General features: G+C 44.8%; 2 protein-coding genes and 1 long non-coding RNA gene across 7 annotated transcripts; all 3 read left to right on the forward strand.

The window, feature by feature from the left end:
- Positions 1-5,452: 5,452 nt before the first annotated feature.
- Positions 5,453-6,221, forward strand: LOC121879270. Its single transcript, XR_006091302.1, has 3 exons — positions 5,453-5,627; positions 5,684-5,743; positions 5,846-6,221. It is a non-coding gene; the product is annotated as an uncharacterized LOC121879270 (long non-coding RNA).
- Positions 6,222-19,208: 12,987 nt separating this feature from the next.
- LOC121879271 (beta-1,3-galactosyltransferase 6-like) lies at positions 19,209-28,416 on the forward strand. Of its 5 annotated transcripts, none has more exons than XM_042385862.1 (3): positions 19,209-19,281; positions 22,237-22,390; positions 27,095-28,416. In XM_042385862.1, exons 2-3 carry the CDS (start codon positions 22,345-22,347, stop codon positions 28,165-28,167), a joined length of 1,119 nt encoding a protein of 372 aa, XP_042241796.1. In that variant the 5' UTR covers positions 19,209-19,281; positions 22,237-22,344; the 3' UTR covers positions 28,168-28,416. The 5 variants fall into 5 exon arrangements, with proteins under 5 accessions (XP_042241796.1, XP_042241795.1, XP_042241798.1 ...); XM_042385861.1 differs by having other exon boundaries at positions 19,242-19,297; XM_042385864.1 differs by having other exon boundaries at positions 19,268-19,297; positions 22,224-22,390.
- An 11,644-nt stretch (positions 28,417-40,060) lies between these two features.
- On the forward strand, positions 40,061-41,419 carry LOC121879315 (glycine-rich protein 23-like). The gene is made up of 3 exons (XM_042385921.1): positions 40,061-40,270; positions 40,301-40,689; positions 41,400-41,419. Exons 1-3 carry the CDS (start codon positions 40,164-40,166, stop codon positions 41,417-41,419), a joined length of 516 nt encoding a protein of 171 aa, XP_042241855.1. The 5' UTR covers positions 40,061-40,163.
- The last annotated feature ends 30,670 nt before the right edge of the window (positions 41,420-72,089 follow it).

The raw sequence follows: 72,089 nt of genomic DNA on the forward strand, positions 1-72,089 counted from the left end.
GGACCTCTGTGGGCTCCAGGAATGGTCGAAGGAATGGCTGCTGAGATTCAATGTCACGAAGTGTAAGAGGATGCACCTGGGGCGTACCAATGGTAAGGAGGCGTATCATATGTCCCAACAGGATGAAGAAACTGCACTAGTTGAGACTGAATGTGAGAAGGACCTCGGTGTGTATGTTAACAATCAGCCGGCCTACAGCCTCCTACCCCATCTCGGCCAATGACAGTGAGCATCTGGTATCTACGTCACGGCCCCTCCAGCCAAAGAGGGTGAATCCCTCTCCCTCAGTTCTTTGTTGTGGGGGATCTACACTCTGATACTGATTAAAGTAAAAAAACCATAAGTGGGTGGGAGCTTTGTTGCTTCAAGTCAACAACCCAGTACATCACTTCATGATGCGCTACCTACCATCTGCAAGTACAGTGGTACCCCACTTAACGCGGTCAATTGAACCCAGAGGGTCCCGCGTTAAGTGAAAACCGCGTTAAGTGAATAACAGAACATATGGGATTAATTCCAATAGAACCCAGCCCGACCCCCAAACTCCACTTTTTGACGACAAATAACTATGTTGTAGTAAAAATTCTATCTTAACTTTATGGTGGCATGAAAAACAAGTAATATAGAAGAGGTTAGGTTAGGAAAGATAAAGGTTAACATAGGAAAAATAAAGAATAGGTTAAAAAACGAAAAGTTTTAAGGAACACTCACGGTAGTAGAAGAGATGGGTCGGCATACGGGGATGGAGGCTGGTTCCGAGGCAGAGGGCAGATTACTGCCCCTCAGGTGAATCACCATTACTAGGTGAATCACCATTACTAGGTGAATCAATATCACTGTCACTTACAGTTGTCATGGCTTCCCTGACAAATCCCTCAAAATCAACTTCACTATCACTATCACTGGCTTGGGCTGGCTGTGGTGGGTTGCGGGCGAAGAACTCGGTTATGCTTTTCTGACGGCTGGCTTTGATGTTGTCATGATACACCGTGATGTACGGCTCCATAGCCTGCACCAGCCGGGTATGGAAGACTTCATAGCGGTCATCGTCATTGTCGCGGGAAAGGAAGGACTTCATTTTCTCTGCACACTCCATGGCACCCTTAATATCACTATGAGTTAAACTGTGTTCTTCGGAGAATGACGCACCTTCTTCCTCCTCTTCACTGGCGGGTTCTTCTTCCAACATCTCGTCGGCAGTCACTTCAGGATCTCTGATCACCTCCATGATGTCTTCGTTGGTGGTCTCGGAGAAGCCTTCAGCTGTAACAGTCTGCGCAGCTTCTCTGGCAAGGCCCACTGCTACTGCAACAGTCTGAACCTGACCAGTAACAGATTGACTCCTCCTCTCACCTGGTATGCCATGCAACACATGTCTCCATGCGTGACGAATCGTAGCAGTAGACAGCTGATCCCATGCCTCCACCAAGAAGTCTACAGCTTGTTTGACGTTAAACTTCTTCCAAAATTGTTTGACGAGAAGTTCTTGAGTCGCCGCCTCTTGTTCCTTGTCCTCGTCGCTTTTGCTCTCGCTGTCGGTGTCACCCAGCTTACGCAACTCATCCTTGGTGTTGGTACAGTCGTTCAGGAGCTTGAATTTCTTTGCCGAGTATGCAGCTTTAACGTTGCAGATTAACTCCTGGTCCATGGGCTGGATTAATGACGTGGTGTTGGGAGGAAGGAAGACCACTTTTACGTTGGGGTGACGATCCATAAGTAGGGGCGAGTGTCCTGGTGCGTTGTCAAGGAGCAACAAAATGTTGAATGGAACATTCTGTTGCTCGCAGAATTTCTGCACGTCAGGAACAAAACAGTTGTCAAACCAGAAGAGGGACAGAGAGGAGGACATCCACGCCTTACGTGCGGTTAGCCAGTGGACATTAAGCTTGTTCATGTCCATATTCTTGTAGGCGTGCGGCTTGCGGGCTTTGTGAATCACCGATAACTTTGGTTTACAGGTACCGGAGGCATTGGTGGTAAAGAGGACGGTGATGCGCTCCTTCTGCAACTTCCGGCCCCAAATCTTGCTCGCAGACTGGACAACGAAGGTCTTGGAAGGTAACTTTTTCCAGAAAAGACCAGATTCGTCCATGTTAAACACCTGGTCGTCAGTGTACTGTCCTTCCTCCATAATCTCACGTAAAAACGGAGGAAAAACTCTAGCCGCCGCACGGTCAGCACTCGCTTCCTCACCAACAATGCTGATGTTGGTGACCTTGTTCCTCCTCTTAAACCTATGCAGCCAACCATGGGAAGCATTGAAGGGTTTGGGCTCTGCAATTCCCAGTTTACGTGTCACTGCTGCGTATAGCTCACGTGCGTACACCTGCACTGAGCGCGTGTCCACCGCCATGTTGCGTCGCGCCTGACGCACCAAATAACTCACCAGCAAATTTTCCACTTTTGCCAGCACCCTGTTCTGGCAATACCTGATAGATGAAGCACCTGCAGACTTTGTGAGCTTCATGTGCTCCTTTATCTTGGCTGCATCCTTCTTTATTGTACGAATCGTAGATTCGTTGACGCCATGCTGGCGCGCGAGATCAACTTGGCGTCTTCCTTTCTCCAAATCTTGAACAATTTGGTACTTCAGCTCGTAGCTTAATGAACGTCGTGTCTTCTTTGGTTTAGTGCCGCTGGGTCCAGGTAAGGAAAGGTTTCTCTCTGGGGGTGGTGGTCCGGCGGAAGCCATTTTACGGAACAATGGATGCGCGTTAACCCGGCGTGGCCTTGAGGGATGAAACTGCCGCGGCTAGGTCAAGCGTCGTCTCTCCTCCCTCCCTCCCTCCCCGGGGTAGTCACGTCATAATACTTTAAGCCAATTACAGCTAGCAGCAGAGGGGGGTAGGGCTGCATGGCCAATCACAGTCCGAGACGTCATATGACGTCAGTGATAACGCAACAAAGGCACACACTGCGCAACCTTACCGCGCCGCTTGCCCAAGCGGAGGGAGGAGGAGGGAGAGGCAGGCAGGCAGGCAGGAGGGCGGGCGGGCGGGTGGCGCGTGGTCAAAATCTAAAAATAGCATCCGAGCCGGACACTCACCGCGTATATGTGGAAAAAATCCGCGCTAAGTGAAAGTTCAGCTTTGGCAAGGCACCGCGTATATGCGAAAACGCGTTAAGTGAAAGCGCGTTAAGCGGGGTACCACTGTACAGTCATTTAGCTTCAAAATGTATAAAAATGATTGTTGTATCTCATAAAACAACAAAGTTATGAATGTTTTAAGTAGTAAAAACTTTAAATGCCGTTTTCTCGGTTTCAAATTTTGGTGGGAATAATCCATACGATGCGGGGCGCCTTCTGTTCTGTACCAGTAAATGTGAGGAATAAATAAAAATACCAATAAATAAATTACGACAATAATAATGTATTGCCAAACGAGTAAATAAAAGTTTAACACAGTCGTCATTTGCATATACAGTACAGCTGTACTCCCCCTTCGCCATAGCAACGGCGACGCTACCTCCACCTATTCCCTAGTAACATTCACCCCCCTCCCCCGCCCACCAACTGTCCTCCCACAGCGCCAGCTAACTCGTGTGCAAAGAAACGTACGTCTACCCAAAAATACGAGTTGAAAACAACAGCTTGGCCCAGTAGCCTGATGGTTACAGAGACGAGTCTTACCTGGCTACAACGCTGCCATTGATGTTAACAGATGTAAATATGAAAAGAAAGTTATCTGTAAATCTTCATTTGTTTCAGGTAATTGTAGGTTTAAAATAAATGTTGCAGGTATGGCATTAATAGATTGTAATGCTTGTAAGAGTTCAGAAATGGTTACTGTTTAGTTACCTCAGAAGAGTTGGGTGTCTGCAGTAGGGACGTTAATTGTTTCGGGTTATCATCATCAGTACAGTAGTTATAAATAAGTTTTTATATTTATAATAATTATTTCTTTAATTAATTAAAAATAATAATGTGTTTAAATAAGCAATAATATATATTTTAATTCTGGAGTTGGTGTTAGGTAGAATTTATCCTACTGGAGACAGCAACTGTGGGATTCATTAGCTTGAGGGAGACTGCAACTTCTCATATAGGATGCAGACTGATTTTTTTTTGCCATTTTTCAGACCAAAAAGTGGGCCTTATATGCCGTAAAATACAGTACTCATAACTATATAATTATAACAGTTCTCTGCCAAGATATATTACAAAGGATGTAAGAGAGGAAAAGAGTTTATCATCTCATATAATATAATGGTTGACAATATATACAGTACCACACACACAATACTATAGTGTTATCTGCCACCCATCAACTTATATACCCACAGGACAAGTTAACTGTTTTAAGACAACTCTCACAACAATTACTAATACATTAATCATAATAGACGACTCAACAAATATCTTTCACTCTGGAATAATAATTTATGCACTGTGTATAAAGATGAAATCATATATAGTACATGATTCTTCCTTAATCCTGTCCTAACCTAACCTCAGAGTTCAAGAAATGCTACAGTCAGGTGGTACAGTATAGGTCAGGTTAGGCTGGAGGTAACAACAATCTTTACACTTGATGATGATAATGTTATATAAAATACAGTGCTACAGTAATGTTAATGTGTAGTCATAAACTGCTTGTCTCACTCTTAGTTCTGGTAGTGTAATGTAGTGTTGTCACTGAAATGTGTTTAAATACTAAGTACAATACAGTACAGTATTTCCAAATTATAATTAAATAGATTTAAAATACATTTATAAAATTATATATGAATTTAGTTCCAAACCTTTTAAAACAAATGTATTCCCTCAGGCTGTCAGTTGCTGCTTTTCCAGTTTAAATAAAATAAAATTATTAACTTATCCATACGCTGACCATTGGTCATAGCGACTAACTGCACCTCAGGCAGGAACCTGTAGGGGTGTTGCCGACTTTTCCATGTTTACTTTGCCACACAGTGTAAAGTATTGGCACCAAACTCTCAGTCGAACAAAGGAAAATGGTCATACATCGGGTGCTGACAAAGGCAATGTGGTGTTATATTTAAAAAAAAAAAATTTAGAATTAGGGGAGATTTGTGTTAATTTATTGTCTGGATCATTTAGATATATTAGTACTGTAATGTAATGTACTGTACCTATATTAGTACTGTACTGTAATGTAATGTACTGGACCATCATTTCTGGGGTTTGTGCTGTGATGAAATATCAAAGGTAAAACACTCATCATTGTCTGAGGACCGAGGCTACAGACCACTGCTGTACCTGTGGTGGGGCTGACTAAGAATTTCCTTAGATTTATTGTAAAAGTTTTGGAAGATTTTTATAATGTATCAGCTCAATGTTTACTGTAAATAAAGTATTTACAAATGTATCTGATATTGAAGTATTTCTATATACTAAATATTTCAATTTTTTTATCATATATGTATTTAGATACTCGCTCCAAAATGTATTTATAAATATACTGTACTGTATCGTGTTTCAATACATATTTAAGTAATGTCAAATAATAATTCAACAGTTCAAACAACAGAGCCGGAAGAATATTCTAAACCAACAATACAAAATTCAAGTGATAAGACTGATCCACAAACAACATTTATACAATACTGTGCATAATACAGTGTAGAGCCTCACACACCTTGATACTGTGCTGGTCCCTTCCTAGGTGTAGTCATGGTAGATGTTCCTTCTAGGTGGGTCATGGTGCTGTTCCCTTCCTAGGTGTAGTCATGGTAGATGTTCCCTTCCTAGGTGTAGTCATGGTAGATGTTCCCTTCCTAGGTGTAGTCATAGATGTAGAGTCATGGTTCCCTTCCTAGGTGTAGTCAGGTGTAGTCAGATGTTCCCTTCCTAGGTGTAGTCATGGTAGATGTTCCTCTCTAGGTGTAGTCATGGTAGATGTTCCCTTCCTAGGTGTAGTCATGGTAGATGTTCCCTTCCTAGGTGTAGTCATGGTAGATGTTCCCTTCCTAGGTGTAGTCATGGTAGATGTTCCCTTCCTAGGTGTAGTCATGGTAGACGTATTTCTACCAATTACGGTAAAGCACTATATCATTTATGTCTCCATGTGAGGGCCACCATCACCCTTCACTATACATGTGTGTGTGATGTCTTCATTTACACCAGATATTATATACTGTACAGTGACACCATACTGCTCAGCACAAACACCACCTCATGTACACTGCTCAGCACAAACACCACCTCATGTACACTGCTCAGCACAAACACCACCTCATGAACACTGCTTAGCACAAACACCATGTACACTGCTCAGCACAAACACCACCTGTACACTGCTTAGCACACACACACCACCTCATGTACACTGCTTAGCACAAACACCACCTCATGTACACTGCACACCACCTCATGTACACTGCTTAGCACAAACACCACCTCATGTACACTGCTTAGCACAAACACCACCTCATGTACACTGCTTAGCACAAACACCACCTCATGTACACTGCTTAGCACAAACACCACCTCATGTACACTGCTTAGCACAAACACCACCTCATGTACACTGCTTAGCACAAACACCACCTCATGTACACTGCTTAGCACAAACACCACCTCATGTACACTGCTCAGCACAAACACCACCTCATGTACACAGCTCAGCACAAACACCACCTCATATACACTTGATATAGATTCATTACACCTGGTAAGTCGTCTTCTGATTCAGGTAAAACTGCCAGGCAGACACCCCGAGAGTGGCAATATAGAGACACGCGGCAATGAAGCAGTTGAAAGCATTCGTCTTAAAACCTCGGCGGACTAAATCCATGTAATTCTTGGTGTTCTCAAAAGTTCCGTCAATTGGCAGGTCCTCGAGGAAAGACGCGTTTTCGGTGTAGAAAAACACACCCATGATCAGCAGCTGGAAGAGTCCCCACACACTAATGATGAGCACACACAGGGACAACTTGTACCCACAGAACGCCATCACGGACCTTCAACGCTCTTCTTGTTTTCCCTTGTACGAGAACCAACAGTCTGTAAACAACGTACCATGTTAAAAATACTGAAGTGTTAAAAATACTGAAGTGTTAAAAATACTGAAGTGTTAAAATACTGAAGTGGTAAAAATACTGAAGTGTATAAATACTGAAGTGGTAAAAATACTGAAGTGTTAAAAATACTGAAGTGTTAAAAATATTGTTCAAGAACACCATCATGTTAAAAATAAAAAGTTTACATGAGCACCAGCCAATGAGCAGATGTTATAAAGTTTGCCAGAACAAACAAACTTCACCTAACCTATCACTCTACAGTATTTTAATTCAGCTTCACCTAATCTAACCTATACTCCCCCCCCCTATATAGCTATGTAAAACTAAAAGCATTACATCCCTTAGACATACATTAGTACATAAGAAAAATACAGAGGTAAACCACAGGCCCATATTACAAAGGGGAGACACCAGGCAGTCACACACCAAGAGGTCTCATGAAGTGAGGTGACGTCAGGTGACCACGACAGCAGACTTTTCACCTTTTATTTTCTTGTGTCCATTAGCACCTTGACCACCCACCTTACCCTCTTGTCCCCCTTCTTTCCATTAGACATCAGTTACTCTCACACTGTAGACACTGTATGTGTGAGACTGAGTGTATTTAAAATTCTACTTCAATAACTAACTACCACAGCCACACCTTGGGACAGTTCACGGCGAGTCTTAGTCAGACTCGGTCATTACGGAGGCAACAGTCATCCACAAACTCCTCAACTGAAGGAGCCTGATAGCGACTTGTCATGCCCAGGGGATGGAATGGAGCTACTGAGGTCTTTCCTGATATTATGTGACTTATCTCTGAAGCTTAACACCCCACTACCAGCAGCTGCTGCTTGTGTCTGTTTAGTCATGCTGGGCTTATTATTTAATTAATTTATTACACCCCAGGGGCGACAAGCCTAGTCCCAAGACCATGCAGTCACACACTAATACTTGGTACTCTGTCTCGCAGGACACGCTATGACTTGTCATATGGAGACAATATTGATATGATTTAAGGACAATGGGAGTTAGCACCACCAAAGTGTGGGTAGTGGTGACATATACTGGTTAGTGACACTCCCTGTGGCAGGAGGTCCCTGACAGGTAAGGCAATAGTGTTGAAGTGTATTAGTGTTGGGACAGTTACAGGAAGAGAAGTGCAGGTCATCCCCCACCTCAGATACTTGCCAGATAGGTCTGTATCCTAACCTAATGCCAGCAGAGACAACATTATGTCTGTGGACCATAAATCCATGTCGACTAGTGATCAGAGTGTTGGATGGATATATTGTCAGCCCTTTCACTATCCCTGCGATGGATTGCAGGGGGAAAAGCGGCTGAATGTGTTCTCTTTCAGTAGGTCGTGCTGGGCTTATATTTAGGCCCTAAAACATCTTGATAGGACAGCCATAATTTTGAGAACCAGTTATTGATTAATCTCAACAAAAAGATTAACAAATAAACATGTGTAATGCTGTGTGACTTTTATTTTAGTCTTTAGTTAAATAGTTTTTATAATTTACTGTGAATTTATTTTAATATTTGAGACCAATAATAATTTTGTTGTTACTTTTTACTTTCAGTACTTGAATACTATATGAATGAGATACTCTTTTACTTCTACTTGAGTACAGTACATTGATATTTGGATACTTTTACTGCTACTTGAGTAACATTTTGCCAATGTAACAATACTTGTACTTTAGTAACAGTCCAGTACTTTTTACAACTCTGGGTATACAGTTGTGCACTAAGATAGTATAAGTTGCTATTCGCGGGTTTGCCTATTTATGCAATTCCCTGGACCCCATCTCTCGCGGGTAACAAGGGTTTACTGTATTCTATCTCTATACTGTATATCAAAGTTTGGAGGCTAAAAAATTCTTATTTTCATCGGGACTGCCATAGGGCGGGTACCCCCTCCCGATGAATTGTTTCAATGATCCTGATAGGAAACGCAATCCACCGGGACCACCTTTGGGTCTGTAGGAGTCTCTGAATAACCACAGTGATCCCAATTGGTTGGGTGGTGTAATGACTGAATACGGCCCCACAATCTAGAGCAGATTTTATCAGTGAAACTGATTGGCTGCAAGTACTGTATTATTAACAATCAAGTATTGATCTAAATGATATCTGAAGCTGAGGAAGTAAAATTAGCATGTGAAACACATTGATAATGTTGATATCTTAAAATGGAAACTTTATTAGCAATAATATGCACTTCCTGTTACCTTATTCCACCATCCCAGTGATTATTCATCCACCATGATTCAACCAATCACGAGCTTCCTTTGATTTGGCTCAGCTGCAAGTTTGGGGTGAACAGAGTAGAGTACGTACTGTGTGTGGCGACAATATTGTACTCCACACACCTCACTAGTACAGCACTTATCCATCTGTGTTTCCCTCAATGATAAACATTATTATTCCCGATTTATGAAAGAGTTTCAATAACTGAAGCACACTTTCACACAGACTCCCTAAAATGTCTTAAAATGACAAAAAACAAACTTAAATGAAAACTGTTGGTGTAGGCCATAATTATAAGCCAATAGTAAACACAGCATACAAGTTAAATGCTCTACAGGTTGACCGCCAGTTTTCCGGCACCATCGGAAACAGAATCATGCTGAACCATCGGATGTCTATACAGTGGGGTATGCTATAACGAATCTAATTGGTTCTAGAACCTTGTTCGTTATAGCATTCGTTTGTTATAGGATTAATCCATTCCAGGCCCCCAAATACAACCACTTAACAATAATGCATATATTTACTGATCATAATACAGTGGGGTCGAGATATATCGCGATTTTTTTAAATTATTTTTTTATATCGCGACTACCACAATTATCGACATTTTCCAATAAATAGCGATAAATCTATTTATTTCACGAGGGAAATCGGGCAGAAAATATTTAAAATATACCGCCATGACAAACAAATGCGTTATTTGCTCACCAGAGGCGCCACCGAGGCTGCTCACTCACGCATTCACGCTCGCCCCGTCAGTCTTTCTGGGTGAGTGACGAGTCAGCGGCCGACTGCTGCAGATTACAACTTCTAAGGTGAGTGTAAATGGGTTGCTGGTGACGTGGAAAGTGAAGTGAAGAAAATGGAAAGCTTTAATGGAGAAGATTTAATACTGTAACTAATATTTTTGGTGTTGGTTTATGTAGGTGTGGGATTGTCAAGTGAGGGTGGCAGTGTGGCGTCTGCTGCTGAGTGTTGTTCCTGAGTCTAGTGTTCCTTGGTGCTTTAGTTAGTAAGAAAATAAACTCATTAAGTCAAGTTTAGTCACTTTTATTGGCCTCCAGAACCTAACCCTATTTTCCCCATTGATTACATGTAATTATATATCACGATTTAGTATATAGTGAACATCCTTGGGCCCTATCTGGCGATATATCCCGACACTTACTATAGGCACGCTGTAACCTTATAACTCGAGCTGGGCATTCAAACAATGGGGCGAAAAGGCTCGCATTTCGGAACATCAACCGGAGCGCCTAGATGAACGATCCAAAATGTCAACCAGGGCATAGGGGTTAATAAAGCACGGAGTTGACTTGAGGGTACAGTGATTTCTGCTATAACGCGTGTTTTGATAACGCGAATTTGCTCTAACGCGATTTATGAATTAGGAACGATATTTGTATAACGCGAACGCTTGTTTGCTATAACGCGATTTTTGCTTACTATTTCTCCAATTTTGTGAATATAGCAAAGAAGAATATCAACAAGAAGCGTTCCGGTGATAAAATTCCTGGTGATGATCGTAAAAGAAAGGATATAACACTAGATGAGAAGCTCGATTTTATCAACCTCAAAATCACCCTTCTCCCCCATCAAGTAAAGTGTTACATTTACTGTATGATTTCATTATTAGATATGAATGTAACATTTATTTAGACCGTGCTATCCTTTGTGTTAGGCTAACTACTAAATCTTTTCGATTTCGAGTAATCTGCACCTAACCCTATTTTCTCCATTAGCCCTGTTATTTCTATTACGCGATTTTCTATAACACGATATTTTACAAGAACACAATTATCGCGTTATAGCAGAACTACCTGTAGACTCAATAATTTTAATAAATTTGTTTCTGATTATTTGTGAGTATTTTCCCATTATTATTGTGTATGTGTTGTGTGTGTGTGTGTAGAAACACACACACACACACACACACACACACACACACACACACACACACACACACACATATGCAATACAGGTGAAGGAAATTACTGTCTGTAGAACGAATGTCTCCCTGCCCGGCCGCAAAAATGCCGGCAACTTTAAAACTACCTGCAGACATTCTTGGGTACATCCAGGGCGTCATCCGTGAACAATAGTGGACTGCGAAATAAAAATCAGCGAATTATCCGAGCGCACTGTACTATATTTGTTTTAATATTGTTTTACTTTGATTCCATAGTATGTTTACTAGTGCTAGTTTCCTTCTGTTGAATGTAAACAAACACAGTGCTGCCACACTGCACAAAACCTGAGAAGCTCCTGTAAATGCACTAGTGAAAGGAACTGTACATTACACCCTCGTTCATTTGACAAAAAAGGGGCTCTGGATAACTCCAATTACCAAAAAATCTGAATTAACCGAATTCAGAATATTTTCACATTAATATAAACAATTTCCAAATTTTTGTGTTTGATTATTCGTTCATTTCTGTTGGGGTTTTGCACCTTATCCAGATCATTCCCAAGATTGTTCCTCGTTATTACAACCAACAAACATACTCAGTTACTATGCCTTGGCTGCCACATAAAATATTCTATTTATAATTATTGTGCAAACATTAATATCTTTTTTTTAATGTACAGGTACACCACCGATTTTCCGGCAACTTTGGTTCCAAAGCCTTGCCGGATTATCCGTTTTGCTGGACCAACTGAGGTCAGGTAATAATAATTCAACAATGCAGTACACCTCCTGTGTCTCTAAAGCACCATGGACTGATAGAAACTTAAATTAAACAAATATTAAATGTAAATTAAATGTGAAAAAGCCATAATTTTGAGCAACATTACTGTACACACTTTGTACTCAAATATGCAACACTAGACTAAAATTTCTATCTCTTGTGCAAACTATGTGATGTTTATACTCAAATTAATCACTATCTTACAAGGATTCCAGCAATGCAATTTACCCCCTGTATATTCTGCTAAGTCTAGTCAGCTACATTTTATAAGATAAAAACTTTAAGCCTAAGACCACCTTCACCCTGGCTGGGAGGGAAGTTAAGTGCCCTCTCATAATTTTGTCTGGACTAAAGGAGGTGCCGGACTCATCAGTTCCCGGACCATCGGTGGTGTACCTGTACAACATATCAAAAAAGTATCTGCCAGGACGGGTCCGATGATCTCCAAAATGCTACATGCAAACTGGAGATGCGTGGCTCTGTGGCTTACTGATCCTCATACATTTGGTAACTGAACACCATATTAATTACACCAAAATAATTACACATTGCATTACTTGTGTCAATACGATATACTAGTGACATCTCCATTAGCCGAAACAATTGGCACAGAGTACTTCTGGGAATGAGAGATTTCCGTAACAAGAAGACTCTCTCAAAGCCGGAAAAAAATCCCTCCTCCCCGGAATTTTCCGGGTAACGGAATAAATTTCTTGGAATTTCTGGAAAATACACCCCATTTTCATCTCTCAAACCCGGAAAAAAACATCCCTGCAATTTTCCGCAATTTTCCAGGTACAGTACTGGGAACATTTTGAGAATTTTCCAGAAAATGTGCCCCATGGAAAATTTCAAATCCGGCTATTTGAAAGTTGCGGTTAAGAGGGATTCAGGCTAACGGAGATATTACCACCAAAGTACTGTAAATACACGTCCCAATATCTATCATCTATAATGTTATGTTTGAGTGTGTGGAGAGGTATGTGTCGAGATACTGAACATACAGGCAGGAGGTGAGGGGTGATGAGGTGACACTAATTCATGTAATTGGTGTTAATGAATGAGTTTTGAAATAATTTATTATATACAGAATACTTAAATTAAGGTTTATTATTATTAGTATTTATTCCTCATATTTACCGCAGGTGTTACGTCATTCCAAGTGTTGTCATACCTTGAGTTACTGCACATAACTTTTTCATATCAGTATTTGGTATCAGTAATTTCTTAACATGGTGAAACTGATCAAGCATATCAATTAATCATGTAATGGTCAACAGCATTAGGTTAGTGTTTTGTTCAGGTGAATCTAGTGAAATATATTAAACAGGAGTTGGTGCCGGAGTAACTGGAAGGAATTATATGTTTAGGGGATCAGTAGTTATCACAATTCAATGATTCATTTCTCCTGTAGCATTTCTTCCACAAATGATTAATTTCTGAGAAAACTGCAATAAATTGTTGGAAAATTGTCATATTTTCTCCAAGTTCTTGTTTATGTTACCATCGACTACGAGAGATCCTGCGAGTGTGTTTATTGGTTACTGCGCTGCACTATGCATGCGCTACAGACGGACACACAAGCAGTCGTTCCTTGGACATTGATTGGTGGGTATGATTTTGAATCAACCAATCACAGCCCTGTATAGGCCCCCACCCACTCAAATTTGATTTGTTCCAAGATGTCTCCCATGTGCAATGGCTGTCATATGAATTATTTCCAAACCATTGCCAGATTTCACATCAATTATTACAGTAGAGACGGAAAAGCTTGGAAATGTCTACGCCAACGCAGTGGTTTACCTACGGAGGCTACCTGTGGGCAGTGTAACCAACCTTGTTGATACAAAGCTGAACAACACCTGTGAGGAGGAGGAGGACCCTGGTGACTCCATCTCAGAGTCATCCGAGTCTAATTAAGGTGAGCACACAGGTGGATAGGTTAGGTTTAGGGTTAGGTTAGGTTTAGGGTTAGGTTAGGTTTAGGGTTAGGTTAGGTTTAGGGTTAGGTTAGGTTTAGGGTTAGGTTAGGTTTAGGGTTAAGTTAGGTTTAGGGTTAGGTTAGGTTAGGTTTAGGGTTAGGTTAGGTAGGTTAGGGGTTAGGTTTAGGTTAGGTTTAGAGGTAGGTTAGGTTAGGTTTTGGATGATTCTGACCTTCATTTCTATCACAAATTAGTACTTTTTTGTGATTATCCCCCACCCAACACCCCTGGCCACCATTATCCTGAGGGGGGCTGAAAAGTAGTGATTTGTGGGAGTCATGACGGCAAGAGTCGTTCAAAACATCAAAAAATGACCCAGAAAAACATAACTTCAACTTCCAAACACAGGATAGGTGGATGACTGCAAAGATAATTTTACCAAGTTAGTTTAGATTATGTTAACTTTAGGTTAGGTTAATCATGAAATAAAATAACTGAAGGAAGGAAGTTGACCCAAAGTTGTATATAAGCTGTATGACAATATTCTCTCACAAGGAGGTACATGAAAGGTAAATCTTAACCTTATGAGTTGAGAGAGCGGCACACAGGACGGATGTGGCCGCGGTTGTAGCACAGGTAACAAACAGCTTCTCGGTATTTGCAGTTCTCGGCCTGATGATTGCCACCACAACACCTGCAGCGTTGAGGTATTATTACGGTGCTGTGGGGGTTGTTGTGAGGGGTGTGGGGGTTGTTATGAGGGGTGTGGGGGTTGTTATGAGGGGTGTGGGGGTTGTTGTGAGGGGTGTGGGGGTTGTTGTGAGGGGTGTGGGGGTTGTTGTGAGGGGTGTGGGGGTTGTTATGAGTGTGGGGGTGTTATGAGTGGGTTGTGAGAGAGCTGTGGGGTTGTTATGAGGGGTGTGAGGGTTGTTTTGTGAGGGGTGGGGTGTTGAGGGGTGTGGGGGTTGTTATGAGGGGTGTGGGGGTTGTTTTGAGGGGTGTGTTTCTTGTAAGAGTTGTATTTCTTGCCCTTCTTCAGTTTATCATCAGTACACATAACAAGTTCTTTACTGGTTCTAGACATGTCCTGGCCATGACCAATACACCGTGCTGTAGCCTGGCTCATTGTAAGGTTAGGAACAGTTAATAAATATCTTTGTATATCTTTCATGGAGTTATGTAGACCACAGACGAGTCTATCACGTAAAGCCTCCTGTAGAAACGACCCAAAGTTACATGTCTGTGATAGTTTAGTTATTCTGTTAATATATTCCACCACAGGTTCATCTTCTCTCTGATTAGCTGTCCAGAAGTTATATCGTTCATTAATCTCAACAGGTATTGGGTCATAATGAGTAGTTAATAATCTTTTTAACTCATTATAAGTCTTGGTATTCGGGTTGTCTGGGTCACACAACCTCTTGAGCAATTTGTAAGCCTCAGCACCAATAGTTGCCAGGAAGAGGTTAGCCCGCTTGTTATCAGGGATGTCGTTAGCCTCCATAAAAGCATCACATCTGCCACTGTAGTCACCAAATTGTTCTTTCTTATCATCATATACACCGATGTTCCCGTACACAGCCATCATTGTATTCTGTGGTTAAAGTTATCTCAGGTGTAACATGATGACTGATTCTCTCTCTTGGAGTATTAGTGTTTATTTACAGTATGTCACCTGGGGTAGTATAGCCACCTCCTACACACACACACACAGACACACACACACACAGACACACACACACACACACTGGCGGAAAGTTTAAACACACACACACACACACACACACTGGCGGAAAGTTTAAACACACACACACACACAAGAGGTTAGTACAGATATGATACCAGGATTTATAAACACTACATATCAGTGGTGTTGGGGTACTGTGGGCTGGGTGTAGTGTTGGGGTACTGTGGGCTGGGTGTGTGGTGTTGGGGTACTGTGGGCTGGGTGTGTGGTGTTGGGGTACTGTGGGCTGGTGTGTGGTGTTGGGGTACTGTGGGCTGGGTGTGGTGTTGGGGTACTGTGGGCTGGTGTGGTGTTGGGGTACTGTGGGCTGGGTGTGTGGTGTTGGGGTACTGTGGGCTGGTGTGTGGTGTTGGGGTGCTGTGGGCTGGTGTGTGGTGTTGGGTACTGTGGGCTGGGTGTGGTGTTGGGGTACTGTGGGCTGGGTGTGGTGTTGGGGTACTGTGGGCTGGTGTGTGGTGTTGGGGTGTGGGCTGGGTGTGTTGGGTACTGTGGGCTGGGTGTGTGGTGTTGGGGTACTGTGGGCTGGGTGTGTGGTGTTGGGGTACTGTGGGCTGGGTGTGGTGTTGGGGTGCTGTGGGCTGGGTGTGGTGTTGGGGTACTGTGGGCTGGGTGTGGTGTTGGGGTACTGTGGGCTGGGTGTGGTGTTGGTGCTGTGGGCTGGGTGTGTGGTGTTGGGGTACTGGGCTGGGTGTGTGGTGTTGGGGTACTGTGAGCTGGGTGTGGGTGTTGGGGTACTGTGGGCTGGGTGGTGTTGGGGTACTGTGGGCTGGGTGTGTGGTGTTGGGGTACTGTGGGCTGGGTGTGTGGTGTTGGGGTACTGTGGGCTGGTGTGTGGTGTTGGGGTGGGCTGGTGTGTGGTGTTGGGGTACTGTGGGCTGGTGTGTGGTGGTGTTGGGGTACTGTGGGCTGGTGTGTGGTGTTGGGGTACTGTGGGCTGGGTGTGTGGTGTTGGGGTCTGTGGGCTGGGTGTGTGGTGTTGGGGTACTGTGGGCTGGGTGTGGTGTTGGGGTACTGTGGGCTGGGTGTGGTGTTGGGGTACTGGGCTGGGTGTGTGGTGTTGGGGTACTGTGGGCTGGGTGTGTGGTGTTGGGGTGCTTGGGCTGGGTGTGTGGTGTTGGGGTACTGTGGGCTGGTGTGTGTGGTGTTGGGGTACTGTGGGCTGGGTGTGGTGTTGGGGTACTGTGGGCTGGGTGTGGTGTTGGGGTACTGTGGGCTGGGTGTGTGTGGTGTTGTTGGGGTACTGTGGGCTGGGTGTGGTGTTGTGGGGGTACTGTGGGCTGGGTGTGGTGTTGGGGTACTGTGGGCTGGTGTGTGTGGTGTTGGGGTACTGTGGGCTGGGTGTGGTGTTGGGGTACTGTGGGCTGGGTGTGGTGTTGGGGTACTGTGGGCTGGGTGTGGTGTTGGGGTACTGTGGACTGGGTGTGGTGTTGGGGCACTTGGAGGTATGGTGTTGGGGTACTGTGGGCTGGGTGTGGTGTTGGGGCTGTGGGCTGGGTGTGTGGTGTTGGGGTACTGTGGGCTGGTGTGTGGTGTTGGGGTACTGTGGGCTGGGTGTGGTGTTGGGGGACTGTGGGCTGGGTGTGGTGTTGGGGTACTGTGGGCTGGGTGTGTGGTGTTGGGGTACTGTGGGCTGGGTGTGTGGTGTTGGGGTGACTGTGGGCTGGGTGTGTGGTGTTGGGGTACTGTGGGCTGGGTGTGGTGTTGGGGTACTGTGGGCTGGGTGTGTGGTGTTGGGGGTACTGTGGGCTGGGTGTGTGGTGTTGGGGTACTGTGGGCTGGGTGTGTGGTGTTGGGGTACTGTGGGCTGGTGTGTGGTGTTGGGGTACTGTGGGCTGGGTGTGTGGTGTTGGGGTACTGTGGGCTGGGTGTGTGGTGTTGGGGGTACTGTGGGCTGGGTGTGTGGTGTTGGGGTACTGTGGGCTGGGTGTGGTGTTGGGGTACTGTGGGCTGGGTGTGGTGTTGGGGTACTGTGGGCTGGGTGTGTGGTGTTGGGGTACTGTGGGCTGGGTGTGTGGTGTTGGGGTACTGTGGGCTGGGTGTGGTGTTGGGTACTGTGGGCTGGGTGTGGTGTTGGGTACTGTGGGCTGGGTGTGGTGTTGGGGTACTGTGGGCTGGTGTGTGGTGTTGGGGTACTGTGGGCTGGGTGTGGTGTTGGGGTACTGTGGGCTGGGTGTGTGGTGTTGGGGTACTGTGGGCTGGGTGTGGTGTTGGGGTACTGTGGGCTGGGTGTGTGGTGTTGGGGTACTGTGGGCTGGGTGTGTGGTGTTGGGGTACTGTGGGCTGGGTGTGGTGTTGGGGTACTGTGGGCTGGGTGTGGTGTTGGGGCACTATAGGAAGGTATGGTGTTGGGGTACTTAACACTATAACGGTCCTACAGTACAAGATAGTGCACCAAACACTATAATAGTCCACTACAGTACAAGATAGTGCACCAAACACTATAATGGTCCACTACAGTACAAGATAGTGCACCAAACTATAATGGTCACTACAGTACAGATAGTGCACCAAACACTATAATGGTCCACAAACACTATAATGGTCACTACAGTACAAGATAGTGCACCAAACACTATAATGGTCCCAAACACTATAATGGTCACTACAGTACAAGATAGTGCACCAAACACTATAATGGTGCACCAAACACTATAATGGTCCACTACAGTACAAGATAGTGCACCAAACACTATAATGGTCCACTACAGTACAAGATGGTACACCAAACACTATAATGGTCCACTACAGTACAAGATAGTGCACCAAACACTATAATAGTCCACTACAGTACAAGATAGTGCACCTAACACTATAATGGTCCACTACAGTACAAGATAGTGCACCAAACACTATAATAGTCCACTACAGTACAAGATAGTGCACCAAAACACTATAATTATATTTATAGATTAAAATTCACACACTATACTCACCAGGTACACAATATTTGGTATTATAATAGTCACTATAGGAGAGAGGGTCGACCCTGTCCCCCACCACTCAGCAGACAACGAGCAGTAATCAATACCTTGTCTCTCAAACTACACCTCAACACCTTATATGTGACTTCTATACAGTCATATATATATTAATTAAAGGAATTATTACTATATATAGATTTATAAGTGTATATAATATGAAGAATTGTGTTATATAGGGTTAATGAGATTTATAGATGGAATTATTTTTTAGTAGTGGTATATAGATTAATTAACACTTTTTTAACTGTTTATATGAAGGAAATATATATAGTTGTTTGTAAGTAAATTATAAATGTATATAGATGTGTAATTTGCATATACATGACTGTGATGGGAGGTAGAAATTATTATGACTTTATATATCAGTAAGGCTATATTGATACCTTATATAGTATAGAATATCACTAAAAATTAAGAATATATTAAGTTTTTATATAATATTACAAGAAAAAGAAGAAATATAAGAAAAATATATATTGAATATTTTGTCATATTATACCAGAATTATCACCGTTTATATTGAATATATTTATGGAGTTAAAAATCATATAAATTATATTATACTTATTCAATTGATAAATTATCTAATTAAATTGATAAATAGTGTATATTTTTAGATGATAAATTGGGAAATAGATGGAATAAATAAGAAAATAACTCTATTGGAACCCGGTTTTAAGGAGCCTCTCAAGATGTCAACAAACAGCTCACTACAGGTTCAGATTTTACTAAGTTAATATTTGTTATTATTTTCTCTTATTATCTCACTATTACTTTATTAAATGTCTTCTAAACTTATTATATTAGTTAGTTTAGTGATTTAATTATCTTAGTTGTTTTATGACTGTTGTTAAGGACCGGACAGTTACTGAGGCTCTATGGTGATTTATGTTAATGTTTAATATTTTATCCTCTTCACCACTGATTGACTCGTTAGCTGCCCAGGCGATCGGTCACGTCTCTGTTACACACTGTTGGCTAGTACTGGGCATGCACCGGCTCCTGAATGTACCTGAACCCGCTCCAGTGTTGGTCAAGTCTGGTCTTGAAAGAGCTCACACTCGGTGCCGTCACAACACTCTCTGGTAGATTGTTCCAAGAGTTTACAACCCTCACTCCGAAAAAGTTTGCCCTCACAGTTTTCTGGACTTGTGGTTTCTTCAATCTTGAGCTGTGACCCCTTGTGGGGCGAGCGTCCGCCAGCTCCAGGTAAGGACACTCAACTGAGTAGTGCCCCTTGAGATGCCTATACACCTCAATTAGGTCACCCCTTGCCCGTCTGTAGTATAAGCTAGGCAAGTTCAGGCGCTCCAATCTCTCAGGGTAGCTGAGGTGCCGAAGTGCAGGCACCAGTCTGGTGGCCTCCTTTGAACATTTTCAACCAACTGACAGTCCCTAATATCTCCGGGACCAGGCGGGTGACAGTACTCCAGATGGGGAAGCACTTCACTCCTGAAGATCGTTACGAGGGACGGACCGTCTAGATATCTGAACGACCTTCTTATAAGACCCAATAATTTATTTGCTTGATTTACCTTCTTCTCGCAATGGCCCGAGAACTTCAGCACATTGTCAACATACACACCTAGGTCCTTCTCACACACAGTCTCAACTAGTGCAGTTTCTTCATCCCGTTGGGACATATGATACGCCTCCTTACCATTGGTATGCCCCAGGTGCATCCTCTTACACTTCGTGACATTGAATCTCAGCAGCCATTTCTTCGACCATTCCTGGAGCCCACAGAGGTCCTTCTGCAGCTCTTCACAGTCCGCTTGATTCTTGATTTCCCGAAATATTTGGCGTCATCGGCAAACATTTGTATGGAGGAGTTTACAAAGTCAGGCATGTCATTTATGAAGCAAACAAACAACAGCGGGCCCTGTACAGTGAACCCTCAAAGATGTTCACTAAAAGGAGGGACCACCTGTCTCAATCTTCCGGTCTTGTACTAAATGTATAAAAACGATAAATAACGATATAAAAAACACCCAAAATACAGTACATATTATCCTGACCACTGGGGTTAGTTGTACACACTTTTTCCTGTGAAAAAAGCCACAATTTTTAGCAACACATTACTGTACTTATTTTGTACTGAAATTTACTACACTAAAAGACTAAAATTTTTATCTCTTGTTATATGACGTCTATACTCAAATTATTCGTCATCTTGCAAGGATTCCATCAATGAAAGTTATATTCTTCTAATTTTAGTCTGTGACATTTTATAAGATAAAAACTTTAAGCCTTAAACTACCTTCGCCTGTTTTGGGAATGTTTCTTAGGGAGGTTCTTAGCCCAGAACCAACAAATTTTTTGTACGAATCTTCCGAAATCCGGATTTACAGGGTCCGGATCTTCGAGGGTTTGCTTTACACTGATCTGTGGTACCCTGCTTGTGATGAGTACACATGATGATTTCGTGTCATTAATCACCACACACTGCTGGCGGTCATGGAGAGAGTCTCTGATCCACGCTAGGACATTTCCCCGAATCCCATACCTTTTCAGTTTAATTTTCAGCCTTTCGTGGGGTACAATGTCGAAAGCCTTGGCAAAATCTTGATATATATTGTCGATATTACCACCCCGTTCCAGAATATGGGTCCAAACATCCAGTACCTTGAGTAATTGTGTTAAGCAGGAGCGCCCCGGCATAAAACCGTGTTGGCAATCATTTACAAGGTTGTTTCGTAATAGTCCTTCCATGACAGCATCTCTTATAATGCTCTCAAGTACTTTACATATTATGCTGGTCAGGCTCACCGGCCTATAATTATTTGTGGAGTGACGGTCACTTTTCTTGAAGATAGGACTCACATAAGCCATTTTCCAATCACTGGGGACCATTTGTTCATCCAGGCATTTACAAAACAGAATCTTCAGGGGCTCTGCAAGCTCGTTGCACAACTCTCTTAGCACTCTAGGATGCACCATGTCAGGGCCGGGACTCTTATGGACCTTTAGCCTGGACAGTTTATTTCTAATACCCTCTTCTGTGAACACAATGTGGGTCAGTGCTGTGTCGAACCGTCTGTCCTCAAACTCAGGAAGGTTAGTTGCATCCTCTCTTGTGAACACCGAGGAAAAGACACTGTTCATTGCCTCAGCTTTATCCTGGTCAGAATCTGCGTAACTATCATCTTCAAGCCTCAGGTCTGATACTCCTACTCACATTTTTAGTGTTGACTTTGCATAGCGGTAAAACGCCTGTGGCTTTGACTTGACCTTGCTTGCAACCAGCCTCTGGAACTCCTATTCAGCCCTTCTGCACTCTGACTGTGCTTGGTTCCTGGATCTGGCAGACATCCTCCTGTCCTGCTCATTGTTTTACCTAACCCACGTCTTGATGAGGTTTCTCCTTAACTTAGTCTACCGCCACATGGATCATGTGTAGCGGTCTCCTTGTATTCCTAGAGGCACTGGGTTTGGTCTTGGGTATACATTTATCAATCAAATGGGTCACTTTACTAGTTATGATATTCAGCGTAGTGTCTGCGTTCTTATGCCTTAGCGAGTCAGGCCAGTTGATACCCCTCATCTCTTCCCTCATCCCATTGTAATTTCCCTCGTAATATTTGCCCCTTGGTCTGGTTTTGTCGTGAACTAAGTAGTATCAGTTAAATCTGAAGGACTATTTAATATTCAGGTGAAGTATATTCTTACAGATCGGGTAAAGTGATGTGGCAGTTGTGTGTGAGGGTGAACACAACACACTGAGGTCATGTGTGGTGGCACCAAGAGAGATGTTCACTCGTCACCAGGACCAGTGAGTCATGCTGGTGTTGGACCATCTTTCTGCAGTGTTACCAACTAAAACAGGTTAGAAAAGTTACTTTATATTATACTGTTGTGAAACTGCTTAGTCTTTATTAAATGAAATCTTTTATGTTTTAAGTTTTAATGCAGCTTAACTTATGTTGGACCTCTGTATACAAGATGACATTATGTACATCCAACAAACTTACTTATTTTGTTACCTAACCTAAGGTATGGTAAACTAAGGTAAGCTAGAGTCCCTATAATAATAGTAATAATGGTTACCCCTCGTGTAACGAGGATGGCCGGCCCAGGGGCCACCTAGGCATGAATTTGTTTAAGGTGTAGAAGCTATCGCTAACACAACAACCACACCCTGAGTTAACGAGCTGCATGACCCAGTGTCAAGGAATAGTCCGAGAAGACCGGACAACTCGCCAACTGTATTGGCTAACCATTACACCTGAATACGATCCACAAATCTATTAACATCCAGGTCCCCAATTACTGCTGGGTAGACAGAGGCAAGTGGCGTAAAGAAACTTGCCCATAGTTTCACCCTGCTCGAGGATCGAACCCGGATCCGCTCAGTTGCAAGGCGAGCAAGTTGACCATTACATCAGAGGTGGGAACAGAGCTTGTGATCACCAGGCGCCATATTGTTGTCAGTAGGGAGCCGCCCGATTCTACGTCAGTTGCCACTTGACCGTTGCTTAAGATGGACAGATGAGTTATTTTTCTTTACATTATAATGGGAAGTTGTCCATTTAGATGCAGCAATAGGACAGACAAGAGATTTAACATACATAGATTCCCAGCAGACCGTAAAGATGATAATTGTGGGGTAATAGAGTCAGTCATCAGGCTGAAATACTACACCATCATTGTGTGGGGTAATATTTATGGCTGTACAGTACAGTATAGTACAGTATAGTACAGTATAATACAGTACAGTACAGTATAGTATTATTTTTAAGTAATAATACAGTAATAAACAAATGGAACACTTCCATTCCCAAGGTGTAATGGTCGCACTGGTAAATGAAATAAAAGCTCACATCTTGGAGCTGGTATACAGGGGGTCCTCGGGTTACCAACTGGTTCCGTTCCTGATGACGTTCGCAAGACGGAAATGTACATAAGTCAGAACACATGCTATGTGCATACTGTACTGACAGAACAATGATTATATCATAGCCTAAGTCATGTGTGTGTAGGCGGTGGGACGTGTGTGTGGGAGCTCCGTGTTTTTCGTCGAAAAACAGGGTCTTTCCAGGAGTACCCGGTCCGATTTCTTGGAAATCTGATTCGTAAGTGACTAGCGAGTGTCATGACCAGTACAGTATCTATCTGTGATCCCCCTGAGTAGATATAATTGTCAATTTACTGGTGAATCTGTGACTACCACGTGAGGTGTAGGCCCACCAAGCTCCCCTCAGTGCCATGGCTTGTAATCTGAGCCCTGTCCACCCCTCACTCTCCCCCACCATCCCACCAGGCCACCCAGCTGACCACAACTCAGCCGTCTCCACACTGCCAGCTACTCAGCCCTCACTAGCTCCAAACATTCCAATTTCAACAAAAAGGGTAGAAAAGTACATGATGATGATGATGATAGGAATTAGAATGGGGGTGGAGGAGAAGGGAGAAGAGAAGGCATTGGGGTGGAAGAGAAGTCACCCCATGGTGCCATTTCACCCATAAAATTTTAGTTCTTTTGGTGTAATTCAAGATTATTTTCTTTAAATCAACACTGCACTGCATTATATATTGTCAATATGTAAAATAAATTTCAAAATGACCAATAATTTGCTTGGAAACACAGAAAAAAAGCATTTAGTTGAAGAGAGTCTCAAGCAAGATGTTACCTCCAGTGAAAAGAGAGAGAGAGACTAACGCCTGTTTGTGTGTTAACAGGCTGGATGGCGCGCCAGAAATTAGTTTCTTTACCTTCAGTTATGTTCAATAATTGTTAAAATTACTAAAATATTTAATATTAAACTTTTAAGATTATTGAATAGTATAAACTTCTTGATATTTACTAAAATGGTAAGGAATATAAGCTCTAGAACCAATTACTGTATTGGCGGACTAATACTACAGCTGGTGGACCGCCCAATGCAAGCGAAAACATGTGGAGGTCGGCTCGTAAGAAACTCGTTAATCGAGGGATTGCTCGTTAACCGAAGTTAAGAATCTTATGGAAGGTAACTCGTTAACCGAAGTCTCGTTAACCGAGGCGCTCGTTAACCGAGGGACCACTGTATAGTATATATCAGGTGCCTCAAAGAGAGCTCAGGTTCTCAACTGGCTCAGCCATGTTAATATTGTTATTTCTATCCACTTTGTATCTGTATTTTTCTGGCTAAATAAAATGTTTCAATTCAATTCAATGTTTGAATTGAATTTATATACATCTAAAATAATTTAATTGAAGACAAAAGAAGAAATAGAATGAAAAAATACAGTAAATGAAAGTAAAAATAAGTCACCAGGTAAATAGAATACTGTGTTGTAAATTTCAAGTTTAACTGTGTTCGTAAGTTGGACGCTCATTAGTCGGGGACCTCCTGTATTGAGATTGATATTGAAACAGTTTATTTAGCCAGAAGAACACAGATACAGAGTGGATAATAATAACAATGCAGTGGTCCCTCGGTTAACGAACACAATTCGTTCTAGAAGGTCGTTCGTTAACCAAAAATTTCGTTAACCGAAACCATGGTTTCAATGGGATTTTGGGTAATTGGTTCCAGCTCACCGAAAATTACATACAAAGTAAAAATAAATGCAGTAAAGTACACTTACTTTGAGGTGTGTATGTAGAAGGCTCCTGGTTGATGACGATGATGATGGGAATTAGAAGTGGGAGTGGAGGAGAAGGGAGAGGAGAAGGAAGTGTGGTGGAAGAGAAATCACCCCATGCTTCATGCCGTCATTTCACCCATAAAATTTTAAGTTCACTAGGTGTAATTCAAGATTATTTTCTTTAAATCACCACTACACTGCACTATATATTGTCAATATGTAAAATAAATTTCAGAATGACCAATAACTGTACTGTAAAAACGTAAAAATAGTTTATGTTTAAGAGAGCCACAAGCAAGATGTTACCTCCACTGACCAGAGAGACAAACTGACGCCTGTTGGGTGAGTTGAGTGGCTGAATGGCACACCAAAAACTAGTTTCCTGTACTGCAATTATGTTAAATAAGTGTTAAAATGACTAAAAAAATTTAATACAGTCATGCGCCGGTTAACGTCCAACCGAACAATGTCTGATCGCATATACGTCAGTGCCCCCGTGACGCCTGCTGGACCACCACTCCACGATCCCCTGACGGAGACACGATGATCCTTCCCATACTGGCAAGATATTATGTGTTAAAGGAATATCCTTCCTTAGGCTTTAGTAAACATTTGCCTCCAGGTGTAATGTTAACCTACATCTATTGAGGATAAAATCTTTCACCTACATATTGACAATAACACATTTGCTGTTATTAGACATATCTAGTTGCCTCAACAATTGCAACCCCAGTTGCAATTGGGGTTGCAATTTCAAATTCTGTGTCATTACTAAGGAATAGTAAAGTCTCTGGTGCACTCTAAGATTAAGAGAGAAAACGGAGGACTCAGGCGTCCTGAAGCGAGAGAAAACGGACTCCTATGATGGGCGACACAAATTCGCAAATAACATCTGACATCTGCTTACCAGGAGTGTGTACAGTTCAACTTGTGTACAAATAAATGTATATTCCCTTTATGTGTTTGCCCTTAGGGTAATTATTTCTTTTACCTGTATAGTATATACAGGTGCTCCTCGACTTACGACGGGGTTAGGGACCCAAATCCAGATCGTAAGTCGAATTGGTTGTAAGTCGAAAATGCTTAAATAATACCTTTGAAAATCTAAAGTGAGTGTTTCCTTTTCTTCTCTGCACCACGAGACTCTCACTTTTAAGCTTGCCAGCCATTTTAAAGTGAATTACAAAAAAAAATTTTGTCAGTACACAGCGCACTCACTAACGTTGGGACTCGAAAATACGTAATTTGACGAAATTTTGGTACGACTGAGGCGGTCGTATGTCCCGGTGGTAATAGGTCGAGTATGTTGTAAGTCGAGGAGTAGCTGTACTGTGTGTAGACTCTCACAGTAGAGTTACAAATATATAATAATGGGAAATACTCGATATAATAAAAACCAAATGAATATTAAAAATGTTGAGTCTACCCCTCAAGTCTACTGTACTGTCTCTAGAACAAATGTCTCCCTGTCCCTGCCACGAAAATGCCGTCAACTTTAAAACTACCCGCAGACATTCTTGGGTACATCCAGGACCGCGAAATAAAAATCCACGAATTATGCGGGCGTACTGTTACTCCACTGAGAACCTTTTTCCATTTATTACCACTCTTGGTTGCCTGTCCTCGAGCCAGTTGTTAATCCACGTCAAAATCTTGCCTGTGATGCCATGTGCCTGGATCTTAGACACTAACAGTGCCTGTGGGACTTTGTCAAACACTTTAGAAAAATCCATGTACAACACATTCACCGTTGAGCCTTGGTCCACATGTTCTATTGCTGTTTTAAGGAATTTAAGTTTGTCAGGCAGGATTTTTTGTCCATGAAACCATGCTTTGACGAGACTTAACCTAACCTAACCTAGCCAACCATGGGCTGTGGTTGGCTCTGGCACAGTGTTTTAGTGGTAGAAAGTTACTCTCTGTGATCTCTGAAGCCACAAATATTCTCTCTAATTCCAGGTGTTGTTCTTCTCCCTCAGGCGGTGATGATGCGTCGAGCTGGTTCTTTACCTCTGTGCAGAAGGCCGCTTCGAAGTGTAGTGTACATCCTGTCGTGCGCCGGGGCGTTTATCCTCGGCAGTTTGATGACTCTGATGTCCGTTGACCCCATGAGGTGTGACATTCACCAGTGTACTGAAAAAATTAAGCGCATTGATGTAGAGGACACCAACAGCTGGCTGGGCATGTGGGGCCACAACAACAAGGGTCCAGAGAAGAACGTCTTCCTGGTCATCGTGTTCCTCAGCGCTCCCGTCAACCTGGAGCAGAGGAACGTCATCAGGCAGACGTGGCTCAGCGAAGAAAAATCGGACACGCTTCATTTCTTCGTTGTGGGAGTGGGAAGCTTGAGCGAGGACCTCAACACCACGATACAGTCAGAACAGAAGAGATTTGGAGACATGTTATTGTTGAACAACATTATTGACTCTTACCAGGCACTCACTAAAAAGCTGCTGGCATCTTTGGTCTATGTTCACTATAACGTAAAGTTTAGATTCCTGCTCAAGTGCGACGACGACACTTATGTTCAGATTTCGCAACTGCATCGGGAGCTGAAGGGCGTCCCATATAAACAGCGTCTGTATTGGGGATTCTTTGACGGCCGAGCGACGCCCCGGAAGACCGGACCTTGGAAAGAGGCAGACTGGGTGTTGTGCGACAGCTATCTGCCGTACGCCCTGGGCGGCGGGTACATCCTCTCCTCCGACGTCGTCACCTTTATCGCCACCAATTCCAAATACTTAAAACTTTACAATAATGAAGATGTCTCTCTGGGCACTTGGTTGGCCGCCCTAGACCTACACAGAGTCCACGACACAAGATTCGACACGGAATATAAATCCCGCGGCTGCAACAACGACTACCTGGTGACGCACAAACAGAGTACGCTGCACATGAGAGAAAAATTTAACTCCCTAAAGGCCACGAGTCTCTTGTGTCGAGAACAGTTCCAGGTGAGGAAGTCTTACAAGTACAACTGGAATGTTCCGCCCTCACAGTGCTGTGTCAGGAACGACTCTTCCATACCTTAAATAACTACTCAGTGTCCCTCACGCAGTGTATACAGTGTTGAGTGAGTCAGTGTCCCTCACACAGTGTATACAGTGTTGAGTGAGTCAGTGTCCCTCACACAGTGTATACAGTGTTGAGTGAGTCAGTGTCCCTCACACAGTGTATACAGTGTTGAGTGAGTCAGTGTCCCTCACACAGTGTATACAGTGTTGAGTGAGTCAGTGTCCCTCACACAGTGTATACAGTGTTGAGTGAGTCAGTGTCCCTCACACAGTGTATACAGTGTTGAGTGACTTACTGTTTTGGTTATTGGTGGTAGAGTTGAGTCTGTACTGTACTGTACTGTACTGTACTGTACTGTACTGAACTGTATTGAATTGTACTGTATACTGTATTGTACTGTACTGTATTGAACTGTACTGTGCTGTATTGAATTGTACTGAATATTGTATTGTACTGTACTGTACTGTATTGAATTGTACTGAATACTGTATTGTACTGTACTGTACTGTATTGAACTGTACTGTACTGTATTGAACTGTACTGTACTGTATTGAATTGTACTGTACTGTATACTGTATACTGTATTGTACTGTACTGTATTGAACTGTACTGTGCTGTATTGAATTGTACTGAATACTGTATTGTACTGTACTGTACTGTATTGAATTCTACTGTATTGTCTTGTCCTCAACTGCTTAAAAAGGAAAGAATTTGAAACAAATGAAATCTACATTTTCTTACTCTAAAAAATGATCTGTAAATTGTGACAATAATCGTTACAATCATTTTATATATTGTAAGATTCTGTTCCAGTGTTCCCAGGTATAATGTTCCCGACCCTACAAACATTAGTAGTGTCCTGCAGCCAGTGGTCAAACAAACATATTTTACTTTATCGTCTTAGCCAGCCGCTCATCACATATTTTGGATGCTGTAATGCCGGCCACTAATACAGTACTGTACTGTATCAATTTTTTGGCTATATGCGGCTGCAGATATGAGGGTTACGGACCCGTGCTTTACTCTATTGGTGGTAAAGTGCTTGTCTCAGGGTCACACGCCACTGTGTCCTGGGATCAGATCACCAGAATGGTGCTATCCAGTGTGGCCCTCACTACCAAACACTGGATCATGGAGGATGGCCCTCACTACCAAACATGGCCACACAACACTGTTATGTATGTGGCCAGAGAAAGGTAGATGTAAATAATAATAATAATTTAAATAAGAGAATCAAGCTTCCCGATTTATTTGATACAGTTTATTCATGAGTGTGAGGGTAAGAGAGCCATCATGTGGGCGCCTAATAAAAGACAAGGTGTTATTGACTAGAGTGACAGTACACATTATGAAGATGTCTCAGCACAACACATTAGTATAGGAAAACTTGTAAATATGATAATTAGTGACATTGTTAGATGAGACAGTACTGTACTTGTTGTTATTACTGTACACAGCTTTAAGGTAAGATTTGTCACAAGATAATATATGCTCTAGATGTTGTTACAGTGTTTATAATACACCAAGGGAGTATACTACAGCAGAACCCCCACTTAGTCCAGAAGGAAGTCCGTTATGTCGAGGTTCCGTTAGATGTGAGACCCCCATTTAACGGACTGTAACCATTAGATGGAGGGTCGTTACATGGAGGCTTCACTGTTGTTTATATTATAATGTTGTCCAGTATTTTGTTTAATGGTGCCATAGTTTATGTACTGTACTGTAGTTATGGTGCCATAGTTTATGTACTGTACTAGTCTTGTTTAATGGTGCCATAGTTTATGTACTGTACTGCAGTTATGGTGCCATAGTTTATATACTGTACTGTAGTTATGGTGCCATAGTTTATGTACTGTACTATAGTCCTGTTTAATGGTTCTGACTGGTACATCCTATATTTTATGGGTGTGGATAATGTTAAGTGATGATGATGGTGGTGGTGATGATGATGATGATGATGATGATGATGATTATGATGTTAAATATAAGAATTATTAATTATTATATTGTCATTGTGATAATAATGGTCCATGATGACAGTTACTTGCTCTCCTCTTATTATTTAGTATGTGGGTAAGTAATGTAGTGTATATTACCATTGTTTTAGTATATTGCGTCACAGTGTACATATTATTGTATAAATAAATTATTACTATGGAGAATGTCTTGTGATCATCCATCTTATATATAATATTGATGTACTGGTCAAACCTTCCTGGACGTCTGGTGAGTAATTATATCATCTACTTATAGTTGGTTAATGTAATAATAATAATAATATATTCAGTAAAGTTGTCATACAGGTTTACAATGGGATAAACATGTAAGGCTTTGGGGAACTCACCACCAGAGTAACAGTGTGATTTTTGTACCATTCATTTCAGAGAGTTTTGTTCTGCTATGACACAAGATGCTATGGCCAGTTCACCTTTGGTTTACTGGCAAAATGTCATTGATTTTTATGGTGTAAAACTCCCGGCGTCTCTGTGCTGCCTGTTGAGTGTCTGGCGAGAGTAAAGTAAAGTCAAACTAGCCATCTACCTTACCAAGTTCTTTAGTGGATCATATTGGTCATCTAGAGAGTGTTACCATTATTATGTTTTTGCTTGAATTCAATATTTTCATCAATGTTTAATTTCACACCATTTCATTATCGATGTTAACGTTATTACAAGGATCAAATTCTGCATTAATTTACCTTTAAAATGAGACCTTACTGAATAAAATTGATAAATGTTTGGAGGTTTTATGACATTTTGAATATGTACAAACTTTAAACCCCTTTTTCTCAAATCTTGGTTTTGGTGTGTTCACAGTTGCCTTAATTAACGCCACATATAAACTCTGCAGGTGTACGGTCCAGGTAGGCCGTGGGAGTACAGTATACTGTGCCAAGACAGTGCAGGTGAACAACAATGGCAAACAGTAAAGCCTAGTTGACATTCCATCCAACACGTGAAGTCTGACTTGTCTGCTGAGTTGTACACCAGCTGCTGAGTTAGGGTCGTGGGAGGACTTTTACTTACTTTACTTTTATCTTCTTCACCATTGATCGGCTCGTTAGCTGCTTGGGCGATCGGTCACGTCTCTGTCACGCAGTGTTGGCAAGTACTGGGCATGCACCGGCTCCTGAAGGTACCTGAACTTGCTCCAGTGTTGGTCAAGTCTTGTCTTCAAAGAGCTCACACTCGGTGCCGTCACAACATTTTCTGGTAGATTGTTTCTAGAGTTCACAACTCTCACTCTGAAAAAGTTTGCCCTCACAGTTTTCTGGACTTGCGGCTTCTTCAACCTTGAGCTGTGACCCCTTGTGGGGCGAGCGTCCACCAGCTCCAAGTAAGGATGTGGGGTAGGTGATGTTTGGGTTCACACTCAGGATGGGATGGAGAAAGGAAACTCACAATGTGCTCTCTGTATGCATGTTGTATTGGATGTACAATGCAGCTTGGTGCTGGGAAGTGGCAGCGTGGTTACAAGCGTTGAGTAGAGAGAGCTGGTTGGTGAGGGTGCTCAGAGGAGGACAGCTTATGGGTCGCCATGCTCGCCGGCGGGAGCGAGGGCCGCCAGGCAGCGGCGGAGGAGGATGTGTTGCTTGCGTGGCTTACTAGTTGACCTCCGTCATGTAAGGCGGCGCTGGTTGACCTAGACCACGAGGCATACACTGGGGAATTCGCGGGGTCGGCTACTCAGCGACAAGAGTGTTTGTAGCGGAAGACCGTGTAGATATCTGAACGACCTTCTTATAAGACCCAATAATTTATTAGCCTGGTTTACCTTCTTCTCGCAATGGCACGAGAACTTCAGCTCATTGTCAACATACACACCTAGGTCCTTCTCACACACAGTCTCAACTAGTGCAGTTTCTTCATCCCGTTGGGACATATGATACGGCTCCTTACCGTTGGTACGCCCCAGGTGCATCCTCTTACACTTCGTGACATCGAATCTCAGCAGCCATTTCTTCAACCATTCCTGGAGCCCACAGAGGTCCTTCTGCAGCTCTTCACAGTCCGCTTGGTTCTTAATTTCCCGAAATAACTTGGCTTCATTCGCAAACATTTGTATGGAGGAGTATACAACGTCAGCATGTCATTTATGAACAAACAAACAACAGCAGGCCCAATACACTGCCCTGTGGTTCCCCACTTGTGACAGGTATGGATGACGTTTTCGTACCCTTAATCACCACACATTGCTTGCGGTCATGTAGAAAGTCTTCTATCCACGCTAGGACATTTCCCCGAACTCCGTACCCTTCCAGTTTGATTTTCAGCCTTTCATGGGGTACACTGTCGAAAGTCTTGGCAAAATCTAGGTAAATATTGTCGATATGGCCGTGAGTCTTATTTGGCCGTGTGTCTTATATGGCCGTGTCTCTCATATGGCCGTTTGTCCTATATGGCCGTGTGTCTTATATGGCCATGTGTCTCATATAGCCGTGTGTCTTATAAGGAGTAATACAATCTCCCACCTGGAGCACTGCCGTTATGAGTATTTGTCTTTTGTTTTGTTCTTGTGTTTGAGAGCTCAGTCACTACTTAGTTGGAGAGGGAAACTTTACAACATTAAAATGAGTTTGTAGCCTCATTGTCATACGCCGCTGTGTAGAGTAACTTAGTCTGTCGATTAACTTTGTGTAAGTGACTTGTCAACTCATGGTTGGGAGACCTCCGTTCCAACCCTGACCTGACCTCACGCTAAGCCACAAATTCCATCCATACACACAGAGAGAGAGAGAGAGAGGTACCTGTAGGCCCCGATGTGGATCAGTGACCTGTACCCGAGTGGGCTAATCCTGTAAAACGAAGAAAAAACCAAAACACGCAGAGTAAACGTATATTGTTAAAGTCTACCCTAATTATTTCGTTTTAAGGATTTAAAGAAAATGTTATTATTTCGTGGGTAACTAATATACTCTCTATTTGTATATAGTGAGTCGGTAACTAGTATTTTATAATTTTCACCAAGTCACAAATGTGTCTGAGCTCTTTGGAGGGTCAATCACGCAATGAAATTCCTTTAAAAAAATGCTAAATATCTCTTGAATCCCTTTCTTGGTTCTCATTACAATGTCACTTGGACTACTGTTAGTCATGGTGCTCTGTCTTAACACAGAAGCTAAAACCTAAGCCTCTAATTGTTCAGAACAAGGCGGTTAAGTCATTTGGGGTAATCTCATTTCTCCAGTCGGTGTCGCCATAGTTAAAGTCCCCCATGATAAGGAGGTGGCTAGGGTTGAGCACTGTTGCGTTGTTTATTAAGGCTCTTAAGTTCCTTTGGTTTGGTAGGCTACAGTAAGTCTCTTCCCTTTAATTTAATTTAACACCATTTGGACTTCAAAAACATCCTCCCCCTGTACCCTCACCTGGCTGGCTCTAAGGTCTTGCCTAGTATGGATATGGTCACAAAGTTCTTCAATCATTGAACATATTAAGTGTGGCGGATAGAGTGAAGCAACTGAGGCTGAATCTTGCTTCAAGGAATTTCAATGGACTATGCCCAGAGTGTCCAAGGATTAGGGACACGAACCGGCAGGACACTAGAGGGAGTGAACACAATTTTAAGGTACCTGGTGTCCATGGCCAAGCTATAATCACTTCCTTCTTTACTGCTATAACAAGTTACCACACCGCATCAAAACCAGTGATGTTATTAGCAATTCAAAGCTTAAACTAAACAAGTACTTGCCAACAGAGACGTAACCGACGCCCAAGCGACTTACGAGCCAGTCAGTGGTGAAGAGAATAAAAGTAAAAAGCTATAATTTTTTATAATAATAATTATTATTATTATTACCATTATGATTACTGTGATTATTATTATTACTATTAATATTATTAATAATATTATTATTATGATAATCATACTTATAATAATAATAATAATAATAATAATAATAATAATAATAATTATTATTATTATACTCTTAGTCATTATTAGGTAACTCTGTAATACTGACCCTCAGTGAAAGTCATAAACAATCTGACTATTGTTGTGTTTAGGATGTGGCCTCTCAGTACCTCGCGTTGGAGGCCACCTACAGGATGTGGCCTCTCAGTACCTCGCGTTGGAGGCCACCTACAGGATGTGGCCTCTCAGTACCTCGCGTTGGAGGCCACCTACAGGATGTGGCCTCTCAGTACCTCGCGTTGGAGGCCACCTACAGGATGTGGCCTCTCATTACCTCGCGTCGGAGGCCACCTACAGGATGTGGCCTCATAGTACCTTGCGTTGGAGGCCACCTACAGGATGTGGCCTCTCATTACCTCACGTCGGAGGCCACCTACAGGATGTGGCCTCTCTCTACTTCGTGTTGGAGGCCACCTGCTGGAGGCCACCTGCTGGCTCACGTTGTTTACATATTTGTTGTAGATAGATTTTTCTCCTCCTCCTCTTCCCGCACCTCTTCCTCCTCCTCCTCTTCCCCCTCCTCTTCCTCCCCCTCCTCCCCCTCCTCCACCCTCTTCCTCGCCGAGTCGTCTTCCCGTTTGCAACATTTTTCATATAAATTATTAATGATTATAAATAACTATGTTTAATTGCCTGGAGGGACGGATGGAGGGAAGGAAGGAGGGAGGGAAGGAGGGAAGGAGGGAAGGAGGGAAGGAGGGGAGAAGGGGAGGAGGGAGGGGAGGAGGAAGGAGGGAGGGAAGGAGGGAAGGAGGGAAGGAGGGAAGGAGGGGAGAAGGGGAGGAGGGAGGGGAGGAAGGAGGGAAGGGAGGGAGGGGAAGGAGGGAGGAGGAAGGAGGGAAGGAAGGAGGGAGGGAGGGAGGGAGGAAGGAAGGAGGGAAGGAGGGAGGAAGGGGAGGAGGGATAGTTGAGGGAAGGAAGGAGGGGAAGGAAGGAGGGAGGAAGGGAGGAGGGGGAGGAAGGAGGAAGGAAGAGGAGGGAGGGAAGGGAAGGAGGAGGGAAGGAAGGAGGGGAGGGAGGAGGAAGGAGGGAGGGGAGGGGAGGGAGGAGGGGAGGAAGGAGGGGAGGAAGGGAAGGAGGGAGGGAGGGAAGGAAGGAGGGAAGGAGGGAGGAGGTGAGTGGAGGAGGGATTGTTAAAACTGTCGACTGTACAAGGACTTTCTTAATTACTGTGTGTGAAAATACTTATTGTGTTGTAGACTTCTGTGTGTGTGTGTGTGTGTGTGTGTTGTAACGTGTGTGTGTGTGTGTGTGTGTGTGTTGTAACGTGTGTGTGTGTGTGTGTGTGTGTGTGTGTGTGTGTGTGTGTGTGTGTGTTTGTGTTGTAACGTGTGTGTGTGTGTGTGTGTGTGTGTGTGTTGCAACGTGTGTGTGTGTGTGTGTGTGTGTTAACGTGTGTGTGTGTGTGTGTGTGTGTGTGTGTGTGTGTGTGTGTGTGTTGTAACGTGTGTTTGTGTTGTAACGTGTGTGTGTGAGTGAGTGTGTGTGTGTCTGTGTCTGTGTGTGTGTATGTAATAATAATAATAATTAACGGTTTATTGAAAAAGTCGGCAGCCTGAAGGCTGAAAATATACATTGGACAAAAATGACTTATTACATACAAAGACATGGGGTGGGCGGGTCGTTTAACAAAAGCTTTCATTACTGAAAGAAGAAGGAACAATGATTGAACATACAAATTATTATAGTTTACAGTTGATGGCCCGGGCCTGGGCTGGTCATGGAGACACCAGGTGGTGTGGTGTTCACGTGGTGTAGTAACTCGTCCTCGGGTGTTGATATGAAAGACCTCACGTGGTACATGGAGACACCAGGTGGTGTGGTGTTCACGTGGTGTAGTAACTCGTCCTCGGGTGTTGATATGAAGGATCTCACGTGGTCATGGAGACACTGGGTGGTGTGGTGTTCACGTGGTGTAGTAACTCGTCCGGGGGCGTTGATATGAAGGACCTCACATGGTCATGGAGACACCGGGTGGTGAGGTGTTCACGTGGTGTAGTAACTCGTCCGGGGGCGTTGATATGAAGGACCTCACGTGGTCATGGGGACACCAGGTGGTGTTGTGTTATCTTGTAGTCAGGTGTGAAGCCGTCCCCCTGTTGTTCCCAGGGTGAACTGATTAGCACCTCCTGGTCAGGAGATGGCGGTCAGTTCCCAGGGGTGCTTATCTCACTGGTGGGTCACGGCTTTCACTGGTACTGTCTAGTGCTGAATTCACTGGCTTAAACACTGTTCATCACTATTCAACACTGGTCCCACTTCTTTCCGAAACGAAATTGTCACTTTTGATTATGTTGATATCCCGGTGGTGAGGATGGGTCCAGGAGAGGGACTTGAGGAATCAGCGGAACATTGGCCAAGGGGGCCCCTGTGTGTGTGTGTGCGTGTGTGTGTAATAAATATAATAATGATAATAATAATAATAATTAACGGTTTATTGAAAGAGCATGGCAGCCGGAAGGCTGAAAATATACAGTTACATAATTGGTGAATGGGTTTCTTGATTGACAAATAACATAAGTTATACAAATATGATATATAATAATAGGTGGGGAGAAGCTCAAACTACAGGGCATTTCAACATAGTGACAGTGCAAAAACGTAAGATTGACTGGGAGTGAATACACTTGTTGATTACAAGTAATTGATAATTTTTACAATGGTTGGGACTGGGCTGTTCTTATAGCAACCAGTTCGTGCTCGTATGGGCTGGATGCGGTTGTGTTGTCGAACAGCAATTCTCGGACGAGGGATCTTGGGTGGTAGTAAGAGCCGGTGTCGAGGATGGTGCAGAAGCTTCTCACCAAATTTGCAGATGAGGTCGTGGTGGTAGTTAGAGAGAGCCAAAAGGGTCAATGTGTTGAGTGTACCTTGATATGTGGAGTAGGAAGGGGAGAGAATAATCTTGCATGCCCTCTTTTGCACTTTTTCTAGGTGTTTACGTTGTGTGGCATTTAGGGAGGAAGACGAGGTAGGGGAGACATAGGTGAGCTTGGGAAGTATGAATGTTGAGTAAACACTGAGGAGCTCGGGTGCAGGAACTCCGAGGGACTTGAGTCGGCAGAGGAGGTGGAGACGGAAACTGGAGGATTTGACAACTGTACTGACGCATGTTGGGGTCAAAAGTAATGGAAGGGGGTGGGACAACGTCGGAGGAGAGGTTGATGTGCATAACCATGGTCTTGGTATGGTTGATGGTGACGTGGTTGTTGGTGGCCCACTTTTGGAGACTGTTCAATAAATCCTGAAGGGCGGTATAGTTGGGAGCAGAGTTGTTGTCACTGAACCCAACGGTAAAATCGTCGACATATTTCCAGCGAGCAGGGGTTTCTCTTAGGGCATCATTGATAAGCATAAGGAATCAGAGCGGTCCCATCTTGGTGCCTCGGGGGGCACCACAGGTGAGCGACTGAAAAGTGGAGACAGCCCCTCGGAAGCATAGGGCTTGGCGTCGGTCACTGAGGAAGTCTGTAAGCCATGGTGTAAGACTTCTTCGAAACCCGAAGTCGATAGCTTTGTCGATGATTAAATTGTGGTCGACGAGGTCGAAGGCTTTGGTGAAGTCAATGAAGGCGACAGCCACAGACGTGTGTAATAATAATAATGATAATAATAATAATAATAATAATAATAATAATAATAATAATAATAATAATAATAATAATAACAAAAAACGGTTTATTAATAGAGTTGCAGCCGGTGGCTGAAAATATACAAACTTACATGGCGTGGGTGCCCCAAGTGACCTGAGTCGTTGTAGCATGTAGAGTCGGTACGAGGCTGTCTTGATTGTGTTGTTTACATGGGCCTTCCAATCCAGTTTGTGGTCTATAGTTACACCCAGGAGGTTGGCAGACTGCACTAACTGGAGAGGATGGGCACCCACTGTGACTGCTGGAGTGTGCACTGTAGTGGTGGCGGTATTGATGTGCATGACTGTGGTTTTGGTGTGATTGATGGTGACCTTGTTCTCCGTAGTCCATGCCTTGTAACGATAAGTAGTCCGGTGAGGTGTTGTCCACTGTAACCCCCCAGTGCAGTCATCCACGTACTTCCACCTGTGAGGAGTGTCAGATAGAGCGTCGTTGATCAGGATTAGGAAGCACAGTGGTCCCATCTTGGTCCCCTGGGGAACACCGCAGGTGAGGTGTTGGAATGTGGAGACAGAACCCTGGTACCTCACTGCCTGACGACGCTCACTCAGGAAATCAGTGAGCCATGAGACCAGGTTGGTGGGCAGCCCTAGTGCAATGTCCTTGTTGATAACAGTGCAGTGATCAACAAGGTCAAAAGCCTTCCTGAAGTAAAAAAGGGCAACGGCCAGTGATGTCTTACGTTTCTCCAGGTAATAATAATAATAATAATAATAATAATAATAATAATAATAATAATAATAATAATAATAAAAATAATAAAAATAATAAAAATAATAATAATAATAATAATAATAATAATAATAATAATAATAATAATAATAATAATAATAATAATAATAATAAAAATAATTAATTAACGGTTTATTGAAAAAGTTCTGCAGCCCGATGGCTGAAAATATACATTGGACATAACTTACTTATTACACACATTGGTACTTTAACAAAAGCCTTCATTAGAGAAAGGTAAAGGAACAGTGAACATACAGATTAATGTAGGTATTGAACAGCAAACACGTAGTGTAGTAACTTCCTCCCAGATGGTGTTAGGAGGGACCTCACGTGGTGTAGTAGTTCCCTCACAGATGGTGTTATGAGGGACCTGATGTGGTGTAGTAATTTCCTCCCAGATGGTGTTAGGAGGGGCTTGACGTGGTGTAGTAATTCCCTCACAGATGGTGTTATGAGGGGACTCACGTGGTGTAGTAATTCCCTCACAGATGGTGTTATGAGGGGCTTGACGTGGTGTAGTAATTCCCTCTCAGATGGTGTTATGAGGGGCCTCACGTGGTGTAGTAATTCCCTCCCAGATGGTGTTAGGAGGGGCCTCACGTGTTATAGTAATTCCCTCACAGATGGTGTTATGAGGGGACTCACGTGGTGTAGTAATTCCCTCACAGATGGTGTTATGAGGGGACTCACGTGGTGTAGTAATTCCCTCACAGATGGTGTTATGAGGGACCTGACGTGGTGTAGTAATTCCCTCACAGATGGTGTTATGAGGGGCTTGACGTGGTGTAGTAATTCCCTCAAAGATGGTGTTATGAGGGACCTGACGTGGTGTAGTAATTCCCTCACAGATGGTGTTATGAGGGACCTGACGTGGTGTAGTAATTCCCTCACAGATGGTGTTATGAGGGGCCTCACGTGGTGTAGTAATTCCCTCACAGATGGTGTTATATGAGTGATTTGTGGTCCCAGGCCTTCCTATCATAGACGGATTAACACATCGGTGGTTGTTGTTGGGTCTCACGGGCCGTTATCACTGGGTACCTGGGACCTCACTGTGTGAAGGTTAACTTGGGTACGACTCGGCTGTTACTGTTGAGTTGTTCTCACCGACTTAAGAACTGTTCACCACTGTTCACCTCTGTTCAACACGGGTTCTATTTCTTTCCTAAATGAAATTGTAACTTCTGGCATGAACTTGTTGATATTCCGGTGGGGAGGAGGGTTCAGGGGAGGGAGTTGGTCTGGGGCAACATAACAGTTGACCTGGCTGCTCCGAGAGGAGCGCCAGGTACGTCTTGACCCTTCGCTGGTCAATGATGTAGTGTGTGTGTGTGTGTGTGTGTGTGTGTGATGGTGTGTGTGATGGTGGTGTGTGGTGGTGTGTGTGATGGTGGTGTGGTGGTGGTGTGTGGTGGTGTGTGATGGTGGTGTGTGATGGTGGTGTGTGATGGTGTGTGATGGTGGTGTGTGGTGGTGGTGTGTGACGGTGGGGGTGGAGGTAGCGGAAGGGGTGATGGTAAGTGGTGGTAGCAGGGGCGTGGTGGGGGGCGGGGGGTCACGGTACAGTGTATATATATAATAGACGTTTGGTCGCGTCTCACACACTAACACTTGGTTGTCAGCTTGGAGTGGAGTGCTGACGGACGGCTGGAGCTGACACCGAGGACATCCACCCTCACAGGTCTCATTCAGGTCCACAGTAACTCCTTAGCTTCAAGATGACCCAGACGGCAGCCCTGTGTGTGACTGCGGTGTTCCTAGCCTCTGTTCTTAGTGTGGACACAGCGGCTGTTCCATCACCAGCTCCCAGGAACAGTGACTACGGGTACCACCGCCAAGACTACTACGACAACCAGTACCACCGCCAAGACTACTACGACAACCAGTACCACCACAACGACCAACACTACCACCACCACCAGCACCAGCTTTACCGCCCCTACAACTACTACCAGCGTCTCAACCCTTACCTCCTCAAGGGCGGTACACTCACTGGTAACTTAGGGCTCTCAGCTGGACTTTTGGCCAACCCATTCGCTGCTCTCGGACTTGGCGGTGGTTTGGGTGGACTTGGCGGTGGTTTGGGTGGACTTGGCGGTGGTTTGGGTGGATTTGGCGGTGGTTTGGGTGGACTTGGCGGTGGTTTGGGTGGACTTGGCGGTGGTTTGGGTGGATTTGGCGGTGGTTTGGGTGGACTTGGCGGTGGTTTGGGCGGACTTGGCGGCTACGGTACAGGAAGCCTGGGTGGGTTAGGATTCAATGGAAACTTGGGATTTTCCTATGGATGGTAATTACGACTAGGGGCGAGTCTTAGCTGTTACGGCCACAACGACCAGAAGGCTTCAGCTTTAACGACCACTATCAAATCTCCATCAAAACGACCACAAACTTTCAACCAAGACGTCCTCAACTCCGAGCTTAACGACCCTGACCAAACACCTCAGTGGTGTGAACGACATCATTCTCATCACGTGTGGTCGTCCACCCCCTTCCCACACACACAGCACGATCACTCACTCGCTCAACCAATAAGAAACTTGGTATAAAATAATTATTTCCGCCAATCAGAAACAGTTTTAAGAGGAGTGTGTGTGTGTGAGTGGTGCATCTTATCATCACAACAAATAGACAATTTCATACACTATTAACAGGATGGTAGAGTGGAAGCTCCAAAATGCTCCCTCCCGGTAAAGTCCCTCATGATTGGGTTTAAAGGAGCCGCCGTAGCTGACAATATCCTCAAATAACACAATATTCACCGATCTCTTCCTCCCTGTGACAACGCCAACACGGTAATCTTCAGCGTCCATCAATAACTTATTTATGTGCTTATTAAATCTACGCCAGATTAAAGCTCGCTCGTGTCTTTTCACTGTTAGCAATGGCGTTTATTAATGAAAAGAACCATCGTCAAATACATAATGTATTTTATAATTAATGTTATGACACTTCAGAACTCATGTTGGAATTTTGACATCTGAGGTTTTTTTAATAAGTGAAGTTGTACAGTATTGTAAGTTTAGTGTCTAGTAAAGCACTTACGATATGTGAAATTAATTTGTAAGTTGAGAGTTAAGAAATAGGAATGATAGATTCATGGTTCTTTTTATAAGTACTTAAGGTTGTATATTTTTATGCTTCAGCAGTTAATTTTTGGAAGTTAATGTTATTATCTAAGTGAATCTTTGTTGTAAGTAAGGTTCAGTTACTTAAAGCATGAGAACTAGACATGTGAAGGATCAGGTACAGTGAACCACTAAAGTCTCTTCCCCTGAATCATGAACCCAGAGATTCAGACTCGTGAACCAGAGGCAGTAGAGAAAGATGCACTATTCTGTCCATAAGGGTTCAGATTCATGAGTCTTGATCTGGGGGTTCATGGTTCAGGAGGAGAGGCGACAGGACTTAAGTAGTTCACTGTACTTTTTTATAAGTAACAGTTCACTGTAAATTAAGACCAAAAAATGTCACTTTTGTAAGTTAGGGTTCCAGAACAGTTGTGTTCCTCTCAGTACTGTGTCCCAAGACCGTGGCTCAGCCTGGGGAAGTTCGGAACACATGTGTGATATAATACTTAATTAACTTCAGATTAAAATAAGATAAAATCATATTATAACAAGACTCTACCATAAAATCATATTATAACAAGACTCTACCATAACTTGATGCCTTAACACTAGTTAGGTGACAACAGCACCTCTAAAAAACCTTTGTAAAACATAATGAACTTTAATGTTGTTTCCTAACCGGTGTTAAGTTATGTTAGAGTCTCGGTGAAATATGATATTATTTTGGTGTTTTATATTAAGGCAACCAGTACAGTATATCCCTACAGCGTTATATACTAGGTCCTGCCTTCACACACTGGTCCTGCCTTCACACACAGGTCCTGCCTTCACACGCTGGTGTTGAGGCTCTTGCTAGAACGTGTTATAGTGTATTAGCAACACCTGGTGTATTATATGACCACGTGTTATAGTGTATTAATAACACCTGGTGTATTATATGACCACGTGTTATAGTGTATTAATAACACCTGGTGTATTATATGACCACGTGTTATAGTGTATTAATTGAATTTATGTGATAAATGATTTATTGTGTAATAAATATTTTATAAACCAGTTGAGTTTTATATCTTATTGAGTGGCTGGTGGTGGTCATAGCATAAGGAGGGGCACAGTGTGGCAGGCGGTACACACAGTGTGGCAGGCAGTACACACAGTGTGGCAGGCAGTACTGTGTACAGTACTAATAGTCCAGAGTAGAAATGAACTGTTGAACGTTGCCAAGTTAAATTTTTCTCCTAACTGGTGATGTCAGAACGTATCTAACTGACTCACTTAAGCTACCACACAAAGATGGATTCTCAAAGGTTGTTAAGTTAAATTTTCAGTGTAAGACTTATGAACAGCGGGAGAGACATACACTCATTCACAACTTACAGCACTCCGCGCACACACACACACACACACACACACACACACACACACGCTCTATCGGACACTCCTCACAGGTGGAAGTACGTGGATGACTGCACTGTGGGGGTTTCAGTGGACAACACCGCACCAGACTACTCATCGCTACAAGGGACCCTGGACAGGCTATATGCATGGACTACGGAGAACAAGGTCACCATCAACCACACCAAAACCGTAGTCATGCACATCAATACCGCCACCACTCCAGTGCAAGCCTCAGCAGTCACAGTGGGTGCCCATCCTCTCCAGCTGGTGCAGTCTGCCAACCTCCTGGGTGTAACTATAGACCACAAACTTGACTGGAAGGCCCATGTAAATAACACAGTCAAGGCAACCTCGTACCGTCTCTACATGCTACGAAGACTCAGGTCACTTGGGACACCCACGCCAGAGCTGAGGACCATCTACAACGCCTTTATTCTCCCCAAATTAACGTATGCGTCACCAGCCTGGTCGTCTTCTCTCAACGCCACCCAACAACGTCAGGTAGAGAAGGTACAGAAAAGGGCCTGCAGAATCATGCTCGGCGCAGAATATTCCGGCTACACCAACGCTCTCTCCACCCTGGAAATGCCATCCCTCAGTGACCTCCACCACCAAGCACTGGAAAGGTTTGGCAGCCAATTAATGCACCACTCTCGTCATCGCCACCTCCTGCCACCTGCAGCCCCCCGCCCACCTCGCGCAGTCCGCCACTACAACAAAATTCAGCCCATAAGAGCCCGCACCGATAGATATAAGAACAGCACCATCCCATCTATTGTTAAAATAATAAACAACTCCTGATTTATGTACTGCACAGCCCTGTAAATGTATTCAATGCATATTATATCATTATGTCCAAATCAAATGTAAGTCTGTATATTTTCAGCCACCGGCTGCAACTCTATTAATAAACCGTTTATTATTATTATTATTATTATGATTATTATTATTATTATTATTATAATTATTATCATTTACACACACACACACACACACACACACACACACACACACAGTGTATTAGAACAGAGACGAAAATATCACTTATCTGTGGAATCAACTTTCTACCAAGACCTATTCTTCTCCGTCTCTCTCTCTCTCTCTCTCTCTCTCTCTCTCCCCTCTCTCTCTCTCTCTCTCTCTCTCTCTCTCTCTCTCTCTCTCTCTCTCTCTCTCTCTCTCTCTCTCTCTCTCTCTCTCTCTTCTCTTCCTCTTCTCCACCACCGTCATCCACATCTCCGGTCATTGTCGCTGGTTCTATCACCGTCCCATCTTATACAGGGCTTCCGGCGTGTTGGGGGGTGAGGGAGGGTGAGGGAGGGTGAGGAGGGTGAGGGAGGATGAGGGAGGGTGAGGGAGGGTGAGGGGTGTGAGGTCAAGAGGGGGAACAGTTCTATGCACTGACCTTGATTAACTTTCCTCAACTGATCATGTTTATAATTATTATTATTACTATTGTTAATAATAATAATAATAATAATAATAATAATAATAATAATAATAATAATAATAATAATAATAATAATAATAATATTTTCGTTTTCTAGTCATTATTTTCATTGTAATTAAGAGATCGTATTGTGTGTGTTCCTGATGCCTCCAAGGGCAGACATTATGATGTGACTATTTCATTCTTCGACGAGAGAGAGAGAGAGAGAGAGAGAGAGAGAGAGAGAGAGAGAGAGAGGTAATATCTCACTCTAGTATTCATGCTGGGTATTAATATACTCTGCCTCTGCCTTCTACTGAACCAAACTACTGCTTATGTATTTATGATTCCATTTAGTGAGGACGGCGGCCTTATAATATATATGTCACTGTTACTCACTGTCACTCCCCTTCACTCTGTCACTCTCTCTAACTCACTGTTACTCCTTGTCACTCACTGTCACTCACTGTCACTCACTGTTACTCACTGTCACTCCCCTTCACTCTGTCACTCTCTCTAACTCACTGTTACTCCTTGTCACTCACTGTCACTCACTGTCACTCCCCTTCACTCTGTCACTCTCTCTAACTCACTGTTACTCCTTGTCACTCACTGTCACTCACTGTCACTCTGACGCTCACTGTCACTTATTCAGTGTCCGTCTCTATCACGCATTGTCATTCTCTGTCCCTTCTTCAGTCACTGTCACTGTCTGTCACTCAATGTCACTCTCTGCTACTCTGTTGTACACTGTCCTTCTCTGTCACTCACTGTCAATCCGACACTACCACTTCTTACAGTAGCTGTCCATCTGTCACTCACTGTCACTCTTTTCACTCTTGTCACATATTCAGTCACCGACCATCTCTGTCATCCTGTCAACCACTGTCATTTTCTTCCCGTTACAGAGAGAGAGAGAGAGAGAGAGAGAGAGAGAGAGAGAGAGAGAGAGAGAGAGAGAGAGAGCACTGAGAAATAAATCCAATATTAATGGTTTATGATTGTGTCGCCGCTCGACCGTCCGCCTCAGAGTCGCGTCCATCTGAAATTGAAGAACATGATGGAGGTGTAGCGGTGTTCGTCCAAGTCTCTTACGCTTGACGAGCTAAAGGCCCTGGGAACCTGTTACTATTTCATTGTACAGTCAGCCCAGAGCATGTGTGTGTGTGTGTTGTGTGTGTGTTGTGTGTGTGTGTGTGTGTGTGAGTGTGTGTGAGTGTGTGGCAACACGTGACGCCAATGACATGATCTCTACTGTCCGCCAGATACAGGAAAAGTGCAGAGAACATCATCGTGACTTGAACATGGCCTTTGTTGACCTAACTAAGGCCTTCAACTCGGTCAACAGGGAAGCCCTCTGGTGGACCCTCAGCTGGTTTGGCTGCCCACGAAAATTCATCGCCATTGTGAGGCAACTCCACGATGGCATGACCGGCAATGTCCTGCACAATGTCACCCAGTCTGAGTTCTTCCCCATCCAAACCGGGGTAATACAAGGATGTGTACTGGCACCAACTCTTTTTTTACATTTTCTTGGCTGCCTTCCTTACTCGTGCCAGTGCCAATTTAGCCGGCGGGGTGGACATCCAGTACTGGATGAAGGATCTTTTCAACATAAGACGACTACAGACAGGCACAAAGATGTCGGCAGCTTCCAATGCTGAACTTCAGTATGCAGACGACCTCACCCTTGTTTCTTACACTGAACGCGACCTCCAGGAGATCCTGAAAACCTGCGCAGTTGCGTATGCACACTTCGGTCTTGAGGTGAATGTACCTAAGACTCAGATTCTCTTTCAGCCTGCCCTTGGTTCAGCCACACCTCCACCATCCATCCAGCTTAACGGTCCTACCCTCTCTAATGTTACCCACTTTCAGTATCTCGGCTCCCACCTGTCCACCACCAGGACATCATTGAAGAAATTTAGCATCGGATCAGATGTGTATCTCAAGCCTTTGACAGACTCTGTACCCGTGTCTTCAGCTGTAGGGAGTGAAATTACCTACAAAGCTGCTCGTATATCGAGCAGTGGCCCACCCCACCCTGCTATATGGCAGAGAGACATGGGTCACATACAGGAGGCAGCTCAAGGCACTTGAAAACTTTCATTAACGTAGTCTACATTTCCTACTCCGAGTTCGCTAGGAAGACAAGAGAACAAATGCCAGTATTCTCGCTGACACCAACTGTAGGAGCATCGAGGCTACCATTATCCATGAACAACTATGCTGGACTGGCCATGTTACCCGCATGGACGACAGTAGACTGCCAAAGCAGCTACTTTACAGTCACCTAACGAATAGTAAACGTAACGCCGGCGGGCAATTGAAAAGGTATAAGGATAGTCTTAAGACAAACCTGAAAAAGTGCCAAATCGACCCCCTCACCTGGGAGACGATTACTCCACACCGTACCGCTTGGAGGAGCACCACACGAGAAGGTGCCAATACTTTCGAGTTAGCCCAACTGCATACCGAGGCAGACAAGCGCCAGCGTCAGAAAAATGCTGCCGTCGCCCCTCCTGCACAAGATGTAGGCCTCCACGCGCGCAACACCTGAGGACGGCCCTTGCGTATCGGTCTGTTTAGTCACCTCAGAGCTCACCAACCTAGGTGACATCCTTAATAACTCATATCATTGTATCATAGCTGGATGATCGTCATACTCGATTCCAAGTGACAACATAGTAGTGGTAGTAGTAGTAGTAGATTGTGTGTGTGTGTGTGTGTGTGTGTGTGTGTGTGAATTTGAATTTTGCCACAGAGACCAGCTAGTTTATTGTGCACTCCATCTTCATCCTGTGAGCGGTAAGGCAAAAATATTACATTGTAGAAATCACAAAGGGTGTTTATCAGACCCCAGTGGTCAGGATATTGTGACGTTGAGTATTTCCAGTATAATGGAGAATACACAGACACACACACACACACACACACACACACACACACACACATACACATACACACACCTTATCATCTATTATTTCTCTGTCGATCATTACCCCAAAGTAAGAGGTACGGAGGGAAAGAGGGAGGTAAGAAAGAGTCATTATAAGAGAGAGAGAGAGAGAGAGAGAGAGAGAGAGAGAGAGAGAGATTGGCACGTAGACATCTGAAGTATATCTGTTCATTACAAACTCTGCATTGTTGTCTCTTGATCTCCTTCAGTGGTCCTTGATCTCCTTCAGTGGTCCTTGATCCCCTTCAGTGGTTGTTGTGTCCTCTTCAGTGGTCCTTGATCCTCTTCAGTGGTCCTTGATCCTATTCAGTGGTCCTTGATCCCCTTCAGTGGTTCTTGATCCTCTTCAGTGGTCCTTGATCCTCTTCAGTGGTCCTGAACCCCTTCAGTGGTCCTTGATCCTCGTCAGTGGTCCTTGATCCTCTTCAGTGGTCCTTGATCCCTTTCAGTGGTTCTTGATCCTCTTCAGTGGTCCTTGAACCCCTTCAGTGGTTCTTGATCCTCGTCAGTGGTCCTTGATCCTCGTCAGTGGTCCTTGACCTTCAGTGGTCCTTGATCCTTCAGTGGTCTCCTTTCAGTGGTCCTGAACCCCTTCAGTGGTTCTTGATCCTCTTCAGTGGTCCTTGATCCTTCAGTGGTCAGGTGGTCCTTGATTTCAGTGGTCCTTGATCCCTTTCAGTGGTTCTTGATCCTCGTCAGTGGTCCTTGATCCTTTAGTGGTCCTTGATCCAGTGGTCCTTGATCAGTGGTCCTTGAACCCCTTCAGTGGTTCTTGATCCTCGTCAGTGGTCCTTGATCCTCTTCAGTGGTCCTTGAACCCCTTCAGTGGTTCTTGATCCTCGTCAGTGGTCCTTGATCCCCTTTAGTGGTCCTTGATCCCCTTTAGTGGTCCTTGATCCTCTTCAGTGGTCCTTGATCCCCTTCAGTGGTTCTTGATCCTCTTCAGTGGTCCTTGATCCCCTTCAGTGGTCCTTGAACCCCTTCAGTGGTCCTTGATCGACTTCAGTGGTCCTTGATCCTCCTTGTTTAATGGCGTGGGATGCTTCACACAGCCAATATTAATCTAACATCGGCGCTGATGATCTTAGAGACGTGACACCACTATCTGACATTCTGAATTACTTAATGGTTAGTTAGGGAGGAAGGCTGTGGGGGAAGGGAAGGTTGTGGAGGAGGGTGAGGTTATTGGGGGAGGTTGTTGGGGAGGGGGAGGTTATTGGGGGAGGGGGAAGGTTGTGAAGGAGGGGTTGGGTGTGTAGAGGAGGAGGAGTGGAGGAAGATAAAAGGAGGAAAAAGGTTAATAATTCACAAATAGAAGGAGTGTAGAAGGAGGCAGAAAGAGACGCCCCACTACCTCAGCTGATGGTGTAATGGACTCACGCACTGTCTGCTTGTTGTAGCCACTGACACTACACAACCACACTATACCATATACAGGGTGTAACTACTGACACTACACAACCACACTATACCATATACGGGGTGTAACTGTACTGACACTACACAACCACACTATACCATATACAGGGTGTAACTACTGACACTACACAACCACACTATACAACCACACTATACCATATATGTGTTTACGATCTCAGTTCGTAACCCCTACTGGCGGATGCTGGTCTCGGGAGGTTGTCTATTGCCTGACCGTGTATATCAGGGGTGGTGACAGACGCCTTGAGGTTTGGTAACTTTTGGGAACCATGTATGGTTGTTGTCCTGTCTGGTGGGAGTCTTTGTAGGAGTTCTTGCCAGGGTATACATTTGCTGGTGCGTGTGTGTGTGGTCAGCATTCTCGCCTCGCAAGCGAGTGAACCCGGGTTCGATCCCGGGCAAGGTGAAACTATGGGCAAGATTCTTTTCACCATTTGCCTGTGTCTACCCAGCAGTAATTGGGGACCTGGGTGTTAATCGATTTGCGGATCATATTCTGGGGTAATGGTTAGCCAGTGCAGTTGGCGAGTTGTCCGGTCTTCTCGGACTATTCCTTGACACTGGGTTAAGTAACTTGTTAACTTAGGGTGTGGTTGTTGTGTTGGCGACAGCTTCTACACCTTAAACAAATTCACGGCTAGGTGGCCCCTGGGTCGGCCATCCTCGCTACACGAGGGGTAACCATTATTTTATTAAAGTATGTGTGTGTGTGTGTGTGTGTGTGTGTGTGTGTGTGTACCTGTGACAGATCTCATGGCATCGTTGTGGACCGCCTGTAGTTTCAATAATTGGTGGTGTTGTACAGATACTGCTGGCTGAGTTGGGCATGGTGGCAGTATAGGTGTATAGGAGAGAGAGAGAGAGAGAGAGAGAGAGAGAGAGAGAGAGAGAGAGAGAGAATTATTAACACACTTGGTGAGGAAGAATCGCTCCAATAATTAATCATTATTTATGGATCTCAAATGTGAAGCTTCAACTTTCTCTGTCACAGTTTTCTCACACACTCTCTCTCTCTTTTCTCTGTCTTTTACTCTTTCTACCCAATTATCTTACTCTATCTCTCTCTCTTTGTGTCTTTCTCTCTCTCTTCTCACTCACTCTGTCTCACTCTTTGTGTTCTCATTTTCTCACTCTCTGATTATACCACTAATACAAAGAAACACACAAGCAACAACAAAAAACAAATATACGATCAAACACACTAGGAACAAACACAAACAAACACATGAGCAACAAACACACAGGGAACAAACACAAGGAACAAAGAACATACGCTCGATGTTTGGAAGTACTTGACAACAGGCGAAATTTTGTGTTTGATTGAATATATTTCACATTTAAATCCATCTGGTGTTAGCAGCTGAGGGCGGTAAGGGTGAGGGTGGCGGAGCTGTGGGCGGGAGGCTCGACTATCACGTTCACTCGCTCTAAAAGATCACATGTAGGAACGGCTCTGACAAATGTGAACGCCCCGAACCATGCAAGTGAACGCCGGCCAGTTCAATTCATACCGTGATTTTTTTTTCCTTCACTAAATACACTTGATGGTCAATTTGACGTGAGCAAACTAACTTCCTTTTCTTCTCCTCACAGATAACACAGCAGCCCCGAGTCTCACCAACACACCAGCCCCGAGCCTCACCAACACAGCAGCCCCGAGCCTCACCAACACAGCAGCCCCGAGCCTCACCAACACAGCAGCCCCGAGCCTCACCAACACACCAGCCCGGTCTCACCAGCACAGCAGCCCCAGTCTCACCAACACAGCAGCCCCAGTCTCACCAACACACCAGCCCTGAGGTCTCACCAACACACCAGCCCCGAGCCTCACCAACACAGCAGCCCCGACCATCACCAACACAGCAGCCCCGAGCCTCACCAACACAACATATACACATTAATGCACACTAGAATCATCAACATTACATATAAACCCGATGTTTAATATAACAATATATAACTGGAAATGAAAAAGAATGAAAAAAAGGAAAAGAAAAAGAGAAGCAGGAGGAAGAGGAGGATGAGGAAAAGAGGAGGAGAAAGAGGAAGAGGAGGATGAGGAAAAGAGGAGGAGAAAGTGAAAGAGTAGGAGAAGGACATATACTGATGCTCTCAATATGGCAACATGGCCGCCACCCCAACACAGGATTACCAACGTTTCACTTCGATGAATTTTAAATCTAGACTGTGATTTGCGCCCCTGTGTGTCTGTGTGTCTGTGTGTTACTGTTGGTGTCTTGTGTGTGTCTGTGTGTTACTGTTGGTGTCTTGTGTGTGTCTGTGTGTTACTGCTGGTGTCTTGTGTGTGTCTGTGTGTTACTGCTGGTGTCTTGTGTGTGTCTGTGTGTTACTGCTGGTGTCTTGTGTGTGTCTGTGTGTTACTGTTGGTGTCTTGTGTGTGTCTGTGTGTTACTGCTGGTGTCTTGTGTGTGTCTGTGTGTTACTGCTGGTGTCTTGTGTGTGTCTGTGTGTCGTTGGTGTCCTTTGTGTGTCTGTGTGTTACTGTTGTGTCTTTGTGTGTGTCTGTGTGTTACTGTTGGTGTCTTGTGTGTGTGTCTGTGTGTTACTGTTGGTGTCTTGTGTGTGTCTGTGTGTTACTGTTGGTGTCTTAGGTGTCTGTGTGTTACTGTTGGTGTTTTGTGTGTGTCTGTGTGTTACTGTTGGTGTCTTGTGTGTGTCTGTGTGTTACTGTTGGTGTCTTGTGTGTGTCTGTGTGTTACTGTTGGTGTCTTGTGTGTGTCTGTGTGTTACTGTTGGTGTCTTGTGTGTGTCTGTGTGTTACTGTTGGTGTCTTGTGTGTGTCTGTGTGTTACTGTTGGTGTCTTGTGTGTGTCTGTGTGTTACTGTTGGTGTTTTGTGTGTGTCTGTGTGTTACTGTTGGTGTCTTGTGTGTGTCTGTGTGTTACTGTTGGTGTCTTGTGTGTGTCTGTGTGTTACTGTTGGTGTCTTGTGTGTGTCTGTGTGTTACTGTTGGTGTCTTGTGTGTGTCTGTGTGTTACTGTTGGTGTCTTGTGTGTGTCTGTGTGTTACTGTTGGTGTCTTGTGTGTGTCTGTGTGTTACTGTTGGTGTCTTGTGTGTGTCTGTGTGTTACTGTTGGTGTCTTGTGTGTGTCTGTGTGTTACTGTTGGGGGTCTTGTGTGTGTCTGTGTGTTACTGTTGGTGTGTCTTGTGTGTGTCTGTGTGTTACTGTTGGTGTCTTGTGTGTGTCTGTGTGTTACTGTTGGTGTCTTGTGTGTGTCTGTGTGTGTTGTTGGTGTCTTGTGTGTGTCTGTGTGTTACTGTTTGGTGTCTTGTGTGTGTCTGTGTGTTACTGTTGGTGTCTTGTGTCTGTGTTACTGTTGGTGTCTTGTGTGTGTCTGTGTGTCTGTGTGTGTGCTGTTGGTGTCTTGTGTGTGTCTGTGTGTTGCTGTTGGTGTCTTGTGTGTGTCTGTGTGTTACTGCTGGTGTCTTGTGTGTGTCTGTGTTACTGTTGGTGTCTTGTGTGTGTCTGTGTGTTCCTGTTGGTGTCTTGTGTGTGTCTGTGTGTTACTGTTGGTGTCTTGTGTGTGTGTCTGTGTGTTACTGTTGATTGTCTTGTGTGTGTCTGTGTGTTACTGTTGGTGTCTTGTGTGTGTCTGTGTGTTGCTGCTGGTGTCTTGTGTGTGTCTGTGTGTTACTGTTGTTGGTGTCTTGTGTGTGTCTGTGTGTTACTGTTGGTGTCTTGTGTGTGTCTGTGTGTTACTGCTGGTGTCTTGTGTGTGTCTGTGTGTTACTGTTGTTGGTGTCTTGTGTGTGTCTGTGTGTTACTGTTGGTGTCTTGTGTGTCTGTGTGTTACTGTTGTTGGTGTCTTGTGTGTGTCTGTGTGTTACTGTTGGTGTCTTGTGTGTGTCAGTGTGTTACTGTTGGTGTCTTTGTGTGTGTGTCTGTGTGTTGCTGTTGGTGTCTTGTGTGTGTCTGTGTGTGTTACTGTTGGTGTCTTGTGTGTGTCTGTGTGTTACTGTTGGTGTCTTGTGTGTGTCTGTGTGTTACTGTTGGTGTCTTGTGTGTGTCTGTGTGTTACTGTTGGTGTCTTGTGTGTGTCTGTGTGTTACTGTTGGTGTCTTGTGTGTGTCTGTGTGTTACTGTTGGTGTCTTGTGTGTGTCTGTGTGTTACTGTTGGTGTCTTGTGTGTGTCTGTGTGTTACTGTTGGTGTCTTGTGTGTGTCTGTGTGTTACTGTTGGCCCCATCCTACCAGAGGTTGTGAACACTAGAGGAGTGAAGCTGCCTTGCACAACGTTCTGAATTCTCTCCCCATATGCCCTTATCTTGTCGTTCTCGTTCCTCCTGTGTGCAGCATCGAGAGCTAAGTTACGGTGACATGCGGCCATGGGATAAAATATCCTGATGTCGAAGAAGGCTCGCTGTCCCCGTGTCCAGAATCCTCGAGCACTGACGTCAACACGGGCTTCGTTGGATGTGTTTGAATTCCTATGTTGGAAAATCTCACCGTCCAGTTGAAGGAGGGTCGGTTCTACCCTGACATTCCGGCAGATTTCCTTCAACATATTTGCTCTGAGATCCCTAACTTTGTAATGCCTCATGCATATGAAGCCCCCTTTCTTGCACACCATGGCGTGATTGATGTCATAGGAAGAGCCACACACGCATTGGAGGGCAATCCTTCTACTGGCCTACCATACCTTAGAGCATTGGCATCTATAATTTCTTGCTTGTTGAGACTGAAACCATTTGCCCTTATCGGTAACGTAGTTAACCAGTTCGAGACGTCCATCCTCCTGCACTATAACTACTTTTTTTCTTCAAATTCTATGGTACTTGCAGCAACAGTTGCTGCAACTTATCACTGTGGCCGTTCTATCGTTCTGTCGTAATGGACCTTCGAATCTTGTTTACCTCACTGGTATCCACCTCCCCTGTTGCGTTCTGAGCTATTATGTGGTCCGTGAGGGCTGCCGTGAGCTTAACTGAGTTTTGATGTTCGGTGGCAGCAATCTCCTCTGGATTGGCCAATCCCATTCCTCCCAGTCTCGGTGGTAGTGCAAGGAGTGATCTTTCTGCTGGGGTTAAGTGAGGGTGTTTCACTAATTTAGGTATGAAATTGACGCTGATAGCTTCTTCCAGAGGGTGGAGGAGGGGTCGGATATCAGGTATAGTGCGCATCAGGTAGTTCCAGCGATGCTTGACTCCATGGGTGAATGCCGCAAAAGCCGCATGTGGCTCTGTGTTAGCGATCTCCGACAGATCTTGGATTTCCCTAACCCACTCATTCACCTTTCTCACTACGTATTCGGTCTTGAAGTCCGTAGTGCCAATTACTGCGCCTAGATGTCTTTGGCCGTCCTTTGTTATTTTGACCTCACTTCCGCCAAACACCTCCACTGCCCGTTCATAATGTTCTGGCTTCACAATGAGGAAGGACTTGCTGGCGTTTGGGTGGTACCGTATTTGTGGACCTCGTGATGTTACCAAGTCCCACCACTTTTTGATGTCCTCCACTTTTCCTGCTCCTGTAAGGTCATCAGCGTACGCCACTTGCTTGACCTCAGTTGTTTCAAATTTTATTGTGTGTTGGAGCACTGATAGGCCTATTGCGTACATTGCCATTGCAACAGGGTCCCCCTGTGTTGTTCCCTCGGTTGACTGTATGATGGTATCACCTCTTAGAGCCTTGTTGTTTGCTATATAGAGGTCTGATGGATTCCTATAGGAGTTTTCAACATACATTGCAAAGCTTGGACACTTGATCTTGATGTTGTGCAGTGTGGCCTTGCGGTCAAGTATGTTGAATGCGTTTGAAGCGTCCACCAGGAGAACGGCCTCACAATCACGTTGCTCAAACATCGTTCTCTTGGCGTGAATGGCAGCTTCCCCTCCAGCCTGGTGGCCAGCATAAACTTGCAGGTTCTCTACTACTTTTTGATAGTAGTAGTATTAGTAATTGTTGTAGCTGGTGGTGGTAGTTCTAGTGGTGGTGGTAGTGATGTTAGTAGTAGTAGTAGTAGTAACTGACGCAGTTGTAGTGGTTGTGGTAGTAGTGGTAATGGCAGCAGTAATAGTTGTAGTTGTGGTAGGTAATTACACCGTGTCAACCACAACCTCGGAGGGTCGTCACCAGTTAACCGCTTGTTAGAAGACACACGTCGGCAATTTGCTCCTCCCCCAGGCTAGTTGGTAACGAGGAGGGAGGGAGGGAGGGAGGGAGGAGGAGGGAGGAAGGGGAGGGAGGGAGGGTCATCACTCCTTTTCTGCATCATATACCAGCCAGCCCTTTGATGATAGGGAGTAAGGGAGAGAAGCAGAGAGGGAGGGGGTAGGTGGGGGGGAGAGGGAGAGAGAAGGAGAGAGAGGGAGGGAAGAAGGAGAGAGAGGGAGAGAAGAAGAGAGAAGGAGAGAAGAGGGAGAGAGAGGGAGATAAGAAGGAGAGAGATGAAAGGAAAGAAGAGGAGGGAAGGAGTGAGAAATGATTATTATTATTATTATTATTACTATTATTATTATTATTGTTGTTGTTTTGACTTATTATTATCAAAACAATAATAATAATAATAATAATAAATAATAGTTCGGGCTTCATGATGTACAATAGAGTTGTGATTAAAGAGAGAGAGAGAGAGAGAGAATGTCCTTGTAACACTCAGGTTGGGGTGTAGGCAAGGCTTCAGTTCCTCACATTGTTAACTCATAGCTTGAGGCGACGTGAGTGTGTGTCCTCCCTCCTCCCTCCACCCCCCTCCCCAACTCCTGTCCTCTCTACCACCAGTCCTCTCCAACACCTATCCTCTCTACCACCTGTCCACTCTACCACCTGTCCTCTCCAACACCTATCCTCTCTACCACCTGTCCTCTCCAACACCTATCCTCTCTACCACCGGTCAGTACAGTTACACCCCGTATATGGTATAGTGTGTTGTGTAGTGTCAGTAGTTACACCCCGTATATGGTATAGTGTGGTTGTGTAGTGTCAGTATAGTTGCACCCCGTATATGGTATAGTGTGGTTGTATAGTGTCAGTACAGTTACACCCTGTATATGGTATAGTGTGGTTGTATAGTGTCAGTACAGTTACACCCTGTATATGGTATAGTGTGGTTGTGTAGTGTCATTACAGTTACACCCTGTATATGGTATAGTGTGGTTGTGTAGTGTCATTACAGTTACACCCTGTATATGGTATAGTGTGGTTGTATAGTGTCAGTACAATTACACCCCGTATATGGTATAGTGTGGTTGTATAGTGTCATTACAGTTACACCTTATATATGGTATAGTGTGGTTGTGTAGTGTCAGTAGTTACACCCTGTATATGGTATAGTGTGGTTGTGTAGTGTCAGTAGTTACACCCTGTATATGGTATAGTGTGGTTGTGTAGTGTCAGTAGTTACACCCTGTATGGTATGGTGTGGTTTGTGTAGTGTCAGTACGGGGCTACACCCTGTATGGTATAGTGTGGTTGTGTAGTGTCAGTACAGTTACACCCTGTATATGGTATAGTGTGGTTGTGTAGTGTCAGTAGTTACACCCTGTATATGGTATAGTGTGGTTGTGTAGTGTCAGTAGTTACACCCTGTATATGGTATAGTGTGGTTGTGCAGTGTCAGTACAGTTACACCCTGTATATGGTATAGTGTGGTTGTATAGTGTCAGTAGTTACACCCCGTATATGGTATAGTGTGGTTGTGTAGTGTCAGTACAGTTACACCCCGTATATGGTATAGTGTGGTTGTGTAGTGTCAGTGCAGTTACACCCGTATATGGTAGTGTGGTTGTGTAGTGTCAGTACAGGTACACCCTGTATATGGTATAGATGTGGTTGTGTAGTGTCAGTACAGTTACACCTGTATATGGTATAGTGTGGATTTGTGTAGTGTGATTTGTGTAGTGTGTTGATTTACACCCATTATATGGTATAGTGTGGTTGTGTAGTGTCAGTAGTTACACCCTGTATATGGTATAGTGTGGTTGTGTAGTGTCAGTAGTTACACCCCGTATATGGTATAGTGTGGTTGTGTAGTGTCAGTAGTTACACCCCGTATATGGTATAGTGTGGTTGTGTAGTGTGGTTGTGTAGTGTCAGTAGTTACACCCTGTATATGGTATAGTGTGGTTGTGTAGTGTCAGTAGTTACACCCTGTATATGGTATAGTGTGGTTGTGTAGTGTCAGTAGTTACACCCTGTATATGGTATAGTGTGGTTGTGTAGTGTGGTTGTGTAGTGTCAGTAGTTACACCCTGTATATGGTATAGTGTGGTTGTGTAGTGTCAGTAGGTACACCCTGTATATGGTATAGTGTGGTTGTGTAGTGTCAGTGGCTACAACAAGCAGACAGTGCGTGAGTCCATTACACCATCAGCTCAGGTAGTGGGGCGTCTCTTTCTGCCTCCTTCTACACTCCTTCTATTTGTGAATTATTAACCTTTTTCCTCCTTTTATCTTCCTCCACTCCTCCTCCTTTATCCATGGACCGTAAATAACGTTTTCTTGTCCCTTATGTTTTGGGTAAATAACTTCCTTAGTGACCGACGCCAAGTTGTGCGCTCCCGAGGGGCTGTCTCCACCTTTCAGTCACTCACGTGTGGCGTCCCCCAAGGCACCAAGATGGGGCCACTATGTTTCCTTATGCTTATCAATGATGCCCTAAGAGACACTTCCACTCGCTGGAAATATGTCGACGACTCCACCATTGGGATCAGTGTGAACAACTTGGCTCGGCTCCCGACTACACGGCCCTTCAGGATATATTGAACAATCTCTAAGATCTTACCACCAACAGCCAAGTCACCACCATACCAAGATCATGGTTATACACATCAACCTCTCCTCTGACCTTGTCCCACCTCCCTCCATCACATTGGACCCCACCCTCAGTCTGCCATATCTCCCGTCAATGTTGGCGGGAAGTCCGAGTTGGAGGACCTTATATTTAAGACCGTCATGCCAGACTTTGTCAAATGCCTTCGCTACATCCCGGAGAGTTAGATTACATTGTCTACCACTCGCCGCGGCTCTGAACCCGAATTGTCTACAGTTGTCTACAGTTGACTCTGTTGGTTGTTTCCCGGTGATTTCTCAGACAGTTATTGATGATTTTTTCTATGATTTTTCCAGGTACTTCGAGGAGGGAGATCGGTCTGTAGTTTAGTGGGACGGCGGGGTTCTTTCCTTGTTTTGGTGTTAGGGTAATAATGGCCTCCATGAATTTAGTTGGGAAGTAACCCGAGGCCAGGCAAGCGTTCATTGTGGTTGTCAAGCTCTCCATGGCCGGATTGTTAATGTGGCTGAGGATCTCCTTGGTGATGCCCGAGTAGCCAGGGGCTTTATCTTTGGTATTGGAGATGGCTCTGTTGAGTTCTTCCGAGGTGATTGGTTTGGTCAGTGGGCTGTCCACTCTCAGATCCTCCCATATGATTTCAGGGGAAGGCTGAGTGCGGTGTGTCTGGCCCCGGAGTTCATCAAGGACGAGCTCCTCGGGGGTACCATCAAATCCCCTGTTTTCTTCATTTGTGATTCGGAAGATGTTCCTCCATATGTCCCTCAATATGGGTTCTTTGTCTTGGTCGTCATATATTTTACTTCCTGCGTGGTCAGTTATATATGATGACTCGTTACGGCTGCAACCTTTCAGTCTCTTAACTCGACGCCAGAACTCTCCTGGATCGTTGTATGTATGTGAGAGTTGTTCAACTATTTCGGCCCATTTAAGGTTGCTTTGTTCCAGAGATCATGTTTTTATTTCCTCCCGTATTCTTCTGTATGTATTGTAGCTTACGATGTCCCAACCATGGGTCTCGGCTCACCCACCCTCCCTCCCTTCACCCACCTTCCTCCCCCCCACCCCTCCCATAACCTATTCCCCTCCCTACCCATCCCTCCCCTCACCCTCCTCCCCCTCACCAACCCTCCCTCCTGCCTCTACACCCTTCCCTCGCCACGCCCCACACACACACCTATGACCTCATTTGGCGTCAATCCCAATGATTCTTCCTGAACAGTCCCAGACCCGTGTGTGACCCCCCCTCCCCACACCTAAGAGACAAACAGGAGACCTCCCTCCCCCCCCCACACCGAAGAGACAACAGGGGAGACCCTCCCTCCCCCCCCCACACCCAGAGACAACAGGAGACCTCCCCACACCTAAGAGACAACAGGGGAGACCCTCCTCCCTCCACACCGAAGAGACAACAGGGAGACCCTCCCTCCCCCCACACCGAAGAGAGACAAACAGGGAGACCCTCCCCTCCCCCCACACCCTAAGAGACAACAGGGAGACCCTCCCCTCCCCCCCCCACACCCAAGAGACAACAGGGAGACCCCCCCCACAACCCAAGAGACAGCAGGGGAGACCCTCCCCCTCCCCCCCACACCTAAGAGACAACAGGGGAGACCCTCCCCCTCCCCCCCACACCTAAGAGACAACAGGGGAGACCCTCCCCCTTAAGTCTAATGGCGGACGTGTTAACAATTAGAGAGCACAAAGGGTTGTCCCTGGTCCGGACGCCGCATCCTTTTATTGATCCTCTCTCAAGTAACGCCACATAATGACAACAATTACTTGAAGAACATTTCAACTATGGTCCTGTGTGATCACCTGCCAGAGTTAAATTACCCCGAGAGGCTGACACACAACCACGGGTCCTTGTTGTAGACGAAGCCAGAGTGGTGAGCGAGGGTCAGGACGCAGGCGTTAATGAGCGCTGCCTCGGTGACTGAGAACGATTTTTACCTACCCTGACCCACCCTTACCTACCCTGACCCACCCTGATCCATCCTTACGTCCCCTGACCCACCTAACCCACCCTTACCTCCCCTAACCCACCCTGACCCACCTTGACCCCTCCATCATACTGAAGGTTTAAGTCCTCATACTGTAGGTGGTAGGCAGTTATCAAACAAGGAGGAAGATCTTGGGAACATAATGTGTTGACTAATGGTAGACCCTGCTGCCATATGTGACCAAGTCCCAGGTTGATGATCTGACTCATTTACACACAATTGTAGGGTCTCAAGTGTTTCCCTGACAACACAACAAACATAATGTAAATAATGTCTCATATTTATTTTTCGTTTTTGTATTTATTTATGGTTATTATTATCATTTTTATTATTTTATTGTAATTTTATTATTTTGTCATTAATTTTTATTAATCATTATAATGATAATGGTAATAATAATAGTTATTATTATTATTCTTATTATTATTATAATTATTACTATTCTAGTTTGACCCCTCCAGGCCCTGATGTGGGTCAGTGACCTGAGCCCGGGTGGGTTAATGCCCTTATAAAAAACCTCAAGGGTTTAAGTCATCATACTAAAGTGCTTAAGTTATCATGCTGAAGAGGTTATGTCATCATACTCAAGAGGTTAAGTCATCATGCTGAAGAGGTTAAGTCATCATGCTGAAGAGGTCAAGTCATCATGCTGAAGAGGTTAAGTCATCATACTCAAGAGGTCAAGTCATCATGCTGAAGAGGTTATGTCATCATGCTGACGAGGTTAAGTCATCATACTTAAGAGGTTAAGTCATCATACTCAAGAGGTTATGTCATCATACTCAAGAGGTTATGTCATCATACTCAAGAGGTTATGTCATCATGCTCAATAGGTTAAGTCATCATACTCAAGAGGTCAAGTCATCATGCTGAAGAGGTTAAGTCATCATGCTGAAGAGGTCAAGTCATCATGCTGAAGAGGTTAAGTCATCATGCTGAAGAGGTTAAGTCATCATGCTCAAGAGGTTAAGTCATCATGCTCAAGAGGTTGTTAAATGCTCAGTGAACTCAAGTTAGAGTCTCAGTAAAAATCTGTCGCCATTTTTGAGATTACTTTACCTTAAGTTAGACAGCGAGAATCGTGAAAAGATCGTGTCTACAACCTGTCTTAAACTATTGAAAAGACAGATAATATGATAGAAGATTTTTTGAGAATCCTAGTTGGTTCAAATATCTCAAAGAAATATAACATAGGATCACTTCAGAATCCTACCCGATGATTCTACTGACGGGAATTCCCAAAAGGATCGTACCTGGGCGGGCTCTCTAGTTACAGTGAGATAGAAAAAAAATTAACATAAGTTTTTTGGGGAATTCGGAGCGTTGGTCGTTGAGTTAAAGGCTTGTGTCTGGTGCCAGGAGGTTAGTTTTTCCTTTGCTCTGTCGCACTAGTTCAAAGGGAAGCATCTTTATGTGTTGGCTGCACCACTGGTTATGCCTTTGTTCTGCTAGAGTGGTGGACTGGTGGTGTGGTGGAGTGGTGGTGTGATGGAATGGTGGTGTGGTGGAGTGGTGGTGTGGTGGAATGGTGGTGTGATGGAGTGGTGATGTGGTGTTGTCGTAGTGTGTTGGTGTGGTAGTATGGTGAAGTGGTAATATGATGGTGTGGTGGTGGTGTGGTAATATGGTGATGTGATAGTGTGGTGGCGTGGTTAGAGTGATGGTGTGGTAGTGTGGTGGTGTGGTAATGTGGTGGTAGTATAGTAGTTTTGCTGATGTGATGGTTGTATGGAAGTGCTGTTGATGTGGTGGTAGTGTGTGTGTGTATGAGTGCCTCTGTCTACCCAGCAGTAATTGGGGACCTGGATGTTAATCGATTTGCGGATCATGTTCCGGGGTAATGGTTAGCCAGTGCAGTTGGTGAGTTGTCCGGTCTTCTCGGACTATTCCTTGACACTGGGTTATGCAACTCGTTAAATTAGGGTGTGGTTGTTGTGTTGGCGACAGCTTCCACACCTTAAACAAATTCACGCCTAAGTGGCCCTTGGGTCGGCCATCCTCGTTACACGAGGGGCCACCATTATTATTATTATTTTGTGTGTGTGTGTGTGTGTGCACAGGATGCTGTAATGCGTCTAGTGTGGCAGCATTAGGTTAGTGTTAAGGCGTAAGCACTGCTTGCTTCCTCTCACTTTCAGTTACCGCCGCTGGCTAGCCCTCGTGGTGAACTGGAAAGCAACTTACATACAGTAAGTCTTCCCCTGCCAGTACACAGCCTCTTCACCATCAAGACTCCTGCTGTGCCTCCTTGTGGCAACACACGGTAACTGGGTGCCTCGTGGACGCAGGCTAGACCAGCAGGGGATCTCGGAGCAGCAGTGGGCCTTAGAGGGCCGGCGTATAGGCCCATTGACATGTGGGTAAGTCTTGGCGCCTACCAATCACTGACCAGTTGCCTTGTGGAATAACCTTGGTAGGCATAAGGCTACAGGAGTAAACCTAACCAAAAATCTGCTGTGGAGCCCCGCAACAGGCTGATATGCATACAGAGCTCCAATAAGACTCCACCGGCGGTAAAGGCGAACGAGGTGAACAACATGGGAATCTAATGACTACAATAGCAGATAAAGGCAATGAAAGATGGACAGACTACTAAGGCGAAACACCAACAAACTGGGGAATTGGCAGTCCATTGCAAATCTCCCTCTCCCGAGTCATTGCAACTACTTGCACCACTGGATCAGGAAAAGGGAGAGCCAAGTTGTGTGGTTGCACATAAATCAACTCACGTGCAGCCAACATCCAGCTCACCATACTTGTCATCATAATGGTCAAAACCCCTATACCCCCAAAAGTCCTACGGCAACAGAAGAGTGGCGACAGGGACAGGCAGAGATGACTGCCGGGAATCTAGTCACAACTTTGCATATGGACGGCATAGATAAGATGTTCGTTTATGTACTAGGATCTAGGCAGCAATGCAATCCGGTCCAGTCAGTGCGACTCAGCAGCCCTTTCGAGGATCCAATCTGCTCACCCACATGGGAAGGGGGCTAGAAAAGGTGGCTAAAACATAGCCTTCCTAAAGAACCATCCTGACTCGGCAACCACACCCTCATCTTTTTGTGGTCGAAAATACAATAAAATCACAGATCAAAGCAAAAACAAACCATACAACCTCTCATGGTCTCTGGAAGGAATGTCAGGACACTTCTGGAAACAGACACGAATGAGCGTCCTGAAAGAAGAAACTCACTTGTGGATTCATGATGCTCCAAGTCTCACTGAATCACTCACATCATGCCTTCTTCATCAGTGCATGGTGTAGTAGTGTTGTTGATGCGGTGGTAGTGTGGCAGTGATGCTGTGGTATTAGTCGTGTTTTAGTGATGCTGTAGTAGTAGTGTGGTAGTTATGGTGTAGTAGTAGTGTAGTAGTGATGGTGTAGTAGTAGTGTAGTAGTGATGGTGTAGTAGTGGTGTGGTAGTTATGGTGCAGTAGTAGTGTGGTAGTGTTGATGCAGTCGTCTGGTGGACACAGCAGGTGGTTGAGCACCCCTGGAAGATGTTGTTTCACTTATCAGTTTATCTCATTACTCTCCTGCTGATCTATTATACAAATGTCAACACAGATCGCTAGTCGCCCCTCCGCCTGCTCCAGTTTTCCCTACGCTCCAGTGGTCTTGTTGCCGTCACGCGGTGTATAGAATATACCTTTTCTTTCTCTACCTCTTCCACTCTTTTTTGTATTTATTTTGTATTTAATTATCTTATTTATCTTTTCTATACTTATAGTTATTAATCTGAGTGAACTTTGCGTTTTGGGTTTGTTGTAAAGGTTAGAATTCGTCTCACTAATGGGTGATACAGGTGAAATACACAACAGGTCAAGATATATAACGTCATATATTTGTTTATTTAAGCAATTTTGCATTTATTAATTTTCTTGGGTGTTTTATTTATTGTCCTGATTTAGTAAACAGAAGTAAACAAATGATATAAGCGGTCAAAGTGGAAATGATTATGTCAAATTACTCCATCTCCTCTATGGTTAGTTTCCTCCTCTAGTTCATTTCTAGTGACCTAAGTACTTAATCAAATGCTAAATGTATTGATGGAATAGATGGAGAAGGAGAATAAACGTCAGGAAATAGAAAATCGATGAGAGAGAGATAATTGAGTCACACGCTTGTCGACCGTCACTTGTTGGGTGGCGAGCGGCCGTCATGGCCACCTGGACCCCCCGCCTCGCCTACCTTACCTGCAATTATGGACCGAAAATATGGCCAAGGGCCGTATTTTATTCACTGATTTTGGTGGCTTAAATAATATAACATCTACTGTATTCTAAATATAATTAATGATAACTTAAGTTATCGTGTACGAGAAAATGATATTGTCGAACATTATCCAGCTACTGTTGAACATTATCCACACACACACACACAAGACTGTCTCCTTCACACACACACACACACACACACGACTGTCTCCTTTACACACACACACACACACACACACACACAAGACTGTCTCCTTCACACACACACACACACACACACACACAAGACTGTCTCCTTCACACACACACACACACACACAAACAAGACTGTCTCGTGGCCCTAGGCTAGATCATCAGGGGATCTCGGAGTAGTAGTGGGCCCCAGAGGGACGGCACATAGACCCACTGGCATGTGGACACGTCCTGGTGGCTACCAACCATTGCCCCGCTTCCTTGTGGATTAACCTTGGGAGGTATAAGGCTACGGGAGTAAACCCTGAATGAAAAATGTACGGTGGAGCCCCGCATCAGGCAGACATGCTTACAGAGCTCCAACAAGACCCCAACGGCGGTATAAGAACAAAAGGTGACCACCATAAGAACCCAACGACGAAACAGGCGGACGAAGGCAATGCCTTATGGACAGGCTACTAAGGTGAAACCCAACAAACTGGGCTATCGGCAGTCCATTGCAACTCTCCCTCTCCCCAGTCATTGCAACACTTGCACCACTGGATCAGGAAAAGGGAGAGCCAAGATATGTGGTTGCAGCCTGCGCTCCTGCCTCACCACATAAATCAACTCACGCACAGCCATCACCCACCTCATCATACCTCTCATCATCATGAGAACCCCTATACCCCCCCAATGTTCCTATGGCGACGGACGGGTGGCGACGGGGACAGGCAGAGATGACTGCCGGGAGTCTGTAGTCACAACTCTGCACATGGGCGGCACAGATAAGAAGGTCTTTTATGCTCTGGGATCTAGGCAGCAGTGCAATCAGGTCCTGTCTGTGCGACTGAGCAGCCCTTTCGAGGAGCCACTCTGCTCACCCCACATGCGGAGGGGGCTAGATAAGGTGACCTAAACATAGTCTGCCTAAAAAAAAAATAGCCTGACTGGGCAACCGCACCCAGTAAGGTCATCCTTATGCGGTCGAAAACACAATTATAATTCCAGAACAAAAGAAAACCAAACTATACAGTCTCTTATGGTCGCTGCATGGAATGTCAGGACCCTTCAGGATACTGGCACAAATGAGCGTCCTGAAAGAAGAACTGCCCTTGTGGCAAAAGAGCTGGCTAGGTATAACATCGACATACCAGCCATTAGTGAGTCCTGGCTCCCAAATGAGGGTCGACTCACAGAACGGGGGTCTGGCAACGCCTTCTTCTGGAAGGGTAAGTCTGCTGCGGAGAGAAACCGCATTTATGAAGTTGGTTTTGCCATTTGGAAACGCATCCTACACAGGTTAACTGAAATGACTGTTGGGATCAACGAGCGCCTCTAAACTCTCAGAGTCCCACTGAATCACTGATATCATGCCCTTTTGATTAGTGCATACACCACAACACTGGATGCAGAGGATGACATCAAGGAGGCCTTTTAAGCCGACCTTGACAGAGTGCTCCTTGCTGACTTCAATGCCAGAGTTGGCAGATGTGCTAACATTTGGCAGGGAACCATGGGGATAAATGGACTAAGCAAGTGTAATCCCAGCGGCCTACTCCTCCTCAACAAATGTGCTGCACACAACCTCACTATCACCAATACCTTGTTTAGGCAGTCTGACAAGTTCAAAGGTTCATGACAACACCTACGATCCAAATACTGGCATCTCATTGACTACATCATTGTCAGAGAAAGAGATCGCCGAGATGTCCTCATCACCCGTGCTATGCGTAGCTCAGACCACTGCGACACTGATCATCGGTTCGTCAGAGCCAAGCTCTCACTTCATGTCGCCCCAAAACCGAAAAAGGCAACAAGCCTCCAGAAGAGGTTGTAATACTAAGCGTCTGGAGCATCCAGCGGTAGCCCATGCTTTCAGAGAGCAGTTCGAACATGGGCTGATAAAAACCTAACAACAGACAACCCAAATCCCAGTGCCGAATGGGGATTTCTCGACACTGTCATGACAAAAACCTGCAGAGACCCTCGCCCAGATCGAAAGAATACACCAGGACTACTGTAGTTTGATGTAAATGACCCGGAAATCAATGTACTCTTCGATGATAAACGTGCTGATTTAACTGACTGGCATAACAACCCTCAGTCTCGAACCAAAGCTGATACCTTCCGCAAGAAGAAAGCAGTGGCCTAGCGCGAACTTCGCAAACTAAAGAACGACTGGTTTAAAACTAAAGCATGTGAAACACAAAAACTTGCAGATCAACACAAGATGCGCGAATTTTTAATTTCCCCTAAAACATTTTATGTGCCAATCACTCATGGCACAGCCCCCCTCCGCTCATCTGACGGTAACTCCCTAATTAAAGACGATGAAGGCATCCATCAGCGCTGGAAAAAGCATTACCATTCGCTGATCAACTGAAACACCGATGTGGATGTTCTGACTACCCAGCAGGTCCGTTAGCATCCCCTCTCAGCTATCCTCCATCCCTGGATGAGGTAGCCACTGCCATCAAACAGATGAAAAATAACCGTGGTAACATTATGAGATGTACTTATTACTACCATGCTATTGTACTATTCCAGATGATACTAAATGTTACACAATACTTCCTTGAGATAAATGTACAGTATATATCAGGTGCCTCAAAGAGAGCTCAGGTTCTCAACTGGCTCAGCCATGTTAATATTGTTATTATTATCCACTCTGTATCTGTGTTTTTCTGGCTAAATAAACTGTTACAATTCAATTCAATTCAAAGCCTCAGGGCCTGATGGAATCCTAGCCGAGGTGTATAAAGCAGGAGGACCTCTGCTTACCAGCCGTCTCCACTCTCTCCTGGAGAATATATGGGTAAAGGAGAAAATCCCCCAAGTTCTTAAAGATGCCTCTATCATCAGTATTTATAAGAACAAGGGAGACCGGTCAGAATGTTGCAACTACTGCGAGATCTCGCGGCTGTCCATAGGTAGCAATATTACCACACGAGTCCTCCTACACAGAATTCTTCCTGAGGCGGAAAACTTCCTTCCAGAATCTCAATAAGGCTTTAGAGTTTAGACCATCACGTGGTACCACTGACATGATCTTTGCTGCCTGCCAGATACAGTACAAGTTCAGTGAACAACGTCGTGACCTGTACATGGCCTTCATCGACCTAACTAAGGCCTTCGAATCGGTCAACAGGGAAGCCCTCTGGTGGACCCTCAGCTGTTTTGGCTGCCCACCAAAACTCTTTTCCATTGTGAGGCAACTCCACGGTGGCATGAACGGCAGTGTCCTGCACAATGGCACCCAGTCTGAGTTTTTCTCCATCCAAGCAGGGGTTAAACAAGGTTGTGTACTGGCACCAACTCTCTTTATCATTTTCTTGGCTGCCTTCCTTACTCGTTCCAGTGCCAATTTAGCCAGCGGGGTGAACATCGAATACTGCATCTTTTCAACATAAGACGACTCCAGGCAGGAACAAAGGTGTCGGCAGCTTCCATTACTGAACTTCAGTATGCAGATGATCTCACCCTTGTCGCTCACATTGAATGCGACCTACAGGAGATCCTGAACACTTACGCAGATGCGTATGAACAGTTTGACCTTGAGGTGATTGTACCTAAGACTCAGATTCTTTTTCAGCCTGCCTCTGGTTCAGCCACACCTCCACCATCAGCTTAACGGTACTACCCTCTCTAATGTTACTCACTTTCAGTATCTCGGCTCCCACCTGTCCACCACCGCGGACATCGATGATGAGATTCTACATCGGATCAGATGTGCATTTCAAGCCTTTGGCAGACTCCGTACCCGTGTCTTCAGCTGTAGGGAGCTGAAATTATCTACAAAGTTGCACGTACCTTATATCAAGACATGGATCACATACAGAAGGCAGTTCAAGGCACTTGAAAACTTTCACCAACGCAGTCTACATTCCATCGTCCGTGTTCGCTGGGAAAACAAGAGAACAAAATGTCATTATTCTCGTGGATACCAACTGTAGAAGCATCGAGGCTACCATTACCCATTAACAACTATGCTGGTCTGGCTATGTTACCAACCTGGACGACAGTAGACTGCCAAAGCAGCTACTTTACAGTCACCTAACGAATAGTAAACATAACCTGAAAATGTGCCAAATCGACCCCCTCACCTGGGAGACTATTACTCCACACCTTAACGCTTGGAGGAGCACCACACGAGAAAGTATCAATAATTTCGAGTTAGCCCGACTACAAACCGAGGCAGACAAGCGCCAAACGCCGGAAAAACGCGGGAGCCCCTCCCGCACTAGATGGAACCCCCCACATATGCAACAACTGTGGACGACCCTGCCGGTCCCGTATCGGCCTCCCAAGTCCCTTCGGAACTCACCAACGAAGGTGACATCCCTAATAACTCATATCCTTGTATCACAGCTGGATGATCGTCACACTCGATTCTGAGTGACAACAAAGTAGTGGTAGTACTGTGTGTGTGTGTGTGTGTGTGTGTGTGTGTACAAGTTCGGAAACACAAATTTAATACAAGTCATCCCGAATTGTGAGTAAGGAGGAAGATGAGGAAGAAAAGGAAGAGGAGGAGAAGAAGAGGAAGAAGAGGAGGAGAAGAAGGAGGAGAAGAAGAGGAAGAAGAGGAGAAGAAGAAGAGGAAGAGGAGGAGGATGAGCAGAAGAAGAGGAAGAAGAGCAGGAGAAGAAGGAGGGAGAACTGAGAAAGATGAGGAGGAGGAGAAGCAGAAGAAGAGGAAGAAGAGGAGGAGGAGCACAAGGAGGAGGAAGAGGAGGAGGATGAATTGATGAAGAAGGGTAGGAGGAGGAAAAGGAGGAGGAAAAACTGAGGAATGAAGATTAAGATTTAGCAAGGAAGGAATGGTAAGAATCACCGCAAAGGAGAGATTGAGGTGAAGAGAGTAGGAGGGAAGGAATGATGGAGGGATGAAGAACGGGAGGGGAGGGAAGGATGGAGAGGGAAGGATGGGGAGAGGGAAGGATGGAAGGAGGGGAGGAGGGGGAGGGAGGGAGGGAGGGAGGAGGGAGGGAAGGGAAGGAGGGGAGGGAGGGAAGGATGGAAGGAGGGAGGGAGGGGAGGAGGGAGGGAAGGAAGGATGGGAGGAGGAGGGAAGGAGGAGGAGAGGGAAGGAGGGGAGGGAGGGAACAGCCATTGGTCAGCACTAAACCCAGGTCGCCACACTCGCCTCTTCCTTTGATGACATTATGGCCAGGAACCAGCAGGCAGCACCGCCCACGCCGCCATAATTACAGCTTATTGAGGTTCACACAACCTAAAATTCTCTCTTTCATAACCTGTCGACGCTGTAACGTAAGCATGAATTAATGACGGCCTCCAGAAAGGTTACGTAAAGGCGAAGGCTCGATAAACCGGGGTCGCGCTGCCGTAATCTTAAATCAATAACATTCAATCTGAGGACCGGAGGGTGGCTGGTAGTTGGTGCTGAGCAGTGATGATGCTGAGCAGTGATGTTGCTGAGATGTGATAGGGCTGAGAGGTGAAGGTGCTGAGCAGTGATGGTGCTGAGCAGTGATGGTGCTGAGCAGTGATGGGGCTGAGAGGTGAAGGTGCTGAGCATTGATGTTGCTGAGCAGTGATGTTGCTGAGATGTGATGGTGCTGAGATGTGATAGTGCTGAGCAGTGATGGTGCTGAGCAGTGATGGTGCTGAGCAGTGATGGTGCTGAGCAGTGATGGTGCTGAGCAGTGATGTTGCTGAGAGGTGATAGGGCTGAGAGGTGAAGGTGCTGAGCGGTGGTGGCGATTAGCGGTGGTGGTGCTGAGCAGTAATGATGCTGAGCAGTGGTGGTGCTGTGCGGTGGTGGTGCTGAGCAGTGATGGAGCTGAGCGGTGGTGGTGATGAGCAGTGATGGTGCTGAGCATTGATGTTGCTGAGCGGCAGGAGCTGAGCGGTGACAGTGCTGAGCAGTGATGATGTTACAGTGGTGGTGTTGAGCAGTGGTGGTGCTGAGCGTGATGGAGCTGATGGTGGTGGTGCTGAGCAGTGGTGATGCTGAGCGGTGCAGGAGCTGAGAGCGGTGATTTTGTGCTGAGCAGTGATGATGCTGAGCAGTGGTGTGCTGGAGCAGTGGTGGTGCTGAGCGGTGATGGAGCTGAGCGGTGATGGTGCTGGAGCAGTGGTGATGCTGAGCGAAGATGATGACAGTGGTAGATGAGGGTGCTGAGTGGTGATGGAGCTGGAGCGGTGATGGTGTTGAGCGGTGATGTTGAGCAGGTGCTGGAGCGGTGGTGATGTTGAGCAGTGGTGGTGCTTGAGTGGTGATGGAGCTGAGCGGTGATGAAGCTGGAGCAGTGGTGGTGCTGAGCAGTGATGGAGCCGAGTTGGTGGTGGTGCTGGAGCAGTGGTGATGAGCGGTGATGGAGCTTGAGCGGGTGATGCTGGAGCGGTGATGGTGCTGAGCAGTGGTGATGCTGAGCGGGTGATGATGTTGAGCAGTGGTGGTGCTGACAGCGGGTGGTGCTGAGCAGTGGTGGAGCTGGAGCGGTGATGGAGCTGAGCGGTGATGGTGTTGAGCGGTGATGCATGGAGCGGTGATGATGTTTACAGTGGTGATGCTGAGCGGTGATGATGCTGAGCGGTGATGATGCTGAGCGGTGATGATGCTGAGTTAAGATGGTGCTGAGCAGTGGTGGTGCTGAGCGGTGATGGAGCTGATGGTGATGGAGCTGAGCGGTGATGGTGTTGAGCAGTGGTGGTGCTGAGCGGTGATGGAGCTGAGCGGTGATGGAAGTGAGTGGTGATGAAAGTTGAGCAGTGGTGATGTTGAGCGTTGATGATGCTGGAGCAGTGGTGGTGCTGAGCGGTGATGGTGCTGAGTAGTGGTGGTGCTGAGCAGCAATGGAGCTGAGCGGTGGTGATGCTGAGCGGTGGTGATGCTGAGCGGTGGTGATGCTGAGCGGTGGTGATGCTGAGCGGTGGTGCTGATCAGTGGAGGATGGTCATGGGACTCCAGGGGTTAAGTCATCGTATTTAAGGGAGAGAGTTTGTGTGTACAGTATAGTGTGTGTACAGTATAGTGTGTGTACAGGATAGTGTGTGTACAGTATACTGTTACAGTATAGTGTGTGTACAGTATAGTGTGTGTACAGGATAGTGTGTGTACAGTATACTGTTCACACAGTATAGTGTGTGTACAGTATAGTGTGTGTACAGGATAGTGTGTGTACAGTATAGTGTGTGTACAGTATAGTGTGTGTACAGGATAGTGTGTGTACAATATACTGTGTGAACAGTATAGTGTGTGTAACAGTACAGTGTGTGAATAGTATGGTGTGTGTACAGTATAGTTTGTGTACAGTATAGTGTGTGTACAGTATAGTGTGTGTATGGGATAGTGTGTGTACAGTATAGTGTGTGTACAGTATAGTGTGTTGTGTCAGATATAGTGTGTGTACACAGTGTGTGTACAGTATAGTGTGTGTACAGTATAGTGTGTGTACACTGTACAGTATAGTGTGTGTACAGTATAGTGTGTGTACAGGATAGTGTGTGTACAGTATAGTGTGTGTATAGTATAGTGTGTGAACAGTATAGTGTGTGTACAGTATAGTGTGTGTACAGGATAGTGTGTGTACAGTATAGTGTGTGAACAGTATAGTGTGTGTACAGGATAGTGTGTGTACAGTATAGTGTGTGAACAGTATAGTGTGTGTACAGTATAGTGTGTGAACAGTAAAGTGTGTGAACAGTATAGTGTGTGTACAGCATAGTATGTGTACAGTATAGTGGGTGTACAGTATAGTGTGTGAACAGTATAGTGTGTGTACAGTGTAGTGTGTATACAGGGTAGTGTTTGTGTAATTATAGTGTGTACAATGTAGTGTGTACAATGTAGTGTGTACAGTATAGTGTGTACAGTATAGTGTGTACAGGATAGTGTGTGTAAAGTATAGTGTGTGTGTACAGTGTAGCGTGTACAGTATAGTGCGTGTACAGTATAGTGTGTGTACAGTATAGTGTGAATAGTATGGTGTGTGTACAGTATAGTGTGTGTACAGTATAGTGTGTGAACAGCATTGTGTGTGTACAGTATAGTGTGTGTACAATATAGTGTGTGTACAGTATAGTGTGCGTCTTGCCAGCGGTGCCCACCGTTTCTTTGTGGATGTCGGTCACACTATAATAACCCGTTATAGTACATCCTTCTTTCCTCACACTGTGGAATGCTCTGCCTTCTTATGTGTTTTCATACTCATACAATCTGTCTCACTTTCAAAGGCAGGT

This window comes from Homarus americanus, unplaced genomic scaffold (assembly GCF_018991925.1).
Source record: "Homarus americanus isolate GMGI-L3 unplaced genomic scaffold, GMGI_Hamer_2.0 scaffold16894, whole genome shotgun sequence".
In the NCBI taxonomy this organism is placed as follows: Eukaryota; Metazoa; Arthropoda; class Malacostraca; order Decapoda; family Nephropidae; genus Homarus; species Homarus americanus.

Coding starts and splice junctions, on each gene's coding strand:
- LOC121879271 (XM_042385862.1), top strand. CDS start 22,345: ATGCTGGTGTTGGACCATCTTTCTGCAGTGTTACCAACTAAAACAG. Junction 22,391..27,094: donor AGTGTTACCAACTAAAACAG/GTTAGAAAAGTT, acceptor CTCTAATTCCAG/GTGTTGTTCTTCTCCCTCAG.
- LOC121879315 (XM_042385921.1), top strand. CDS start 40,164: ATGACCCAGACGGCAGCCCTGTGTGTGACTGCGGTGTTCCTAGCCTCT. Junction 40,271..40,300: donor CCCAGGAACAGTGACTACGG/GTACCACCGCCA, acceptor CTACGACAACCA/GTACCACCGCCAAGACTACT. Junction 40,690..41,399: donor CTACGGTACAGGAAGCCTGG/GTGGGTTAGGAT, acceptor ATGACACTTCAG/AACTCATGTTGGAATTTTGA.